The sequence below is a fragment of the Aulostomus chinensis genome, chromosome 8 (genome assembly GCF_037954235.1).
Source record: "Aulostomus chinensis isolate RoL2024-O1b breed Wild chromosome 8, RoL_Achi_v1.0, whole genome shotgun sequence".
Lineage (NCBI taxonomy): Eukaryota > Metazoa > Chordata > Actinopteri > Syngnathiformes > Aulostomidae > Aulostomus > Aulostomus chinensis.
In genome coordinates this window covers 26,320,075-26,371,080 of record NC_141327.1, presented here as the reverse complement: position 1 = coordinate 26,371,080, position 51,006 = coordinate 26,320,075, and the positions used below count along the sequence as shown (strand labels likewise).

Here is a 51,006-nt window from a genome sequence, read left to right as displayed (position 1 = left end):
ATGAGGTCACCACACAATTGTGAGCTGATTTGGGGTCGTGCACCCGTATGTGCTGGTGACGAGGATGCAGTGGACATAACCAATTTCACTGAGCTTCAGTCTACATTCTAAAGGGCATTTGCGTTAGTTTTTAACCATATCAAAGTTTGTGTGTGTGTGTGTGTGTGTGTGTGTGTGTGTGTGTGTGTGTGTGTGTTTAATTAGCAGCTGTTGATATATTACAAAATGATTCTTCATTTTAAATATTTTCCAGATATTTCATCTTTCTCCATTCTAGGATTCTTACTGCATTTAGGGAGATAAATTGGTGTTTCAACCCTAAAATTTGAAAGTTACTAACTGAAAGATAAGGTAAGATAATCCACCATGGTATGAACTTTAAATAGTAATAAAGTGTTTATCTTCACTTAACACACATACTACTTTTGTAAATGTAGGATACAACACTTCACGTACATAATCAATTTGCACTGCTCTTAGCTGCACCAGATCTGTGTGTGTGTGTGTGTTTGTGTATGAGAGTGTGTGTTTGTGTGTGTGTGTGTGTGTGTTCTTGTACTTGCTACATATTGAGGACTAGAATACGTATTTAACCAACAGAGTGAGGACATTTTTGGAAAGTGAGGACATGTTAGCCGGTCCTCACATCTTCAAAGGGCGGTTTGACAGTCAAGACTTGGTTTTAGGATCGAGGTTAGAATTAGGCTCTGCTTAGGTTTCGGGTCAAGGTTAGGGTCAGGCATTCAGTTGAGATTAGGTTTATAGGGTAAGGGGCTAGGGAATGCATGAAAGTCCTCACAAAGATATAAGCACAGGGGTGTGTGTGTGTGCGCGCGTGCATGTGTGTGTGTATATGTGTGTGTGTGTCAGTCAATATGAATTTGACTGTGAGTGTGCGTGCCAGGAAAAAGGAAGTTGCAGGATGTAGTTAAAAGCCTTCAGCTCACTGCAACGCTGCAGAACACCCACCACGGAAGAAAGGCAGTACGAGAGTCTGACGATGATATGATGAAAGGAGGAAAGGGAGTTGAACATAAGAGAGAAGACCGATAATTGCCAGGAGAGACTGAAGGTGAGGGCTGATACTCTTCCTCCATTCATATGTAGTTAGGTTGGCGTGTAGCAGTGGCCCTTTTCTTTGTATTTTACCAGATTTCAAGACGGTTGCCACAAGATCTCAAATGGACGGAGTCATACTGTCGCGCAAGCTTTAGAACAATGTGGCTTCAGACTGTGAAAACACTTAATATCTGTTCAACAAATGGTCTCAAACTTTGTTTGTTGCCCTGCTAACTCATCTCTGACTGCCAGGAGAACTTTATCTTATGGCCTGACTACATGCTGCTCAGAGTAAACTGTCATCCAGAAAACAAAGATGGAGTTGTGGCGCCAGTGTGCGATGTGGTTGATAGACTGCCGTGTTCTTCCTGAGAACCACCGGGTGACATGGGAGGGCGCACAGGTAAATCAGCTGTTATGTGTATATGCATAGATCCATGGACACACACCTGCACGTGGACACATATCCTGTTTCTCCTATGTGTGTGTGTGTGTGTGTGTGTGTCTGCCATGGTAGGTGTGTGACCTGGCTCAGGCTCTGAGAGATGGTGTGCTGCTGTGCCAGTTGCTGAATAACCTGCTGCCTCAGGCCGTCAACCTGAGAGAGATCAACCTGCGCCCACAGATGTCACAGGTAACACACACACACACACTCACTCACTTTCACATGTTTTTTACTGTTTGATTTCAATAGTGACCAGCAGGCAGAACTAAAGCCCCAGAGACTGGCCACTAGAAAAATTCTGTGGTCTCAATTTAAAGACAAATAGAAAGTAAAAAGTGATCAGAGAGGGCAGACAAGGGGAAATCTGTATCTTATGACGTTAAATCTAGAAAAGTCTATATGTACTTTTACTGTATGTAGCTAAGTATCCCTAGCGGAATGTACTGAAGGGGTACTAAAGTTGAAGTAATTATGCTATAAGTAAACTGAAATTTGTTCCTTTGGTATATGAAATATAGTTTGGGAAATAATTATGTGTACCTCAGTCGTCATAATAAAATTAACTTCATGTGTACTCTTTTTGTGGGGAAACGTGTCAACCAGTTGTATTTTCTTGAAAAAAGACAATACGACATTTTATCAAGCGTAGATTTTTTGGACCGCTGGCTTATTGCATCCCAACAAAAATGAAATATGCTGTTGAAAAGAATGAATTAAAATGAAATGCATCGTCATGATTGAATCGGATTCCAGACTTGTGTTGTGCAAGTTTAAAATGTCCTGTCTTGCATTTCTTTAAAGAACACTTCAACTTTTGGCAGAAATAGTTCCCCGAAGGGACTCTAGGAAGTGGCTGATGTTGAGCAACAAAGAGGCCAAACAGATATCCAAACAAGTCAACTTCAGTGGAGCCAGCAGACAGATTTTGTAACCTTTTTAAGTGCCATTTCTCCTTCTCTGGGCTAGGCTGAGCTAAGCTAACAGACTGCAGACGAGACCGTGATATCGGTCATCTCCTCTCTGCTCAGTCAGAGCACGAACACATACATTTGTTTACATGCTCCTTAAAAATGTCTCGAGGTACAGCTCCTGTCACCTCAAGGGATTTCAATATGAGGAGGACAGTGAGGAGAGTGACAGCAAAATGAAGAGCTGAGGGAGTTTGATGAACTAAGAGAGAGGGAAGGGCTGTATAGGCCCTGACACGGGCATGTGAAACTGTGGGATATCCTATGTGGGCAAGAGTGGTTAGGACACACTAAATGAAAAACAGAAAACTGGAATCTACTCTTGACGTGAACACACACACACACACACACACACACACACACACACACACACACACACACACACACACACATACATGTGTACAGCAGTATCTGTCAGGACTCCACACTTCCTCTTTTCTCTAATTAGAGTTCTGCATTTCCCACAGCTGAACAGGTGGAGAGAGAGAGTGAACTGCTGGGTCAGGAAGTTGTGTAAACAGCATGTGTTTGACTGACCAGTCAGCCAATAAATTTATTTGATTTGCCTTCACGGAAAACACTTAAAAATTCACATTTGAGACTATTTTGCATTTCAGCTTGATTACGGACTAATCAGTGATGATGCTCAGTCAGTCATCAAAAGTTTTTATCAATATCTTTATCTTTGTAAAGTATTGTTTGTGTTTGTGTTCAGTTCCTTTGCCTGAAGAATATCCGGACATTTCTTGGCGTTTGCCAGGAGAAATTTCAGCTGAAAAAGAGCGAACTGTTTGAGGCCTTTGACCTGTTTGACGTACGAGACTTTGCGAAGGTATTGCCCAGCCACATCTTTCTTTCTCACATCATGTTCACACTCCATTGTGATTTGTAGACTTCTGAACTTCACACTGCAGCTTGCAGGCACCCACATCGCCCTGACAGGAAGCAGTTTTTGATCACTGAGTGAATACACGAATATCACAGCTCTCTTTCACTTTCACTAAACTGTGTGTTCAAGAACCAAATGAGTCAACAGCAGTTTAATGTAGTCCACTTTATACTGTGCATTGTCTTACAACCTGATTCATATTTTGGTTACAGAAAGTTAGCTTCTCCTCTCACTTTACTGCTACTTCAAACGTCAAAAAAAAAAAAAAAAAGACAAAAAATGTACAGTTTGATAACCAGGCTTTCGGAAAACAAAAAAATTGGATGTTACTGGGTTTAGATCCGGTTCCAGATACTTATAAAATCTCATTCGTTGCTCCTCAAGTCTTTCCTTGTACCAAATTTGAGCAAAACCGGTCAAAAACTTTTTTGAGTTTTACCTGCTAACAGACAAACCAATGTCGTTCCACCACAGCAAAAGTAGACTACATTTATTTAAATTCTTTGGTCGTTGTGATTCCCAGCTAGTCAACATGGAGCAGGTTTCACCTATTTTTATGCAGTTAGCTTGTTTAAACAGAGGTTTGTTCTTAAAATAATGAGCTGGTTCTCAGGGTCTTGCTGAAGTTTTGTGAGTATCCTTGTAAAAATGTCATTTATGAATGTGGTACATACTGTACCTCTGGTGTGATGATTGACAGCTCCTGCTGTAGATGTTTGCATGTATATTGCAAGTGTTGCTGCCTGTATATCTGATAAAGCTCAGCGGAATGAGGTTGTCTCACAGCTACGAGCCAATGGTTGTCAGATCATCTGAGGGCCATTAATGCTCAAATTATCTACAGTATGTGAATCACAACTTTTACAAAGGACCGAATGAAATGGTGCTTTTGCTTTGAAATTGAAGGGAAATGCAAAAAAAAAAAAAAAAAAAAAACCTCATCAGGGTGTTATTCTTGCCACAGGAATCAGGAAGTTTGGCTCTTTTTTCTCTCACAAATAATTGAGCCATATAATTACTCATGAATGAAATTCTCGTGTTTTTTCACTTTCATTTTGATGGTCAGTGAAACAGATTTATTTGTAGTTACCTGCAGAATCTATTAATCTGTAGCTATCTGATAAAATCCAATATTGCTTATTTACAAAAAAAAAGTGCTCAAAACTATCATCTTAAGGCTTAATCAATGAATTCTTTAGTCAATGTAATTTTTAAAAATGCTCATCATACTGCAACAGAGCCCAAAGACGCACATTCAGATTGCTTCATTTAGTCCATCCAACAGTCCTACACCTAAGGACTCTTTATTTTCTGTCATACATGACAAAGAAAGCAGGTAATTGTTATATCAGAGTCTGGAACCAGCACGTTTGATATTTTTGCTTGACAAAAAAAGGTTAATTGATTACAGAAATAGTTGGTGATTTATTTTGTTTCAATAAATCCGTTGCAACGCCTCCAAATCTTCTGATCCTCCAGCTTCTCCTTTAGATTTTCACTTCTTATGGCTCTTCTGTTTGGTTTTTTTTTTGTCGAGTGAAAGGAGAAAAAAAAAGAACTCGGCAATACTGTACAAGACTGAAAATTTTACTCTTTTCCTTTTATATCACCAGAGGTGTCATGACAGACCAACCTTTTTGTTTTATTTATAACTCTCTGTGACAAAAATAGTTTTCAGTTCTCAGGAGATGCAGGTTTTGAATGTCTGAGGGCTTCAGACTGCAACGCTGGAGAAAGTTTCAAAAAGAAGAGGAGCACATGGAGCTTATTTCCAGAAGAAAGACTAGGGATTTCCAAGACATTCAGGCAGACAACTGAGGAGCCAACATTTTCCTTATCATACCACATTCCATGTCTTGAAGATAAGCCCAAATAGTTAAATATTAAAGCTCACTTAGCAGAGTTTCTCAGTTCCACTCGGATTTCAATTTGATATCTTTGATGGTGCCTCAGCTTGCGGTTCAGCAGTCACACAGAAGTAGAGTGAGAATATAACCAGGTCAGTCTCTGAAAGTGAGACACAACTCTTATTGTTCTTCCACTGGCTCGTGCCTCATCTGCATTCATGTACTTCTTTGTGTGTGACAGGTCATAGACACTTTGTCCATCCTTTCTCACTCAGCCATTTCGATAAAAAGAGGATTTCCGTGAGTATTTTTCCCTCCCCAGTTGTATAATTCAGGTGTTAATGCAGTTTTCTCTCAATGTTTAGATCAAAAATCATCAGAAGTCCTGAAAAAAAGAAGTAAAATTATTCATATTCTCACTCTTTTCCCTCCCTCCAGGCCTTTTCCTTTGGAAGGATGCACTCCTGATGATGAGATCTACAGCGGCCTGTCTGACCTGATAGAGTAAGTCTGTTTCCTGGTTGTGTTACGAGGAGGAGGAGAGGTGATCCCAAAGAAGCCTTTAAGACTGAAGTCACTTAAAACACAGTACCCCTATTATAATCCTGAAAAAAATCAATGATTAGATGCAATAGCAAAGACCTTGAGGATCAAATATTGCATTATTGATTGAATTGCTTCCTGTGTTCACTACGTATTTTATCTTTTTGTAAGGTGTTTTTGTGTTTTTGCAGCACTTCTGTCCAGGTGGGAATTGATGTAATTAGGACTGGATTCATTGTATGAATCAATATCAGCACACTATTTGATAAGAAAAAAAAGTTATTTCCAGTCTGAGCAGGGTTGCTGGTGAGGAAATACTCCAGTAGAAAAACAACAGAATGATTGATGCTGTGTTTGAATTTTGATGTCCTCTAAAAATCTGAAGACTTCAAATGCAGACTTTCTCTGTCAGCATGAAAATATGAATCCTTGGCATTGTTATTGTCCAAACCTTCAGGTGATGCTCAGTATCTGGCCTTTGACCTTTCAGTGGAGGGAGAAGCATATTAATGTAGGTGAGTGTGATGGTGGGTGACGATGTTGTGTGTTTCAGTGACACTGTGGATGAAGATGATGACTTGTACGACTTTGTGGAGGACGAGGAGAATGAAGGGGATGAAATCTATGAAGACTTGATGAGAACAGATGAACAACCTGAAACGGTAATATATATATATATATATATATATATATATATATATATATATATATATATATTCTCAAAATGTCTGAAACTTCTCCAAAGTACTGCAGTAAGAGAGTAAATGAAGAATAGACTTTCTGTTGAATCTGTTTGTAAAAGCTGGCGGGGAATATCATGCTTGAATAGCGCAAAATATATTCAGCTATTGTCTAAATTATCATTTAATCGCTCATCAAGCACAATTACGGGCTCAAATATGAGAATTTGCGGATTTTCTTTATCAAACGTGATAGGAGAAGTAAGTGTCCAATTGTGCCGTTATTTCCTTCTCTTTTATGACAATTTATTGTCCAAACAACTGGCGCTCGATTGGTAAATGTCTTCAAAATGCTGCTTTCATTTCCTACTTCCTCTGCATGCCATCTTGCAACCACCTCCACCCTAACTCCTCCTTTATGTGCTCCATCTGACTTAATCCCTGTCACTTCTGTTGTAACAGTTGCTTATCCTGTTCTGGGCATTATGGGAGTCTTGAATAATGATAATGATAATTTAGATTTGTATTATACCTGTCAAGAAATCCAAAGATGCTTTACAAGGCAACAAAAAGATAATGCAAATGAGGAAATATTTCTGTGTAGCCTCAGAGGCTGCTGCTCCTGTTCTTGAGCTCCCGGAGCAGAACCATCCTGCAAATAAACTTACTGCCATGGCAGCTTTCTTGTTGATGAAAGTGGTCCTGACTGAAATGATAAAGAATAATGGTGGAAACTCAAAAGAGGAAGGCTTATAAGGGCACAGTTTGTTTGAGATGCTCTGCCAACATTTTTACCCGCATGATAAACATTGAAACGGGTTTAGTAATGCAGTAACTTATTTTTTAATCCTTAGTGGAAAACATACATAAACATTTATGTGTCTATTAATTTACCCACAGAAAAAGGGGGTCTTTGTGTTTCATTTAACATGTGGATGTTTGTGCATCAGCAAAAGGGCGGAGTAAACAAACGAGAGTGCTGCCTGCAGGAGATCAGACAGACAGAAGAGAAATACTCCGATACACTGCAGTCTATATTACAGGTGAGCACACAACATCAGCCTGCAGAGTCACTTGAGGAGACACACCAGAAATAATCGCTTCGCTTATGTTCAGCACTTTATGAAACCTCTAGCCAAGTTTCTTCAAGCTGAAGACATCGAGAGTATCTTCATCAACGTTGAGGTATAGAAGTTTTTCTACACATTCTACATGTTCATGTAAGAGCAATGTTGACACGGCACCTGCGTGTGTGTGTGTGTGTGTGTGTGTGTGTGTGTGTGTGTGTGTGTGTGTGTGTGTGTGTGTGTAGGAATTAGCCAACACACATTGTAGTTTGTTGGAGGAGGTCCGGAGTTCCATCCTAAATTATGGAGCCAGGAACCTTCACCAGGTGTTTCTGAACTACAAGGAGAGGTATGCACGCACACACACACACACACACACACACACACACACACACACACACACACACACACACACACACACAAAATTATAGTACCACTCTAAACATATTCCTGTATTCTCACTCCCCCAGGCTGCTTCTGTATGGTCGTTACTGTAGTCAAGTGGAAACAGCAACAAAACACCTAGACAAGCTTTCGAATACGAGGGAGGACATTCGGATGAAGTTGGAGGTGAGGAAGTCCCGATAAGGTGGGGGCAGCGAGTATCCATGTTTCCTTGAGCAAAATGCTAATTGTTCCTGATGAGAAGTTTGGTGATTTGCAGTGCAGCAGTGTGTGTGTGTGTGCGTGCGCGCCTTGGGAGGGGCCTGATTCATCTTAGGGACCAAGATCAGAATATGTCCCACAACATAAGAGTTCACTTTCGGTCCAGAAAGTGGAAAGTGTGTGTGGAAATCATCAGCTGAACCGGACGTTAAAGAGTAAAATGTGATAGCAGAAAGAACCGGATGCTTTAGCAGCCTTAGATTTAGCATGAATGTCTGAACAAACTACACTTAAGCTGTCATCAGAATTATCTCCCCAAATCAGCCTGCTGTGGGGATCAACTCCAGAAATGTCTGATAACAACACATCACGTGTTGAAGTGGCTCACACTGGGTTCCAGTTACTCAAGTGGGGGTATCTCTATCAGGTCTGGGTCTAGAGGGGAAATGCTGTCTGGACAGAGGGGGGTTTTATTTTTGTTTCACTACCGGTGTCATTTAACATGCATGTGTTTCACTGGAGACGTTTGTGTCCTTTTCTCTCTCTCAGGAGTGTTCAAAGAGAGCCAACAGCGGGCGTTTTTCCCTCAGAGATCTACTCATGGTTCCTATGCAGAGGGTTCTCAAATACCACCTGCTGTTACAGGTATGTTTGTACCCCTACAGAAGCAACTTCATTCTTGTGTGCTTTCAATTGACTTCGACGGGAGGAAGGAGGGTAAATGTTGTGGTTTACTTTTTTGTGTACTTACCTTGTGCAGCTTATACTTGTACATAAGCTTTTGTTAGAGATCTGTTTATGCATCCATCAAGCTTTGATTAAAGTGCATCATGAAATCAATGCTCCTGTGGAATCAGTTAAACCTCAGTGGTGTCTTTATTCTGTAGCCACGACAACGTTGTGCGATCAACATTTACTTTGGATAAGTAAATGGAAATACCTTCTGAAAGTGTACTGCTTTAAAGTGTATTTTAAATATTCCCTGCTTTTAACCCTTCTTCCACAGAGCAAAGCATATTAGTGTACTATATTAGTTTACTTGGTATATAGAGTATAGTTAATAAATAATGGCGGGAGTGTGTGTGGCATCTCAATTGTTGTGTAATATTTTGCTGTGGTCTGTCTGCAGGAGCTGGTGAAACACACCTTGGACCCTGCAGACAAGGAGAACCTCCGCACAGCTCTGGATGCCATGAGAGTAAGTGTGCACGTGCGTGCGTGCATGTGTGCCAGCATGTTTGTGTGTGTGTGCATGTGTGTGTGTGTGTGTGCATGTGTGTGAAATGACAATATTTCAAATCTCTGATATCTCTTTTTGTCCTTGCGTTCAGGACCTGGCGCAGTGTGTGAACGAGGTGAAGCGAGACAATGAGATCATCAGACAGATCACGTCTTTCCAGCTGTCCATAGAAAACATGGTGACGTCACATTTTCCCTTTCAATCTGTTCCCCTCCAACTCACATTTCATGAATGTATTCCTCCCTCTTCTGGTCTTTAGACTCAGTCTCTGGCGCTGTTCGGTCGACCCAAGGTTGACGGAGAGTTGAAGATCTGCAGCTCCGAGCGAAAGTCTAAACAGGACAGGTGTGTGTGAGATGATTGTATGCCATTGTTTTATTCTTGTGTTGAACACTGTTGTTTGACCTTTTTTATTTGGCTGTTTGTCAGGTATGCGTTCCTCTTCGATAAAGCTATGTTTGTATGTAAAAAGAAGGGCGGAGAGACGTTCGAGCTCAAGGAGATCATTGAACTACAGAACTACCAGCTACGAGATGAACCCTCGGGAGAGAAGGATAAAAAGAAGGTCCTCAGCATGGCTTTTCTCTCCTAGTATCATCTCAGCTCATCTCCTTGGTGACACTAATTTTGACTGTGTCTTTGCGTAAACAGTGGTCCCATTTGTTCCTCTTGCTGGACTGCTACGGAAGTTGCGGGTATGATTTATACTTCAAAACCAGAGAAGTGAAGAAGAAATGGCTGGAACAGTTTGAAATGGCTATGTGAGTTGGCACACACTCGCTCACGTGGAAACACCCTGTAGCACAAATCACACTGATTAACTACAAAGCTGGAGAGAGACAGCAGTTGACTTAGATCGGACGAAGTATCTTTACGATACGTCTAATGAGAAATACAACTTATGAGAAGACACCTTTTGTGTGCCTGAGGGCTCTGGCTGTTGTAAGGCAATCACATGTTTTATGTGACATTGCAATTTCTTTGGATAGCAAAATGTTTTTTTTGCTGCTGTTGATAAGCTATAGAATACATGGGTCTAAAGGATTCAGTATTGTTTACCACTTATACATACACTTACCTACATCGGTTTTAACAGTTTTTATCAGTTATCTGTGGTTTAAAAACTGCTTCTCTAATAGATTGGAATGTGTTAAAGTGAGTGATGTGGATGGCTTTTTAAATATTTCATAAGGTGTTCTGCAGGGTTCAGTGTTGGGTCTCTTATTGTTTTTAATACATAGCCCCATTGCCACTGGCCAAAATCCCACGCTTTAATAGTCATTATATATATGTTGTATTGCAACCACCCCACAATCTTTCATTGAAAATCACTGAATGTCAACAATCCTCATTGGATTCAGTCCAACTTCAATGATATAGCCATGAATTTGGATGAAATTCAGACTAAAACAATGGGGGAGGGTTTTCACCACAAATACTCTCTCACTGAATCCTGTAACATTCTTTGTGCTCATAGCACATGCAATGACAAAATGCCTCAGAATAAATATCTTAGCATCTGGCTGGATGATAATCTAAATTAAGGCAACACTGTAAAAATTGCGGAATTAAGAACGAGACTTGGTTTCCCGCATACAAATGAGAACTATTTCCCTGCTGGTTGAACGTGTGCTGATAACATGAACGAAGGGTCCCTGAGCACTCAGAAACAGCAGTACGTCATCTTTGCAGGTCAAATATGAGTCCCGAGAACTCCACAGCCAACAACCATGACTTCCAGATGCACTGCTTTGAGGACACCACCAGCTGCAAGGCTTGCTCTATGCTCTTAAGGTCCTTTTGCCTCCCTTTTATTTCTTCAACCTCCAAATTAACAAAAAAATGCTCCTCCACTGAGGTGATATTTCTCCATCTGTCCTCCTCTAGAGGGATATTCTTTCAGGGTTATCTCTGCACGCGCTGTAAAATGGCTGCACATAAAGAGTGTTTAGGCAGAGTCTCAGCCTGCGGACGAAACTCAGGTCTGTGTGACTGAATATGTGTATGTGTCTAGTACCTTTTACTGTTGTGTGATTGTTACGTCTCTCATTGTGTTGTGCTCAAATTTCAGACCATTCAAGCACTATGAAGAAGGTGAGACCACAAAGTCTTTTATTTTGTGCATATTCTTAATGTGATTGATGCCAAACTGACCAATAAGGTAACTGTTTCCTTCCTGCCACTGCGTACACAGTTCTTTAGTTTTAATGTCAAAAATGAACTAAAACCCAAACTTCAACTCCTTGACTTTGCGTGTTTCTATCTGTTCACGTTTGAGGAAATAATTTTATGATGTCGACACACTGATCCGATAATCTATTCTGCCTTCTGTTCCTCCAGAATAAGACACACAGGTCATCGGGGCACAGCAGTGTTGGTAAGATAGTTATGATAGAATATGCTTTACTGTTTTATATACAAAATATTTGACTATCGGGGTTGTGGTTGATGACCTAAAACAACCTTATTAAATGTTAGTAAATGAAGTTTTTAATCTGTTCAAAACTGCCCATCAGATCTGGATGAGGCTGTTGGGGACTCAGCCAGCCCCACCAACCATCCCAGCACAGGCAAACACAAACTGCAGGACGCTGGTGCCCTGTGAATTAGTCAGTAACTTCCAAATTTAATCGCCATTAAATATAAATAAGATGAAAGAAGAAAGGTAATATTGGCCAACACACTACTGAGTGAAAATAAATTAGAGGGCTATGAATGAGGTAAAGCATATTGAGCCACGGACCAGCTGTGCTTCGACAAACAAGACTGTATTTCTCTTTTGTCCTGCTGATAGTGTTATTGCGATGCCCAAATTTAGGGGCAGCTTAAAGCCCGTAGCTATATTATTGTTGTCCAATCATCTGCTGTCCGCCGCTGATGTATTCAGCACCCTTGAGGATGCTAATTGGCATTCTGTAGGACACAATCAGCAGCTGACTCCTTTGCTGCAGTGACCAGGAGATGAATGGATAATGTATGTCCCACAAGCATATGATTTATGGATTACACATAATCATGCATTGAAACACACCCAAACATACGATATTAAGTTTGTTGTTGTTGTTGTTGTTGTTTTTAAATTCTAACTTTAAAAGAAAATCAAAAAACCCTTTCTATCAGAGTGGTAGCACCCTCACTCCCTCTACTGGCTGTTCTACCGCTATTCCTCACTTTAGTATCTGAATAATCTTCAAAGAGGCTCAGTGGGTTAGTAAGTGTGATAGGTCTAGATGGGCTTAACCGCTTATTTAACAAAAAAGTGAACCAATGAAAGCGCCACTTGAACTGATGCCAGGACAAACTGTTAGAATTTGTCGAGAGCAACAGAAAATGGTCAGCACTCACTAACTTTATCTGTACAAGTGAGGAAGTATTACCAGAAATGGTGGTTATCTTTCAAAGCGTGCAGCCTAAAGGAGTACACAACATGCACACTTGGCGCCGACAATCTTATATCCATCTTTCCCGTCTTCACTCTCTGCACTCAGGATATCCTAAGATGGAGGTGTGCCAGGAGTATTATGGTCTGCCACCGCCCCCTGTAGGCTTTGGCGGACCGCTTCACCTCTCCAAAGGTGACATCATTGAGCTGACCCGGGCCGAGGCTGACCTGCTGTGGTGGGAGGTAAAGCCAAATTCAACACCATATTCTAGGAATGGAGGAGGTCGTGTACTCGCTAGCAGTGTTGCAGCTGTGGTTCCTGCGGTTCATGTGTAGGAGTGGGATGCTTTTTTTTTTTTTTTTTTTCACTCACTCTTGCCATTTTCCTTCCTCTTCTATCTTCCACTTCCTCCATCATACCCAACGTGTACTTGAACGTGTCTGAGGTCTACTGGAGGATTTTGGTTTGGAAATAAATCAAGCCTAAAGTGTAATTTAAATGTTTTGTTTTTTCCAGCTTTGAGTTTACTGAATATATGTGAGCGCAAACAATTCCCTCTGAAACCTGAGATGTGGAGAAGTGCTGATTCTTAGATGCTGCAGTGGTTTAGAGATGTTTTTCCTCCTCAGTGTCATGGAAAAATGGTTTTTCGCAGAGACAAACTGACGTGTCACTGAAAGAAAAGTACACATCTGAATATGCAAGTCATGAAGGCCATGTCATTTAGCTGCCCGGTGAACTCCTGAGGCAAATACCTGGCTAAATGATGCGCTAGTTTTCATCGGCTAGTCTGCAACTTTGTCTGTGAGCCGTTGGCGGATGCAAAGTTTAGAGAGGGAAGTCCAGCCATCAATCAGAGAGTTGCTGTCAAGTCGCATTGTCATTATTTTCTGTCGGTTCATCACAATGAGCGGCATTGCTGACATTAGAAACTTTCACATGACACTTCTTTATGGTGAAAAGTTATCAGTTCCAGCTTTTTGTTCATGTGTCTGAGCGTTAGCTTGCATGTGTTGAGCTACTACTCAGTGTCTGAAATTTAGCAGTCATCAGTTGAACCCATTGTCAATGTGTGAGCACGGCAGTGTTTTTCCAGATGACCAGCAAACTGATAATAAGACAAATGTCAACAGCCTAACAAGGGGGTCCACCTGCACTCCATATTCAATGTTAGCTCCATCTACTCCTCTTCAATTTGATTTATTTCTCTTGCTAATTTCTGAAGGAATGGTACCCGACATGGAACATGCTTGTTTCTGCTTCTTTAAATTAAAAAAAACAAACAAAAACACATAGACAAATTAGTAATGAAAATGATTATTATTAACATCCCTTGTTCTCAAGTTTCCATCTGCAAAGTAAGCAAAACTAGAGCCTGAAAAGAAAAAAAGATCATTTTCAGTGTTGAGGTTTTCCCATCCGTCCACGTCACTTTCACTTTCTCAAAGTACTTAATCACAAAACCACTCAGGATAATGTTCCCTGACTACTTGTTTCTACTGCTATCATTATCTACTTTTGTCAGGGTGGAGGTTTTTATATGTTCCTGGTGAGTCATTTTGAATCTATATTGTTAACTCTTTGGTCTCTGACTCTGTGGTTTGTTGTGATGTCACTCAGGGAAGAAACCTGACTGCCGGTCAAATGGGATGGTTCCCCTGCAACAAAGTTCAGCCCTACCTGTCTGTGAGTACCGTCAGCCCGGCAACATGAGCTGAACACGCTGCCGCTGAATGGAGTGTATTTCTACTTCCAGACGTAAACCCCTGAAAAGAAACACACACGTGGGAAGACACATTTGCTACTTGCTTTAACTTCTTTTCAAGAGAGAAGTGAGCGAGACAACAGGCTCAGTTTAATATTGACTTGACTCGACTATTTGCTAGCACAAGTGCACCCACGCCACGATGCAGTCAAGAGCAGTTTTGCAAAAGTGTCATTTTTTTTTGTGTGATGTCACCCCTCACAGAGGCCGACCCCTGACCTGAGTACCTTCAACTGGTGAGTGTCTTCTGTAACTGCGTCGCTCTCTCGCTCATCAAAGAGGTGTTAATCTCGGTTGGTTCTTCTATGTCAGAACAGATCCAGAGGGTTGGAGGGGCCCCGCCCCAAAGCTTTAATAGAAACCAAAAGGAAGAGCAACAAAAAAAGGAGTAGCATATTTATACGTTCAGTGTTGTGTTTGAAGAGGCAATTTGCTTTTAGCCGAGCAAACCAACAAACAAACCCACTGAGCTCATACGAAACAACCCTTGACAACAAAAGCCTGAGTGTCAGAAGTCAATGTGTAAAATTATATTTAAAAAAAGCATCGTTCTGGCTCCACGTGGTGGCGTTAGCATGAACAACACCATTGTAATGAGGCGAAAACAAAGCAGCAGACTAAAAATACTAAATGTGTCATTATATTTTTGTTTAATTTAAAATTGGTTCATCCCAACAGGAAACGAATGATGTCATCAGCATAATATGGAAAAATTAGTGCTTCTGATCAATATTTTTATGTTTGTTTGTTTTTTTTTAAATGTAACTGATACATCCTGTAAAAAGGTCTATTCTATCATCAAACGTGTGTGTGTGTGACGAATGAAGTTCTGATGCTCTCTGTGCTTCAAGGTACGCAGGAAACATGGACAGAATCGCTGCCAAAAACCTCCTGATGCCCCGGTCAGACGGGACCTTCCTGGTGAGGCAGAAGGACGGAGGAGAGTTTGCCATCAGCATCAAGTGAGACTTCTGTTTTCTATGCTGTTCACCCACAGTGGAAAAAAAGTAAAGCGCGTCAAAAATATCTGACTGTCACCGTTGAAACTGGGCCTACGCAATGAAAATGCGTCAGATCTTGATTGAATCTGTGATTCATGACTGTATTGCTGTCATAGGTCATGACAAGTCATGATGAAGCAGATCCAACAGACACAACTTGACATAGTCACTGAAACGATAGTTGTGCTTCACCATCCATCCGTCTTCCGCTTATTCCTTACTAGTCAGGGTCGCGGGGGGTGGAGCCTATCCCAGCATCTACGGGCGAGAGGTGGGGTTCACCCTGGACAGGTCACCAGTCCATCGCAGGGCCAACATACAGAGACGAACAACCATTCACACTCACAGTCACACCTACGGTCAATTTAGAGTATCAATCAGCCTCATCCCCTCTTGATGTCTTTGGACTGTGGGAGGAAGCTGGAGTACCAGAGAGAACCCACACAGGAACAGGGAGAACATGGAGACTCACACAGAAAGATCCCGCGCCCGAGCCGGGACTCGAACCCGAAACGAACAATCATTCACACTCACAGTCATACCTACGGTCAATTTAGAGTATCAATCAGCCTAGTCCCCAAATTGCATGTCTTTGGACTGTGGGAGGAAGCCGGAGTACCAGAGAGAACCCACGCAGGAACAGGGAGAACATGGAGACTCACACAGAAAGATCCCGCGCCCGAGCCGGGACTCGAACCCGAAACCTTCTTGCTGTGAGGCCACAGTGCTAACCACTGTGCTAACCACTGTGCTAACCACTGCACCACCATGCAGCCCAGTTATGCTTCACCATGACTGACAAATAACACAACTGATGTATGACAACTGAGCCAATCAGCCATTTTGTATGTCTCAATGAGTTTTGAGTTTTCAAGCAAAAAGCCGAGAATGTATTATCTCTTATAGGAATTTACTTTGGCATTGTGGTTTCAATTGTTTCACAACATCCTGACATTAATTACTGAAGAATTAATGGATTTATCAAGCTTGTGATTACCAATTTAATCACCAACAAGAATAATCTGTTGTTGGATGTCTTTAAACACATGTATAACTTGATTTCACCTTCCATATTGGAATGATATGTAGATATTGTAACTTATAGTGATACCTCCTCTAGTGATTCATTCACACTCTTGGATCAAATAAAGGTGTCAATTAAAACAGCTGATTTGACATATTTTCTATGAATATAATGATTATTAATGGCTGTGTTGGGTTATTGTGGGTTACTCTGTCTACTCTCCACTAAAGGATCCAGCACATGTTTACAAAACAGTAATGTGTGAAACTGTCTTTGCAAAAGTGGAAAAATATATCAAGTCTGAATATTCAGACAATAAAAGTGTGTGAGTTTAAGACTTGAAAGATTGCCCAAACTCCTCTGAGTGTTCCCTTCTCGTCTCAGTGAGGCTCATGTTTCCCTTTTGTTCCTGCAGGTTCAACATGGACATCAGGCACATTAAGATCACCTGCAGTGAAGGACTGTTCCGCATCAATGAGAAGAAAGCATTCAAAGGTTTAACCGTAAGTGGATAATCTCACGTCACATTTGAAGTTTGTTCTACGTCATTCCCCTGATCTCTGTAACTGTCCCTCTGTCTTCTCTCTCTGTCAGGACTTGATTCTGTTCTACCAGCAGAACTCCTTGAAGGAGTACTTCAAGGAGGTGGACACAACACTGAGAACGCCTTACAAGCAACCTGAGCAGAGCTGTTTGCCAGACAGCTCGCCCAACAGCGCACCAGGTTTGTAGACTTCTAGGGTCTAGAACTGGGGTCTGTACATTTATTCATGGTCTAAGGTGGCTTTTATCTTTAAGGGGGCAGCACGCGGTCTTTCGGTGTAGCAAGGGCCAGATACGACTTCTCAGCCAGAGACCGCTCGGAGCTGTCGCTGCGGGAGGGAGACACCATCAAGATCCTCTCCAGAAAAGGTCACAGCGGTTGGTGGAAAGGAGAAGTGTACGGCCGGGTGAGGAACTTTTCAAAATCCCACTCTGACAGCAAATTAAAAACACATTAACACGTCACGTTCACCTTTTGTTTCCAGGTCGGCCTCTTTCCTGCCAACTACGTGGAGGAGGACTACTCTGACTACTGCTGAAGACACGTGGAGGCCCAGACTGAATGAGCTGGGAGTCTGTGTGATACCTGGTTTTAATACTGGTTCTCTCTGGTTCCGTGTGTGGCTGAGTGTGTGTGTGTGTGTGTGAGAGAGAGGTGAGAACTGTCTAGTGATGGGAATAAAACCTTTGTTCTGACCATACGAATGTCTTTCTCCCGCATGTAACAATTACTCTGTTGTCGTATATGTACATGTCTGTGGTATTAAAATGATACTCCGAGTTTATATCAAGATTCACATCTGTCAGGACTTGTTTTGTGAAATTAGGATTCAGATTATGTGATCAGGATTGTGGAGCATCATATTTTCTGAGACAGCACTGTACCGTGAGATTCTCATCCCATTCCAACTCTCGTGGACAGTTCTTGGTTCCACAACGGAGCCAAATCATGATGGCTGGGTTCTAAATGGTTTCGACCAAAAATGAGATTCAACCCATATTAAAGACAGTACTGCAATAACCTTCGCCATAACAATCCCAGTTTGAAATATTCTGAGCTTTTCAGTCATGGTGTGCGTGAATGTTGGAAGGAACTAGTGGCAACATTAGTGTCATGAGCCTGAAGACACGTGGCCGCTTACCGACAGTGTTTAGTACCAACTAATGAATGAGAACTCAGTCATATTAGGTAGGTAAATATCAGATTTATTTCCAAAATATCAAAACAAAAAGCACAGAACAACAGCATTTCTTTCACATAAATCAATTCTGGGGAAAAAAAAAACTAAAACCTGATAAAATCCCAATGTGTAAGTGTTTTTTGCCTTGACGACCTTTAGTTGTGTGGTCTAATCATGGTTTCCAGATTCCGTGTGTGTTAGCAGGAAGAGGGTTGTTGTCGTGTAGCTGCAGCCAGTCGTCCTCCAGTTTACTGGTAGTAAAGCTCCAGGTTCATCCCATCGTGGATTTCATCTGTAGTCACCGCAGTTAAGTGCAACGGATCAGAAGAGTTGAAGCAGTTTGGATTAATGTCGACTCACCGTGGAGGGAGCGACGAGTAAGAACACAATCACTCAAGAAAGAGAAATTTGTTCAAAATCATAACTGGTTGAATTTTTAATGAGTCCTAAAACTCACAAGTATGTTTGAATAGAACGTCCCTCGTCCCAAGGGCTGTGGGTTTGTTGAAGGGTTCAGTGAAACCCCTGAAATAAGTAGTGATAAATAAATTATTTGCACAAGCTGAGGTTATTTTAATAGTTTGTTCTGCGGCAGGGGGGGGGGCACGGTGGTGCAGTGGTTAGCATTGTCGCCTCACGGAAAGAAGGTTCCGGGTTCGAGCTCCATGTGGCTAAACGAGACTGGAGAGGTTTTAACGGGCATTAAAGTTGATGATGTCAAAAACAGAATAAGTATGAAACAATTGTGGTGATGAAGTCATAAGTCTGTGGAGAATTTTGTTTCATAATATCGCATGAGCTTTGTGCTGCTGATCGCTTTAATGCTTCAAAACAAAACAAAAAATTAAAAAATTGTGTTCACTTGTGAAAATTATCTCATGACACCAAAGTGCAGGTCTCAGATTTGCGCAGTAATCTAAAATCCATTGTAAAAATCTCACCAGACGAGGGAACCCGTGGCGTTGCAAACTTGCAGGTTGGCTGACAAAAATGAATAATCCCTGCAGCGCTGGGTTGTTTTATGCTTAATTCTAATATGTAAAAGGTAGAAATACCAAATCTGACATTAAATAATTGACACACCGCTGACAATAGTATGTAGAAGGATACAGTCCCCCAGAGACACATGGTCCTTGAATATGGTGTACCTGAGGAGACAGAGGGAGCAGTTAGCAGCTGACATAATATTCCAACACAGATTCCAAGATGAGCTTCTCACCATTTCTTTAGGACAATCTTGTCATGTCGTGTCCCTGTCTGGGCAGCAATGAGCTTCTTCAGGTCTCCAATGGTATCCTCAGAACTGAAGGGCTATGATTAAGGAAGGAGCCTGGTGATGTCATGGACAAGAACCGGTGAGAGCATCATGTCCCTTCTCATACCGCTGGTTCTGGTTCTTGATATCGGATACAGTAACCTCGACTAACAGCTGAACAGTAGCTAATCCACACTTTATTAATATGGTTTCAGTGAAGGATACTTGCACTTGATCCGGACTTTTTTGCCCAGACGATCGTTGCAAACCACTTCGATCATCTTCAGTGTCTCGCAGCTGAAGGAAACGTGACAACGTGTGTTAGCATGTGACAGCTGAAGCATAAACGTGTAAGCGCCACCAATAATATCAGTAAAACCACAAGGTGTCGTATCGATGGAGTGTTGTGCGTTTGGCAAGAGCCTTTGAACCAGCCTGTTTACTGAATTTTACTAGCTATCACAGGCTAACTGTTACAGCTAACAGGTAGCGTTGGCGTGCGCACGTGTAAGTCGATATTGAGTTTAAATGAAAAATACTGAGTTCGTTACAAATAGTTGTGTTGAAATGAGTCACTCATACCTCAAAATTCACTGCAGGATCACAATATAAAGCTCACTCTGTCGCTAATATTTTCTGGAAAGCTCTCCGAAGCGGCTTTAGTGTGGAATTAGCTTTTCTAGACCAATCAAGCGGACACACTGATGATTGGCAGCTAACATAAGCCTATGACAGGACAGAAATGCCTCGGTGGGGGGCGGGCCTGATTCTGAAAACAACCCGTGCCGTAAACCCGTTGATGTTTGTCGTAATGTGCCTAGCTGCAGCTTAGCCCGGTACACGGTAACTAGATTGAAATTAAATTTGAAAACGCTGCGGTGGGAGCATAATGGCAGACGAGGAGAATTTACCATCGGGATGGGAGAAAAGAATGAGCCGCAACTCAGGTAATGAAAGAGGAATGACGAATGGACTAATGATTCCTGCTAGTTTGCTAAATGGCAATATGCGGTTCATTTAGCTGGCTAGCTAGCAGTCGCAGCATCGTGGTTCACTGTCGCAACGAGGCAGATGAAAGTTTGTGTTTAACGAGGGGTGACTCTAACCAGTGATCGGTCAATCGGGGTTAAAGGTGCATTTTATTAAATGAGCTGCCAGGCTGTTGTTACGAGTGTTAGGAGGTTCGCGCCAGAGCTGATACATTCAGGGCCCTGCATGACGTCATTCTACGTCTGAGGCTTACCTGCAGACTGGGCGAGTACTAGCACGGTTCAAACGTTTATGTTGGGAGTCAAATAAGCGGGATTGCTCTATTGCACAAACAATTCACTGCCTGGCAAGAGAATAATGAGCTTAATCTCCTTCGAACATAGTGTCTCATTTGTTGTTTTGATGATGGTGTTGAAGTTTGTTGTCTTCCAATTTTCTCCACAAAGTTGATGAAGATAATCATCTGAAATGAGTTCTGCGGAACATGAAGGCCTCAGAAAATAAAGCACATTATTTCCGTTTCAAAACTTTAAATTAACCTTTGTGGGTTCTGTTGACATGTCTGCATTACTTCTGCTTCTCTAGACAGTTCTTGAGGTTTGCTCTTGAATTTGTCACCTGTGTAGGCTGACTGGAATACCAGGGGTGGGATGATACTGTGAGGCGATCTGTTTCTCAATGACAGTAATATCATGATATCTGATGCATTGCAAAAAATGTGGTCTTCGATATCTCACCAAATCTGTGTAACTGAAGAGAACACACAAGTTGTAAGGCAAATCAAAAGAATTCTGTTCTCCTTTTTGTACTATTTCAAGTCAGTTTTGTGGTGCTTCATCTGTTGTAATCGTCCAGCAAGCCCACAATTGCAGTTTGGATTGTTTTGCACATTAAGATGAAGAAAAGAATTCCCAAGCAAATGATAGATAAATGCAATGACACTCGCACTGAGCAGAAATGAATAACATGAATAAACTTCGTCGCCACTGTCTTTTGCTGTCAATCAGTGTAGCTTCAATGACTCCTCCTTCTCCGTCCAGGCAAGGTGTATTACTTCAACCACATCACCAATGCCAGTCAGTGGGAACGTCCAGTTGGAGACGGCCGTGGAGAGCCAGATAAGGTTACAATGTTTCATTTTTCTTAAAATATTAAAATAAATATCAACATTAACTTTGTGTCAGCCGAGTTTTGGATGAGGACCGGCTTCAAAAATATTTGTGATGTCATAAATCACGCTCATAGTTCTGCCTCATCAAATCAGGACACAGTCAAAATATGCATGTTCACAGATGAATGTGTGTGTGTGTGTGTGGGGAGGGGGACCTGCTGTCAAACTCTGCTCATTCATCATTCTTCACAGTGAGGCTCCAACATTCACCTGTGAGAATAGAAGAAAAAACATATTTTTTAAGGGGAGGGGGACCTGAACAACTAAACACACCCAAGAATCCATAACCAGACAAAAGGCCTTTTTTAAGTGCATTTTAGCAAATATAAGTCAAAACACTGGCTGCAAAAACAGGAAATCTCCAAAGTTGGATCTAGTTCATCTAGAGATGCGAGTAAATAACTTGACTGTCCAGTTTATAAGGATTAAAACAAACTTTTGCCCTGTGGCAGTGTTTTGCCTGGTCTGTCATCAGTCGGCTTCAGTGTCCTTGTCTTTCAAACGCGGTAGATTTAATCTCTACAGCCGTGTGATGGACAGACGTCCTTACAGTGGCACAAATGACCTGAGATGCACGATGATGCCGGTTTGTTCCCATGACTGATATTCATGTCAGTCGAGTTTAGCGCAAGTCTCTTCTTCTTCGCTCATCATTAATGAAGAAGAAAGCCCAATAAATGATTTACGGGGCTCAAAATAAAGAAAAACATTACTTTTTCAAATTTTACGATGTTTACTTGTGTTTGTCGGTATGTCAAAATTACAATATCATTTCAATTGTTTTATTCTACCAGTAAATATCCACATATTGTCATCATCAGTTGTGAAACATGAGCAAAAAATCTGATGTCCTGCATTCCTAACAGCGCCATGCTGTGGTTTGCAGAAATCCTACAGCTTGAGCTGAACTACTTCAACACTTCAGCAGTTTCATTCTTCAAATGACAACCTTTTCAAGGAATTCAAAGAAGTGCAGTGTAGCATTTGTGATGGATGACATAATTATAGCTCTGTAATGGAAGCCAAACAAGTGTGATTTATTCTTGTCACAGAGTTTGACATGGCAATTAATTCCACGGCTTTAACTTTTAAGTTTCGCTCCCTAATGGGATGCTTGGCGAGTCATTGTTGACGTGGGCAGTTTTGCATATTGTGAAGTGCACAGACCTTTCCTCAGGCTGTAGGATGACTCATTTGGGTGAGTTGCTGTCACTTCCCTCTGAAGTGAATGTTGGACAAATAATTCTGAGTTGAACATTTACCATTATTTGGATGCCAGATATTAATATTTATCATATTAATCTTTCTTAAATGCTATTAATCTAAGATCAGAAATCTGAAAGTATTGATGCAGAGCTAGTAAAAATGTATGAACCCAGGTATTGTGACACTACTAGTTTGTCTGTTCAGGGGCTCCAGAACCTCAGTGCCCTGCAAGGCTTTGCAACAGCTCAGTGGTGTTGTCATTAACCACTTGTTAACCTGGCCAGCAGTGATTGATGGTTTATTAACGTGGATCAATTCTTTAGTTGCATACCTGTCTCTTGTTGCAAAGTGTATAAAAAGAACAAAATCTCGCCAGTCGACCAGTTTGTCTGTGACTGTGATGGACTGATGCTGATCCTGTTGTGTCGCTCATCAGGTTCGCTGCTCTCACCTCCTGGTGAAGCATAATCAGTCACGTCGTCCATCTTCCTGGAGGGAACAGAACATCACGCGATCTAAAGATGAGGCCCTGGATCTGATTCAGAGTAAGACATGAGAGGAGGGGATGAAGAGGAGGGAAAGAGGTCTTGTCGTTGTCTTTACCGTGTTCTTTATTCTCCGTAGAGTACATCGAGCAAATCAAGTCCGGAGAGGAGAAGTTTGAGACTCTGGCTTCTCAATTTAGCGACTGCAGCTCAGCTAAGAACGGCGGTGACCTGGGACAGTTTGGCAGAGGTGGGTTTTTGCATGAACAATGATCAGGTGTTTGTAGCAGCTATCTTTGTGAGGACATTTTTTAAGAATGCATTCTTATCTCAGTATTTTACTGCTGGTGAATCCTTGAAATGAACACAAAATGCTGCACACGTCATGTTGCAGAACTCTTGCATTCATTTGTTGCGCTCCTACCGCCACAACGGTTACAGCCGTGGCTGGTAGCACTGTACTCTTAAGGGTTGTCGTGTGGCTGTCCCATTCCGGTGGACGCCTGTTGGTCAAAGGCAGGGGTGGGCAACCATGTGCCATGGAGGGCTGTGTGTATGCAGGTTTTCCTTCCAACCAAACACTTTAACTGGTGATTCCACTGATTAACACACCTTCAGCCATAGAAGAGTGTTAATCAGTGGAATCACCTGTTAAAGTGTTTGGTTGGAAGGAAAACCTGCATACACACGGCCCTCCATGGCACATGGTTGCCCACCCCTGGTCAAAGGTCACCTCCAAAAATGTGTTTTTGACAGTTTGAATATGACGTCTTCAGATTCGGTACAAACACTCACCTGACCTCATGACCTTGACGTCAGGCTTGTGGTCAAAGGTCAATGTCATTGTGAGTGTGCAAGACTTGTTTTGTTTTTTTTGGCATGACGCTGGAATTCACACTAATTATGTCAAATGGCGTGAAACTATGAAGTGATTCCATGTTTGAACTCTCAGCTTCAATTCAGCATCATAATTTCATGCAAAAAAACCAAAACCAACCCTTCTAACTATTATTCTGTGCCACCTCAGCACTGCCTTGAAGCAATACTTCACCCAGAAAGTGCATTTTGGTTTATTTGTACTCAAATAGGTGCCTTGACCTCACGGATCATTTCTTTCTCTCCTGTGGTGCTTCTTTGCGACTCAAGAATGCAGAAAAACATACATGCATGTTTAGCTTGAAGCTAATGGCATCCCACAGCCACCAGCAGGAGCTTATATTTTTGTGGTCATTGTTTTTAGTCGCCTGCTGACATCTGTCTACTTACCCAACTATCAAATGGCCAGTTTGCTCAAGTCAGCACTTTCTAGCCGTACACAAATTTCCCTTGAAATTTTTCAAAATTTCCACACAAATGCACTTTTGCTGTGTTTCTGCTGGAACTGAAACCCCAGTGAATGTAGTTCAAGTCAAATCCCATGTCGTGTTCTAGCGGTGCCCACTCAGCAAGCTCAAATCCATTTCCTCTGAGGTTGTGGAAAAATAAGGCGCTTTAGCACCCAATGTGCTGCCTGGCTTGTCCAAGTATGAATAAAATATTGGAATGAATTTGCCTCACCCCCCTGGAGCAGCAGTACATCAGCTGAAGACCGACCAAAACCTGGCTTGGTGTACCACGTTTAACAGAACTAGCGTTAATATTAGCACTGCTTGCCCAGCCACTGGTGGTGCTAGTATCATCTGTGGCGATGCAGCAGGAGGGGGAACGTTTCAGGGGGTAAACGCTGCTTCATCATTCAGTTTCTGTGTTTGATGTTTCAGGTCAAATGCAGAAACCTTTTGAAGACGCCTCCTTCGCTCTCAAAGTGGGAGATATGAGTGGTCCTGTTTTTACTGACTCTGGAGTCCATATCATCCTACGTACCGGATGAAAGGACGAGGATACACACTGCGCTTTACTTTTCTCCTCTCCACACACACACACACACACACACATAGTCAATTCTATTGACACCAACCATCTAATAAGCAAAGCTAATGAGCTGCATCACACACATTCTGCTCAGAGTACCACCAAACATGAGAACGAGTCATGAACATCAAGGAGTATAGTAGAATACGCCTGTAAGACCTCAAACTTTTATTAACTGTGGCGATGCTATTGTATGAAAACGTGAGTGCCTGTGACGTTGCTGAAGTGACCACCCCTGAGGAACGAGCAAAGTACCAGGATGTGTCTGTAAAAGCTTGTGTTGCTGTTTGTGCATGTCTTATAAAAGGACCTTCTACTGTACGTCTTCCTTTCCCCATTTCTGCTGTTTGTGCCTACACAGTTCCTCTGTCTGGGTTTTGCATCGTTTGTAGACATGCAGACAAGAATCCCTGCATTTACAGAAACCACTGCTCTCTGCATTTAATATTGATTTGAAGAGAAATTTGTTTCGATGGTCACTTTGATAAGTGCATGGCCCCCCCCCCCCCCCTTCCCAGGGTATGTAAAGATAGCACGATGAACACTTCCAGGATTTAACGCTCATCCGCACAGCTTTTAAAAGCATCAAGGTCCAGATGACGCCTGTCCTGCTGAATCATTGGAGTTCTTCTTCCATCAATAAACATCTTTTCTTTTTTTAATAATTCCCTTGTTTCTTAGTTCCTGTTTTTGTGAATTCTTCTTTGTGTGAACCCAAGACCCCTTTAGGGTTGGTTTTTGTTGAGCTTCAGAAGTGTCTTAAAGAAACACACCAACTTTCTGGGAAAGAAATGCACATCTGAGACAAGTTTATTCTAGAAGTCACACTTCAGAGCAAAGTTACTGTTCTAAATTTTAGAGCAGATGGATACTTGTACCACACTTCTGGGTGCGTTACTGAGATGACCTCCAGAGAATGGAGCTCCGCTTCGCTGCATGACTGACACAAGTGCGGTCTCAAAAGTCCCTTTATCCACTTTTCTTCGAAACTGCTGCTTTCATAGAATGAGGGCTGTGCATTACAAAGAAAAAACAAAACTTGAAAATAAAAAGGTTTTATTTTACTCAGAACGAATATCCTAACTGGGTGCAGTGGTCTGACACAGGACCACAAAATCTCCATTCGGTCAATAAAACAAAATCTTTGTTGGCAGTCAGAAGAGGGTTAGCTGCCTCTAATCATGTCTGATTCTGAGAGGATGAGGAGGATTACTTTCGGGCAAACAGACCCTGGTCCTGATCTATCTGAATCCCTGTGTACGCTGAGGAGGAACTGCTGGCTTTGGAAGCTGAAAGAGCAAGAAGTGACAGGAGGCGGATAAATTAGTTCTGAGTATTTACCTGATAGAATTACATCTACTTTTGAAGCTTTTTTTTTTTTTTTTCTAAAGTGAATGCCCAGTGCAAGTGTAGTCCTGTTAATGTAGGCAAAGACCATTTTATGTGATAAGGCTGTGGTTAGCACTGTCACCTCCCAGCAAGAAGGTTCAGGGTTCAAGCCCGCCTCGGGGTCTTTCTGTGTGAGTCCCCATGTTCTCCCTGTTCCTGCTGGGTTCTCTCTGGTACTCCAGCTTCCTTCCACAGTCCAAAGACATCAAGAGGGGACGAGGCTGATTGATGCTCTAAATTCACTGTAGGTGTGAATGGTTGTTTGTCTCTATGTGTGGCCCTGCCATGAACTGGCGACTTGTCCAGGGGGAACTGAAGGCAGCTCAGACAGGCTTCAGCCCCCCCCCCCCCCCGCGACCCTTAACAAGATGGATGGATGTTTCTGATAGATGAGATGGTTTCCTCTCCCGCCCCACTAGCAGCGTTCATGCAGCTATGCTAACTATCCAGTTTCACCGTTTCAAGCGGGGTCTTGAGCTCGTTACACATTAAGTGGACACCACGGTGTCTGTCTGAATGTCTGGCTTTGTTTCCCTAAAAGCTGCTGTATTTTATTAAATCTGCACCCCCCCCCCCCCAAAAAAAATGTCAGCGACTCCACAGCTGAAAAATCAAATGTATGGAGGTTCATTACCACAGTAAAGACTGCCATTAGATTAGAGGTTCGTCTTCTTCCAAGCAATATTCTGTGAGATTAGGTAGGCGGTACAGCAGGGTATGCGTGAGGCTGGGGCTGCTTTGTGATTGACAGGTTACAACTACAACGACCCGAACCTGTCAATCATTACATTGATGCACATTTTAGTTTGGGTTGTTGTCTTACTTTTTGTCTTGGGACTTTAACCCTTTGACCATTTTCAGCTCACAAAAGACCATCTGACCAAATAAAAATGTCCTCTTCAACGTTAAGAAGAAGAGTCAGCTTTTCTTTTTTTTCTTTTTTTTTCTTTTTTTTTTTTGTCATGTGGGTACCAACCAAAAATGGAAATGTAACCCTTTGCACTGAATCCACCAGAGCTCCACCCTCTCCTCCTATGGTTGTTTCCGGTTTGAGAAAAAAACAAAACAAAACACAGCTTCTAACATTTATATCAAATTCCAGTTGAAGCTAAAATGGCCACAAGATGGCACATCTCAAATAACCTGTGAAGTGAAGACATTTCTTCGGAGTAAAACTCTGGGATGTAATTTCCCCCAAAACAGCTTGATATGTTCTGTCGAACAACTGGAGGTATGGTGACGTGTTTTCAGGCATGATGCTACAGTGTGTTTCATAGAGGACGTGGAATTTAGTTTTTGGTTTTTTTTAGACACTCTTAGTTTTATATGACAAAACCTCTTGTAACTGTCAGTTAAAAGAGACGTGGTTGTCAGTCGTTGCAGTAAGTAGCTCACTTGCGTTGTCCCGCCCACATCTTCACTGTGGGTGAGAAACCCTGCGATGACAATCAGATGACGCCATATTTATGACTCAGGAAGAGACTTGGTATCTGGGAAGAGCACAGGAAATTACTGCTTGATATTACTGATGACGATTGAAGGGGAAAGGTATGATCACAATTGGGAGTGCCCATCTCGTTAAAAGCCTTTGGTGACTGAATAGTTGAAACACAGCAAACCAGTTGCGTTGAATACAAGCTGCGCTTTTGTCTGAGCCGACAAGATGTTCACGCTTACATGAGGCAGTTTTAACAGCGATTCTTTGTATTTGTCATCATTTTTGTGCTTGAACCTGCCAGGATAGAAACAACGGGATGGTACAAAGCATCAGCAATATATAGATGTGTGTGTGCGTGTGTTTGTGTGTGTATGTATTTATAGATAGATGGATAGATAGATAGATAGATAGATAGATAGATATTTACTCAGTGTATAGCTGGATGAGACAAAGTAGTTTCTGAATCTTTGAAGTGCTTTAAGTTTCATGTTAAAATGTCCATCATCATAGGCAGCGAGTTCATTTGAATGCACAATAACTGCCACAACTGCCTGTACCTGATCTGAACCGGTTTTTAATTGCAGTGAATATGATGTTTGACTGACATTGTTGTTCCCTCAAATTGTTATTGCATGATAATATGTACAGGGGAGTGGCTGAGGAGAGGAATATGAAATGTTAATTTACATTTCTCAGAGGTTAAAGAAGTATTTTGCAAGGCACTGGTGATGGCCTGTGTCATCAGCTGATAGCTGCCTTCAGCCTCTGTCACAGCATGTGGATGTGCTTCAGAAGTGGTTGCTAGACTAGAAATATAGAATAATTGAAGTCTGCACTTCCTTTAACATTCACACACACTTGTGTACGTATAACTAATATACCAGTCTTTGACAGTGGAATAAAATTAGAATCCCCATAAATGCCCTTGTGTCTTTGCAACCATTCAAGCATTCACAAAACATCTTCATGCAAGAAAGAGCTTGCGATCTCCTACTCCTACAATTTTGTGGCTATAATCAGCTCTTAGACAAATCTGCTGTCAGCTCCTGAATGCTCCTGTCCCTCCTGAATGACCGAGCCTCTCACCCTGTCTCTAAGGGAGAGCCCTGCCACCCTGCGGAGGAAACTCATTTCTGCCGCTTGTATTCACGATCTTGTTCTTTTGGTCATTACCCAGAGCTCATGACCGTAGGTGAGGGTTGGAATGTGGATTGACCAGTAAATCGAGAGCCTCGCCTTTTGACTAAGGTCCTTCTTCACCACAATGGATTGGCTTATCACCCGCATCACTGCGGACGCGACCCCAATCCGCCTGTCAATTTCCTGCTAAATCAAGACTGATCTTAAAATACACCATCAAAGGAAGCTGTCGCCCTCCATCAGGGGTGTTTTGCAAGCAGCAACCTGCTCCCTTTGTGCTTGTAAACCTGTGAACGTAAAGATGATATTCTCATCTGAATAGAAATACTCATGTGTGGATACAAACTTAATTTTTTTATGGTCATCTCACAGAATGAATGATGCTACATTTGCCCTTTGCTCAGATCAGCCACTGATCACTGTGGTTGTTGTTCCTGGAATGTCACTTCATCCACAACAACAAGGTCAAGCCTTGTCCATTTCTCTTAGTTTGGGAATTTGGCCAATTCCTTCGAAAAAAATCTGCTGTCAGAAGCTTTGTGAGTAGGTTTTAAGAGGAAAATCTTGACACGGAACAACAGGAGAACGCTTGTTTTTTTCCATTTAAGTTGAGTGAGAACACGGTAGAACAAGCTTCAATAATTGCAGCGCTGTGACAGCACAATACAAAACTGTAAGCTTGATTTGCATATTACTTTTTAAGGCAAAGGCAGTAGCTCAGAATACTTTAAAACAAAAGAGGAAGCCAGAATGCGTATAAAACAGCAACGATGAAATAAAAAATACAAATACTAAAAAAAGAAATAGTGAAGAATAAAAAAGTGATATTAAAACACAGAAGCAAAGAGTCACTTCACTTATTTGCCTCTTAACTCAGGCTTGGCATGATAACCAGCATCCCGTTGAACTGGAGAGAGCAGAACAATCCTGCACATAGTGTTCAGTGAAAGCTGTACAGAAGAGAGGAAAAACGACAGAAAGCTTGATATGCTGCAGTGTAAAAACAGTAAGATTCAGTGCATTGAAAAGAGCACTTTAAGACAATTAAGAAGGATACACAAGGGGGGAAAAAAATCTATTTTCAAGGTGTCTTTTGACAAGTTGTCATGAGTTGACTCGCTTGATATCTACGGGGCAGAATGTTGTATAACTTGAACCTTAGAGGTTTTCAGTAACAGCTGAAACAAGATTGGTGATGCAAACACTGGCAATTAAGACCTCAGACTCTGGAACATATCGTGATATCTGAGGATTTAAAAAGCTTTGCACCATCGGCAGGAAGTGATCGCAGGGTTTTTGAGGGGAAAAGGGCAAACAAGACATTGAGAGATTCGTATATGGAGGCCCTTTAAATTAGATAACATGACTTAGTCAGTGTTTGATACACTGCATTCTTTATTCGTTAGTCCTTTAAGAGCAATGAGTAGAAATTTTTGAGGTTATTTTTCTCCATACAAATATAAACGAAAAAAAAAAGGTTGGTCGGAAGGCTCTAGGTGTCGTCTGAACAGATGTGTCTTTAGTCTCTGCTGCAAGCTGGGCAGTGCCTCTGGTGTTGAGATGAGGAGGCCAACCATAGATTGTAGGTAGGCGCAGTTTGACGTACGGCGTGCGAGTATCAAGTACCAGTATCTCAAATTTGATCCTTGAAGATCAGTGGCGATGGAGAGGTGTGTGAAGACATCCAGTGTCTTTGAGTAGTAGAGCTGAGTATCATCAGCATAGCAGTGACAGGACACACTGTCAAGTCAGTTCTAGATGTTACAGGAGGTCAGTACAGGGCAGTAAGTTGGGGGGGGGGGGGGTGTTGTTGTTGTTGCTAGACCAGTAAAAAAGAGCATACCTGTAGTTTATCTTGAGTTGAGGCATGAATAACTTTCTCAGCATCATTCAGATCTGCTAATGGCTGAAGTCTGTGAGCCTCGCGTTGCTCTGTACTGTTTTGTATAATGTTTCTTTTAGCTGACTGAAATCATTTATTGTTATTACTGTGTTGCGCTTTACCTGTCACGTGGTCTCTACTGTGTTGCGCTTTTTTATGTTTGTGGCCGTTGCAATTGTGACACCAGGATTTCCCCCATGGGAGAATAATATCATCTTATCTTATCTTATCTTATCTAATCTTATCTTATCATATCTGCAATAGAAAATTGGTAATTGAGGTAATAGGTGTAGCATCATCTGGCTCTGCGCATAGCGACAGCTGTCTACGGGGTTTATCAGTAACAGTGTTGTGTTACGCACAAAAACCTGAGTTGAACTCCTGCAGGACCTTGATGTCCATCCATACATCCATTTTCTGCCACTTATCCTGTTAAGTGTCATGGGGGGGGGGGGGGGGGGCTGGAGCCAACACATATGGACAGACAACCATTCACACTCACAGCCACGCCTACAGTCAATTTAGAGTATCAATCAGCCTCGTCCCCTCTTGCATGTCTTTGGACTGTGGGAGGAAGCCGGAGTACCGGAGAGAACCCACGCAGGAACAGGGAGAACATGGAGACTCCACACAGAAAGACACTTGAACCTTCTTGCTGTGAGGCGACAGTGCTAACCACTGCACCACCACCACCATGTGCTGGACCTTGACGTTTTTTGTTTTTTTTCAACTGAGCTATGATATTAAGAACATCACCCGCAATATTACTAATCGCAGGCTTTAGGAATGTGGTTGACTTGATGTGATCCAAGTGAATCTTTCCATCTCTGAATCACAGGGTTTTCTGTGGTTGTCAGCGCTCACATCAGAAAGACTGCGATGTCTAAATTTGTTATACTATTAATTAAAAACAGTGCAAACTGTTCACACCTTGCTGATGAAGTGAGTGAACTGTGGAGGGGTGGGGGCAGTGTTCCACAGTTGGTAGAGTAAGAGTCTGACTGGAAGCATAAAGGTCACTCCAAACCCTCCAGTCACCAACAAAACCATTGGTGACCCACTACGACATAATGGATTGAAATCTTGTAGTGCCCGCAGTGTCCCCCTGCTCAAGAAGGAACGTATACAGGCCTATCTGAAGTTTGCCAACGAACGCTTAAATGATTCACAGAAGACTTTGGAGAAGGTCAAAACTGAACTCTTTGGCATCAACTCTACTTGTTGTTTTTGGAGGGAAAGAAATTATGAATATAATCCCAAGAACATGATTGAGGGGCCGATGGACAGGGCCATGTACCATAAGATCTTGGATGAGAACCTCACTCCCTAAACTAGAGCACTGAAGATTGGTCATGGATGGATATTCCAGCATGACAATGACCCAATACATGCGGCCAAGCCAACATGGGAGTGGCTCAAGAAGGAGAGCATGAAGTTTGCAGAGTGGCACACCCAGTCTCCAGACTTTACGCTCATGGAAAGCTGTGGGTGGAGCCGAAGCTTCAAGATGCCAAGCGAGAGCCTTGGACCCTTCAGGATGTGGAGAGGACCTGTAAATAAGAGTGGACCAAAATCCCTCTTGAGATGTTTGAAAACCTGGTGACCAACAACAAGAAATATCTGACTCGTGTGTCCACTAACAAGGGTTTCTCCACCGTCTATTAAGTTGATTTTTGCTTGGGGATCAAAAACTTCACTCAATCAAATACAAATTAAAGTATAACCTTTATATATATAGTATATACTATATATAGTATAACCTTTTATTGTTTATCTGGCCTTTTTGTTGATATTCTGACTGGATTTCTTTAGATAAAATTACGAAAAAATTATAGACCGTTCATTCCTTTGTAAGTAGGGTAAATTTACAAAATCAGCAGGGGCTCCAATAATTATTTTCCCCATTGTGTACTTATTTCAGTGGAAAAAAAAAAAAAAGGCCAGCCTCTGGCTGAAAACATTTTGAAAAATGGTAAGCTTGAGCCTTGAGGGGGCTGACGAGCTGATGGAGCACGGTAGCGACAGGGTGCAATTAGGGCCAACCCACACCAGAGGGGAAAGTCATTCATCTTCACCATTTGACTTTGAATTCTGTCATTGTCAATTCCATCTGCTAGCAAGCCAGAACTGAACTATTATAAAAGGCTCAACTGAGAAGCAGGAGCCTTCAAAAACAGCTTCATCCTGACACCAACATGAACAGCAAGGATTTGTGAAACATCAGAAAAGATAGGTGTCCAAATGTCAGATTTAGGCAGCAATGTTTCATTTAGTTAAACTAATGCCTCTTTTTTTTTTGGCAACAGTAGAAAGTGAATAAATAAGAAAGCTTGCAAGTGTAACACACAGTGTCTGCACTGAAACGCATTTGAGTGACATCTGTGTGGGTAAAAGGTGTCAGCTGATGGCGGGTGATGCCAGAACATCCAGTGAAGAACCGACAGTACACTTCTGACCAATGACAGACAGTCCACAGGGGCTAGCGATAACCATGACAAACATAACCCCCGTCCCCAAGAAAATGCACAGATGAATCATGGATAAAAGTTATCATTTGGTGACAGTCCTTGCAAATTTCTGCGCTGGCTTACATTATTATTGTTGAGGCTGTTTTGAGCATCAGACAAGCCCTGGGAAAGGATTTGGTTCATTGTCAAACTTTTAATTTTTTGGTGTGGCAAAATTTGTCAAGTCTGGTGAGCCATAGGAGGGTGATAGAAGAGCGTTTCCTGGTAATTAGGTTATTTTTAAATAAAATCTCATGAGATACAATTACATGGCACGGTGGTGCAGTGGTTAGCAATGTCGCCTCACAGCAAGAAGGTTCCAGCACAGGATCTTTCTGTGTGAGTCTCCATGTTCTCCCTGTGTCTGCGAGGGTTCTCTCCCGCTACTCCAGCTTCCTCCCACAGTCCAAAGACATGCAAGAGGGGACGAGGCTGATTGGATACTCTAAATTGACCATAGGCGTGGCTGTGAGAGCCAATGGTTGTCTGCGATGGACTGGCCACCTGTCCAGGGTGAACCCTGCCTCTCGTCTTTAGGCAGCTGGGATTGACTCCATCTGAACAGGATAAGAGGTAGAAATTGGATGGATGGATGGAGATCTAGTTAGTAATGCAAAGGTGATCCCTCCATCTCACCTGAAACCCCCACAATATGCCGGTTTATGGTCGTACTCACCCTGTATTACCAGAATATGCACCCAGTACGTGACAACCAACATAGATACTGGTTGGATCAATGACCCTCTTATGACCCACATGACTACCAGCTGGGCCAACAACTCTTGTGCGACCTCAATGTTTCTGAAAACCAGACCTCACATGGGACAAACAACTCTGTAGAGGGTCACACACAGTATCATACAAGCTTTAAGAACTGAAGAAACCTCTTAGCTGACAGTGGAAACTTCTTCAAGTCTAGTTGACGATGACGCAGCAGAGACCCAGACCCATTACTACAGTATCAATATATCTTTCTATTGTAAGATCCATAAGTATTACCTTCTAACTCAACAACTGAAAGCACAATTTGTTTCCCTGGTTGCGATCCTTGAACAGGAAGAAGACAGTAAGTACTGATGATTATGTTGAAATCATGGATAATTATCTTGTACCTTACATGCTGTGATCTAAAGTGATGATCAAACTTTTTCAAGCTTCAAGAAGGTAAATGTGGTTTGTCCTGTTCTTGAAGACAAGTGTGTGTGTGTGTGTGTGTGTGTGTGTGTGTGTGTGTGTGTGTGTGTGTGTGTGGGTGTGTCTTGTGTAATACATCATATGACATGTTCAACATAGATGATAGCAACTGGATGAGCATGATATGTCCACAGAAATAAAGTATCTAGTTACACAGGTCTCCACAAATACAGCTAGGGTGCCATTAACTGGGTCTAGTATCTAACACATTGTGTTATATGTTGTGTTGTATATTGGTTTTATAACAAAAAAGGTGTAGATTATAATTATATAGATAGTCATAAAAATGAACCCATCCGATAGGTTTATGATTGAGTGTACCGTGGCATCAATCTGAAAAGCAGCAATGTCTTCACACACAGTGTAGGCTGGTCTAAGCTTTGATGTGAGAGGCAGCGCCTTTCTTTATGTAAGTCTATGGTAATAACCTCTTTATATATTTATCAGTTTCACAACTTGAAGAATGAAAACGCCACTTTGAAGCATCACATGGAACAGCTGTTGAGCAAACATCGGAACATAGAGGACAAGAGGAACAATGAAGGAGTGGTTAGTGTATGTCATATATGATGAATCATTAAGTTTCGAAGAGTTTCTCCAAATGGCTCTGCTTGACTGGCGACCATTTCTATCATCGTTCTGTCATGAAATAGGAGTCCCTCAAGGGTCAGCACCGGGTCCAATTTTCATTTCACAGTACATTTTTTCCACTTGGCCAAATTATAAAAAAGTTATCCCCCTCCACCCCCTTGATACACTGGTGTAGAAATACACCTAAGATCCTTTTTAGTTTTGGAAATCTGTGTTCGTCATGCAGTCTTCGTTAGAACTCAACGTCAAACCAATTGCCAGGGACCTTGACGTCGCCTTTGACTCTATTCTTAGCTTTGAGAAACACACAAACAAGGTCAAGTCTTGCTGCTCCCACTGGAGAAATATTACGAGGATTCAATCAGTACTGAGTTTTAATGACAACAAAACAATAATTCATGCGTTTATTTCATGGCAGCAACACTGTCGAAACAGTCATTTAGCAGGTGTAAACCTGAAATTAACGACTGGACTACAAATGATCCGTAATGCAGCAGCGAGGTTCTTGACCAAAAAAAACAAGAAAAGTAAGCTCCATTTTCAAGGATCAAGTTAACTTAAATCTCAGGTACACAAATGCAGTTCAAGTCTGCTTTTATGATCTGTAAATCATCTTGGATGGAAGCATGATGGTTGATGTGTTATCAAATACTTTTCTTGTGTATTCATCTTTCACTACCACACAGCCTACGATTCCTAACCCCTCCAGTCAAAAATGTGGTTTTTCTTCTTCCTCCTCATTTGAATAGTCAGCCTTCACTGTGTAGAAAGACATGTGCAATTAGGGTTTGGCAAGGGATGGTTGTCTTAGTCCACATTTTCTCATCCATTCATCCATCCATTTTCTTCTGCTTATCCTGTTAAGGGTCGTGGGGGATGGAGCCTATCCTAGCAGCCTTCAGGCAAGAGGTGGGGTTCACCCTGGACAGGTCGCCAGTCCATGGCAGGGCCAACACTTATAGAAAGACAACCATTCACACTCACAGTCACACCTACGGTCAATTTAGAGTATCAATCAGCCTCGTCCCCTCTTGATGTCTTTGGACTGTGGGAGGAAGCTGGAGTACCAGAGAGAACCCACACAGGAACAGGGAGAACATGGAGACTCACACAGAAAGATCCCGTACCCGAGCCGGGACTAGAACCAGGAACCTTCTTGCTGTGAGGCCACAGGGCTGACCACTGCACTGCTGTGCCACACCACATCACATTTTCTCATTTCCAACGGAAATGTGATCTCATGAGGTGGTCCATAAAAAAGCATAATCTGTGGCGTCACTAATAATTTGAAAGTAGATCCCGGTGCAGAATTCACACAAATTGAAATTGGGAGCCACCGGGTCGGAAACTGTGGCACTGAACTTGATAGAGAAGTTAGAGACAGCAGTTACGCACATTTTATGAGTCTTGTAAACATTCAGTGAAAATATGTGTAAAGAGCAAGTAATGAGAAGTGGGAATTTTAAAGACAGAGAAGAGTAGATGGCGTGTGAAGGGTTAATTGTTCTTCCACACAAAGAATGTCAGAAACACATATTTCAATATTAATTACAAACTTTATACATGTGAGGCAACACGGTGGTGCAGTGGTCAGCACTGTCGCCTCACAGCAAGAAGGTTCCAAGTTCGAGCTCCGGCTCCAGCACAGGATCTTTCTGTGTGAGTCTGCATGTTCTCCCTGTGCCTGTTTGGGTTCTCTCTGGTACTCCAGCTTCCTCCACAGTCCAAAGACATGCAAGACGGGATGAGGTTAATCCAGACTCTAAATTGACCGTAGGTGTGGCTTAAATCTCAGGTATACAAATGAAGTTCAATTCTGCTTTTATGATCCTTAAATCATCTTTAAATGGAAATGAAATGGTCGCTGTGTTATCAAATACTTTTCTTGTGTATTCACGTTTCACTACTACACAGTGTCACAATGCTTTAATTGATCGTCTCCCTCCAGTCAAAAATGTGTCTTTTCTTCTTCCTCTGCGTTTGAATCTTCAGCCTTCACTGTGTAGAAAGATATGTGTTATTAGAGTTTGGCAAGGGTTCTCTCTGTGTCTGCGTGTGGGTTCTCTCTTGTACTCCAGCTTCCTCCACAGTCCAAAGACATGCAAATAGGGACGAGGCTGATTGATACTCCAAAATGACTGTAGGTGTGACTGTGAGTGTGAATGGTTGTTTGTCTCTACGTGTTGGCCGTGAGATGGACTGGTGACCCGTCCAGGGTGAACCCCGCCTCACACCCGAAGGCTTCTGGGATAGGCTCCAGCGCCCCTGCGAGTTAGCAGTGGAAAAACAAATGGATGGATGGATTAACACATGTGTGCAGGGGATCTTTAAAACACTCAAACTAGAGACAAAAAGCTTGCTTTTCACACTGTGACAATAGTCGGAGGAACGTATTTATTTATTTATTTATTTACATTTATCCTGCTGATGCCTCACATCATTGCCTGTACCCACCACTCCTCTTTCAGGCTCTGTTTAGCACCTTTTGAAAACTTTAGTTCTGGATTGTTTTCTTTGTTTGAATGCATCACACAGCAGCTTTCAGGAATTTCCAGTATTTTGCTAACAGACAGCATTGAGAATGATAAAACCTCATGCAATGTAAAGGCCAATGGCAGTGATGAATTGTTTTCCCCGGCTATGTAGGTAGGCCTTTGTGGCTGCCTATTTTCGCTGGATTTGGTCAGTGCATTATCAATAAAAAAAATAAGATTGATAATAGTAACAGTAATTATCTATGTCTATACACATTTCTCCTTTGCTTGGTTACAGTTGAAGGGATGATTGATACTTTTTTATGTCTGTCGTATCAAAATGAAGCTACAGCTTTAAAAAATCCAGATTAAATAAAAATTATATGTCATGTGTGAATTAGATGTCATTTATTAGATTATTTTGTAATGTGTGTGTGTGTGTGTGTGTGTGTGTGTGTGTGTGTGTGTGTGTGTGTGTGTGTGTGTGTGTGTGTGTGTGTGTGTGTGTGTGAACAGAAGCTGTATCCATGGTAAACCATTGACTGGGTTGGGCAAATAGATGCTTGTGAACATTCCTATCAAAAGTCTATCGTCAATGTAAAAAACAAAATTAGCTCACACACACTTGTACGGGTGTGTGAATCAGTGTGTGTGTGTGTGTGATGATTGGCATTTTACAGCCAATTCACATTTCTGGTTTAAAAGAAACCACCCTTTCACGTGCATCATCTCCTACCTGCAGGATTGCTTACGTGACCTGCTGTATAAAAGGGTTGTCACAGACGTCAAGTTGACAGCACATCCCTTGCTGACACCCTCCTCGTCTGTCTCACTTGACATAGTCACAGCAGAGAGGGATTTGACAGACGTACCTGAAGAACTAACCAGGTAATCTTGCTTTTTTGGATATTTGTGTATGTGCTACACAAGAATATAATTCTTAGATCTGCAAAAAGCAGATATCCTGAATTGACTTACTTCTAACTGCAGGTGGATTAACCTTACTTTTCAAGATTTTACATTTTAGTCTAAATATTATACCATGACATTAACTAGAGGTACACTTGAAGAGTGGAGGATTTCCTGAGCAGTAGTCTAACGAACTGATCTTTATTAGCTGGGAGTGTTTAACTGCAATTATTTTCCGTGTCAACTGCTATTTCCTACTGAGTGAGACCAGGATTCAGCTTGCAAACTCTTGACTTATTCCTCAAAAAGACAAGGACAAAGCTGAGTTTATGGCTGCACTGCATATGAAAGTTCCCAGATGTTAAGTGCTTGTCCGCAATTTTCTGTAGCAGTACCATTTGCTTGTTAAAGTCTACAATCGCAACTGAATTTCTGGATATCTACAAATGACTGACTGATGATTTTTGGCCCAGCATCCATGTGAGAGTGTTCCTGCTGGTGGGAACAGGCAATGTCGTTAATGACAGATCAAACAAGACAAAGCTTAAAAAATCATCTGCAAAATAACCACATTTATCCACCCTGGAAAATGATTTTATCCCTCTATGACTTATTTATACTGACTGAAGAATCAAAGGAACATTGTACATTTTAAAGCACACTCAATCAATGAAATGCAGCTGGGTTTCAAACATTAATGACTCTGAGGTTCTTCATCATCATCACCATCATCTTAACTTAGCTTCAGTTGTGCTGCCTCCTGCGAGGTGATGGAATTGCTGTTAGACAGGCACTAGCCGGACACGGACTCACAGATTTGCTCAAATCTCACTTTTGACCTGATGCCCACTTCTTTTTGACCTCAGTGGACCCGCTTCTAACCCACCAGTAGCCACTGGACATCACTTCACGCTTTTAGAAAGAGCAGCCACCACAATAATTGGACAATCGACTCGATCCCTCAGCTACTCAGTGATAAAGCCGGTTCTAGCCATGGCCTGTTACTGGTCCAGAGGGTCAAAGTCATCATTGTCTCAAGTGTGCCATATACAAATTAAGAAATCAGTGTTTGTCACATCAAGCAGTATAAATGCATTTTTTAGTTGGTGCATACTTGGTGCTTATAATTGGAGACACGCAGCAGCTTCTTATTTCTCAGTGTCATGCAGAGAGATTTACCAGGAGGCTATGAACTTGATGGTGATTGTTTGACAAGGACTTGAATGAGAACAATGGGGGTTGACATCCGAAAGTTGCAAGAATTGGCTCTAACACTGAGGGCTAGAAGATGGAAGGAGCATGACACAGCATTTAGTCTTGACTTATGCAGTTGAAAGTTTTCTTTCATTCTGGCAGGCGATCCTGCGTGACGAGGACAAAAAGGAATCACCAACATAAAAGAGACAATCTTTCGTTCTAAATCACAATAAACTCATGAAAAATACACCGCACATTCAAGGCCATTAAAACCTGGAGATTTTTATCCACACACAGTGATGATGAGAATTCAAACGGGAAGAACACAAAGCCTGTTTACTCACAAAGAATAACTCAACGCTTCATAACTATGTTGACGACTGCAATCCAGCTGATGTGATACTGATTTTCTGTCTGTCTGCCTTTCGAATTTTTCAGTGTCCTTGGCTGCAGCCATGATCACCTTTTCAAGCACAACCCCCGTCTCCCTGACTCTCCTCATCATTCTGTCGTACCACTCTCCTGCTCTCTGTACTCCCTGTGCAATTGAGACCCGCAAGCTATGTAGGGCCGCTCCTTTTGTACCGGGTTACAACCTGGTGGGGATGGGCTACGATATGGCCACCCTGGAGCGGAAGTCAGTGTATGTGGTTGACATCAACAGCTTCTTGGCTGATGACGGCACGTGTAATCTTCAAACCAACCCTCTTCAAGGAAACATGCTGCAGAAAGTAATTTAATCAGAAAGACACACGTTCCAGATTGGGTCCATAGCGTGTACTAATCATGCTTGCTTCAATTTCTTCAGCTTCCACTGGCTTCATCGAATTGGCGTGCATTCACCCATTGTCATCTGATGTTGTACAACAGTAGGCACTCATCCCCCAGGTGGGTTCCTCTGGGATAGAAAGTCAAATCATAGTTTTTACTGTCAGCATGACTCTCATTCCTCAAGAGAGAGCATTTAACATGTTTTTCATGTTTTGTTTTGTTTGTTTTTTTTTAACTGGCATATCAGTGCCGCTGTATAACATCGAGCATCCAACCTCTCATGTAATTTTTTTTGTGAAGAGAATATGAACAACGTGACTTGTACTTTATGGTAATAAAATAATATGAGTGGTGTTGACTTTTGAGTGTGATTGCATTCACAGATCCCTGACAAACGCTTATTTGGAGGAGGAACTCCTGGAGTGGCAGGTAGAGAACACGTCCACATTATAACTTGAATATCTGCATATTTTGAACTTTTTTTTTTTTTTTTAAATGATGCCACCTATGTAATCCTAGAACTCCTTCATGCCGAGATGGACTTGTTTTCTCATATAAAATTTGGATGCAAGTATACTGATTTGTGGGGATTTGTTTTATTTGGTCTCGCTCAATGTACCGAAGACCCGAATTTGATCAAAAGTCCACACCGTGGACTTGCAGACTTGTCCAGCTAAGCTAGCAGCTCTGTGACATCTAGTGTTTGGTATGATTGCCATCTTAGCGTGTTATAACCATACAGGTGAGACTTGGAATCTCACGAGTTGAACCAAAGTGCTGGAATCATCCATTTTGATCTGCTGATCACACAAGGTGAAAAGTCAGGGGATCGCCAAAGTCATCAGGAGACATTGCCATAGAACCACTAACACTACAGATGGTGGGGATTCATCATTAGGTTTGTAATATATAAGTAAACAATACTGCTTAAGTTGGAAGCCAGAGTAAATCTGCTGCCCAGGCAGGGAATCAAACTGCAAATTTGTTGCAATTTAAAGATGTTGCCTGAATATCAATGTGATATCCACTGAACAACTGGAGTGTTTATCGATCTACAGACCTGGACCACTGTTATAGACCTGGACCACGGTTTAGACCTGGACCACAGTCATAGACCTGGACCTCTTGTACTTTACACTCATCTGATTGGCCTCCACGTCATTGTTGGCTTTGACCATCAGCACAAGTCTAAAATCAAATCTATGTTGTGTTTCGACTGAGGTGATCTTATCATGTACTGCTTCAGGATCATACTGGGGAATCAAGCAGCTTGTGACCTTTCTTTTTATCAGGTTGGACTTGATTGGAAGGTCATTGGTCACCCAGACATGGGGGGATCAGAGTCCATGGCATTTAAGTTTGCTACAGAGAGGAGTAAAGAGGACCGCTACACCTTCAGCGCACACTGGGCCACCTGCATTCATTACAGGTGACATGTGAAGGCGCTCTCATTTGCTCAAACAGTTCGATCCTTTGGTAACTTGGGTGTAAATTCATTGAATTCATCAGTGCCAGACCTGATCTACTTGTAAAGTGTCATGACATAACATTTGTTGTGATTTGGTGCCATACAAATGCAACTGACTTGACTTAACGAAGTTACTATCCTGTGTTTGTGTTTAGTTACCGGTTGGATTCGAATTCACCCTTCACTGCTGACTTCCAAAGGGATCTGGACGCACTCCCCATGGACTACAATGACGTAACCAAATCTCAGTTCAGACGCTTCATTAAGACCTACGGAACACATTATGTCCGCCAGGTTAAAACACACTCCATTTTTATTTATTCACTCACCATATACGATTGAATTATAACATATATTGTTTCAACAACGTTCTCTTGTGCGCAACTCCAGGTTCATCTCGGGGGGCGATTAAAGCGAATCACGGCGACGCGTACCTGCTTGGCTAGTCTGAATAATCTCACACCTGAGCAGGTATGTGGAGCACACATTTCTACTGAAGACAGTACACATACCTGCTCTCTGTACTAAACTGAACACCTGAAATCCCTTCTGGTCTTCTAGCTGCACTTCTGCTTGTCAGTGGGTCACAGTGTGGGCCTGGGGTTCACCACCCTGACCCCCAAACAACAGTACTGCAGTAGCGTTCTACAGAACCGGGACATCTCGGAATCATTCGACTCTGGTCTCCACCAACACTACACAGATGTGGTAGGAGGTACTGGTTGGAATGGTGAATTCTCAATCAGCAGCGACGACTCCGCTGGCTTCCGAAATTGGCTGGAAACCATCAAGACCAACCCTGATGTTGTGAGATATTTGATCAAACCATTGTGTGATCTGATGCCAAGCGACTCAAAGAAGGCAGCGATGAAGACTGCCATAGAAGCGTACTTGAAATCCAAAGCCGTCCCGGACACTGCTGATAATGTGATGTGCAGTGTCAATAACACTAATATAGATAGTAACTGCTGTCCTAAGAGGGCCTCCAGGGGAGCTCTGACGGTGGAAATCATTCGTGGCTGGAGACTGAAGGGAGACATTTGGGACACAACTGAGGCGTACGTATAGAACATATCAAGACTGAAAGAAGCCACAATAAAGGGTGTTTAAACGCATTCATCGATATAATTGCTTTCCTTCGTTTTTTTCCCCCATCTTGCAGGTATGCTGAGTTGACTTATGGTGCCATCAACCGCAAGACCAGAGTGATTAAGTCAAACAATCCACGCTGGAATGCTCTTTATGATCTCGGCAAGGTGAATACAAAACAGCCTCACAGAAATGTCTGCATGCAGAGTAGAGTACTTTAACGCCGTGGTCGGCCTCAGAAGCAAAAGCAACAACATTTTTTAACCTGCAAAAAAGCAGGTTCTCTCATTCATTTGAGGATTGAGGATTTTTACAGTACTGCAGAAAATGTGGCGAGCTAAAGTTTATGATCTTAAACCATTTGTCAGCAGCCACTGTTTTTATAATCACATGAACACTTTGAACTCCACAACTGCCAGATTTGGAGACAGCTTTTACGAGGTCGAACAAAACATTGAAATCCTCAATGCGACCATGAACCACTGCACTTATTCCAGGCATTTAACTAGAACCCAATCAAAAGAACTTTGAGACAAAGGAACCGCATGTTCATCAGTGCGGATTTACTTCCACCATCAGGGCTCATTTCTACACCATTCTTTCTTCATGTTTCTGTGTGGTCCATTTCAGAAGATGCTTTCATCGATCAGCTTCTTCATGCTCAATAAATATTGAATCATTTGGTTACTTAGTCTGTAGAATAGGTTCAGCGAGTAGAAGATGCAACTGAGTAAATACATTTGTGAATATCTGTATTTCAAAAAGGCAACCATGTACAAGCATTTTGCATGTGTACTGTGTACAAATGTACAAACTCCACAGTTGGGAGGGATGCCATTTTTCAGTGTCTTCATCTACTTCATGCAGGTGGATACACAATTGATGCTGAAGCTTGAGGTGTGGGATGAAGACTGGCTCAGGGATGAGAGTCTGGGATCATGTGTTAATAAACTGAAAAGAGGGACACACACAATCATCTGCAAAGTTGGAAAAGGTGGTATTGAGTTGCGGTACAGTCTGGTATGTGACCCCAAGCTCGGTGGAATCAGATGTAACAAGTATGTACCGTCTCCAATGTGAGAGGAACATCCAGTGTGACACTCTTCACGCAAACGCTGCTGGTATATCCTTAATCAGGTGTGCTAACTGATGGGTTAATTCATTTTTTTTAAAAATGTAATAAATCTCAAAGTCAATCTCTTAGTTTCTGTATTCAGTTTCCTGTTGTAACCCAATGATGATGAACTACAAGTTAAAGTTCAGCGCTGAACCATGTCATATTTCTGAGTGAGACAGGGTTGAAAGATGACAACTAACGTTGTAAGGGGTTGTTTGGAAAGCTGACAGGTGGGTGTACACGAGGCCTGGAAACTTAATCAAAATGAGTAGCTAATGGATTGCAATTTTCAAATGCAGGCGAATTGTTTGTCGAAATACCAATCTAAATTAAGAGTTACGCTGCTGCTTACACACCATGTTCTTCAGACATAGAAACACCTTCATCTGATGCAGATCTCCCCAAAAAAAAAAAAAAAAAAAATCACACCGTTTTCCTTTTAAAAGGTTGGTCATGAAAATTAGAATCATCATGTCCAAGTTAATATTTCTTCTATATTGCAAATCAAATTTGCAATATCTATCAAAATAATTGTAATTTGATATTTTTTCCAAAAAAAAATCACACAGCCTCAGTGTATACAGAGGGGTTATAACATAGTGTTGGCTGTTAAATAGATGAACAATGTGACTAAGGATCTGTAATTAAAATGGTTGATAAGGTATTTTTCATTTCAGCTTGACATTAACAAAAAAAAAAGCCCCACCATTTTTGTTTTCTGATAGAGGCAGAAAAAGCAAATATGTTGTGGTAAGACATGTCAACATATGATAAAGTAAAATAATGATTCAAATTTCAGTTCCAGTGAGGCCAATGAGACCCAATATGTGATAAAAATTCTTTTTTTAAGATACCGTCCATCCATCCATTTTCTTCGGGATGGACGGGTCACCAGTCCATCGCAGGGCCAACACATATCGTCAGACAACCATTGGCTCTCACAGCCACACCTACAGTAAATTTAGACTATTCAAATTAGCCTAATTAGCCAATTAGTCTTTGGACTGTGGGAGGAAGCCACAGTACCAGAGAGAACCCACACAGGAACAGGGAGAACATGCAGACTCACACAGAAAGATCCTGGGCTGGAGCCAGGGCGTGAACCTGGAACCTTCTTGCTGCGAAGGGACAGTGCTGACCACTGCACCACCGTGCCGCCTTATATTTTTTTTAAAAGATACATTTATTCCTATTTTTTTTAAAGTAATTTGATATATCGCATCGGAGTACAGGTAAAATGTCTACAAAGTTTTGTAAGAAAAAAATCAAAAAATGAACATATTAATCACCATTATTTTTTAATCATTAGGGTGCAGATTATATGAATATCTGAAATATTTTACATCTGAAAAGGAAATTATAAATTTTAACTGTGGATATAAATCAGTTAGAGGCATTTTGGTCTATATAAATTTATTCTGTATGATTTAACTCTTTTGAGGACTAAAATCAGCAATATATGTTTCTGACACCGCAGGTGCAGGTGCCGTTCTGCTTGGGTGGGATACTTGTTCTGTTTAACCTCGCTTAAAATACTTGGTAGTGGGATCTCATATTTAAGTTTTTACAACGTTTTATAATTTTATGCTCATGTTATTAAATCCCTGTCTTATTATATTTAGAAATTCTCTTCTGTGTGATTTCTCTCCGATCAATAAAAAGGGTTTAAAATATGAAAACTGTTGTTCAAAGCTCCACGAGTCAACGTTGATCTCATCTTAAATTCAAATTCAAAATTAACAAAGTGTCTCATGTTTCAGTAATGCATGACTAATTACCTGCAACAATGTGAGAAATGTAGCACTTCAGAGACTGCTGTGATTGTGCCTGTGATGAGAGCTGGTTAGCCCACTTGTGATCCCTGAGGGGCTTGAGTGGGAATCTAGCTTCACACGCAATTATTGCAACAACAAAAAGCAAAAAAGCATCACATATTCATGCTGCATGCACACAAGAAAATACAACTCCCTTGTAATTGCCTCCCGGCTTGACTGAATGTTTGCTTACAGCAGGCACCAAAATCCAGGTACCGACACCGACATCGGTGCAAATGTGAATGTGAACTCTCTTGTATTTGTTCTCTCTGTTAGAACCACTAAGATAATGCATGGCAGCAGTTTATTTAACAAAAAAAAAGAAAGAAAGCTCTGACACAAACAAACTCTGCTTTTAGATGAAAGCATAATGAAAGATTTAGTAGTGAAGAAACAGATATTTCCCTCAGGAGGGGGAGAGAAAGGAGAGGTAAAAGGAGTATCGGTGTTAAACTTAAGGTCTTATAAGGTTTAGGCAAAAAACAGATGATCAGGGTTCAGAGACAGCAAGCAAAACAGGACATACACATTCTTAAGTTTCTCTTATTGGGTGCTGGGTGTAAAGGTATTTAAAAAATTATGGCCCAAGTACTCACGTTTTATATTTTTAATACATGCCCTTAAGAACCGCCTCCATGCTGGCTTTAGCCTGAGTTGGTCTCTGCTGGTCTGCAGTGCCCAGTTAGTTGTCAGGGTGTTCATGTAGAAATCAATGCGGAACTTTGTTACTCAAAAAATGCTAATAATTAATTTTTGAGTGAGCGAAGGCCTGTCCAGTCACCTGTCGTTATTCACGAGTCTCATCTCAAGTCACGATACGGTGAAAGATACATCAAAAGCATACAGCCTCTGCCATGCATACAGACATTAGCTATAAAGTTAAAAAGTACAGTCAGAAAGAACAGTTTAACCTCAAGCTCAGTTCTTGGGAGGTAAGATGGAGCGCCTCAGTGCCTAGAAAGAGCTAAAGCACATGTTGCTATAATCGATGTTATTCAAGCCACATTTGAACTCAAGTTTGCGTCTCCAGACTGGAGTCCCAACAACAAATTGCTTTCAATGACATTCCCTATCGCTTCACCTCCTCTGATGATGGCATCCAGACCACACAGACCCGATCCCACTGATGGAAAATATTCTGCACGTTTCGAAAAGCCTGTAAAAAAAAAAAAAACACTACGGGACCAGAAATGGCAGACAAGTTGAGAGTTTTCACTCCTCAAACAGTGATTTGATGCTGGAGCCCAGACAGAGCAGGAGCAGGTGGAGAAGCACAGGAGAGGCCCAGGCTTAAAAACTATGGGATAATGAGAGCAGGATAAATGTAGATATTCACTTCTGCATCAATAATATGCTCCGCTGCTCTTAATTGTATAAAACCTACAAGGTATCATCTGTATGTGGTTGTATTTTCCGACGTGCTTTTGCAGGCCAACGTGGAATTTTGCATCGTCATGGTCTCCATCAACCACGGGACTTTTAGATTGGACATTCCATCGTTGTGTGAAACGAGCTTTGTGGCAAAAGCACATTTATGAAACCAAGACATTGTGCTTATAATGCCAATCTTCACAGTTGTGTGAGAAACTCAAAGCTACTGTGGACCAACCACGCTGCAGGCACATCAACCTCTCCAGGACTAGCGTCAGGCTTCTTCTGCATTCAAAGTGTGGTATTTACTGTTATATTCTATTCTTCAGAACAAAACCTTAAAATATCTTACATCTACGCGAACCACTGACTTTATTCAAACAAAAGAACACATTCAAAAATCCCACTGACTTCACTGAACAGTGCTAAATTATTTCCAGATTTTAGGGACATTGTTCTTGCACCAGTCTGTGACTGTGTTGGCAACCATAACTTTCTATAAATTAAAGTTAAAGATAACATGAAATTGAGTACAGAAGTACTGACACACATGTAGGACTCCTCTGGTATTACGTCTCCTGTAAACCTCTGTTATTTCGTCCCCTCCAGTGTCCCAGTTAAACCTACACCCTTGGTTGGAACAGGAAACTCTAAAGAGCTAAACGTTTGACCCTGCACACGTGCCGCAACCATTCGGAGCCTATGCTTAAACCTAACCTCTCTCGATCTAATGCCTTAAACCTTTTAATTTAAAAAAAATCATCATTTTTTTCAGCTTTGAACTGATTATAGAACATTTGGGCCTGTTGTACTTCTTGGAGTATATTAAACATTAAAACATGAATCAAACTGTATGATTTTTTTGGCAATTTGTGATTTGCACGACCGCACGCTCCTCATCTGTTTTGAATTTTTCTTATGTGATTTGGATTGAATATAGAATCTGGACTTTTGTTTAGTTCAGTTGCGATAAAGTTATTGAGCCTTGTCATATTTTTTTTTTCTAATTTTGTGACGTTAAAGGGTGCAAAAATCCTGCCTCACATCCTTGAAATTACAGGAGTTTTTTTTTTTATGTTTATTTAAGGAAACACGTTTTACAGCCATGTCATGAATACGAATATGTGTAAACACACTCCACAAAGAAAAACATGTTGTGACTGAGCAGATTGAACATGAGGTGTCATCCATCCATCCATCCACCGTCAACCACTCATCCCATTTCAGAGACAGAACACCACTCACAATTTAGAATCTCCAGTTGCACTAACAAGCACATTTATGGTGGGAGGGAGGAAGCCAGTGCACTCGGGGAGAACGTGAGACCCTGGCAGAGTTGAACCCAGAACCTTCTTGCTGTGAGGAAACAGCGAGCCAAACAAATGCAACACACCGACAAGAGATCACCATTATTTTATATGAATAAAAAAATTCTAAAAAAAAATAAACATTAACACAACATAAATTCATGTTTCACTGTCATGACAGTGAAATTTGAATTCCAGCTAAAGAGCTGACGCACCTCTAATGGCATGTGCCACTGGAATGTTGTCCCTTAAGATTGTCGTTGTTTAGCCTAGTTGTCTTATGGGCTTAAATGCAGCTGACAGGTTAACCTTTAAAAAAAAAAAAAAAAAACGATAAAATGCAAAATATTTTTTTTGTGGTCTCCGAAGACTTGGATTGACCCAGTAACCCTCTGAGTACTAGACAAGCAACAATCAATATCAACTCATGCAAAACTCAGTAAGTCTACTAGCTTATCCTCAGTGGATCAAGATGATTTTATGACTACACGGCTGTGCTTCCTTAAGAAGTCCTTCTTTGGCAGCTACATGTACTTACAAATGTTGTTAAATGCACTGACAACGCTGCACAAAAATGAGAATACTGTCAGCCTGTAGTGTTGCAGTTAAGTTCTGATAAATTGTCACCAAAAGTAGGTCTCCTTATGTAAACTGCATCATGGTGTCTCGTTTCCCATGAACGTGCTCATGCAGTCTTACCTGTTCTTGGATCCAGTTCAAGTGTGTGTTACATAAAGTATTGAAGGTGTCATGGCAAGTGGATGACAATGAAGGCCACACAGACAACACCCAGGTACCAGTTTGGAGCTGCATTTCCTTTCATGAGTCAGTGTGGTGTCCAGCACCGCCAAGCTGTGTTGTCTATTGGGTTCATAAAGAAAGAGAGAGATGTGTCCAAAGACATCAAGAGGGGACGAGGCTGATTGATACTCTAAATTGACCGTAGGTGTGACTGTGAGTGTGAATGGTTGTCTGTCTCTATGTGTTGGCCCTGTGATGGACTGGTGACCCGTCCAGGGTGAACCCCACCTCTCACCTGAAGGTTGCTGGGATAGGCTCCAGCCCCCCAGAGCCCTTAACAGGATAAGAGGTAGAAAATGGATGGATGGAACCACTTGTTTGACACGTTTATGTTTGAGTGCCTTATAAACGAGAGCAACAGTAATGTCCACCTACAGCAGGGAGCTCATTACTTACAAGTTATACGTAGCAAAACAATGTGTTTCCCTGCCCGCCTCCTCAGATCAGCGATAAACGCTGCAGACCAAAGACAAAAACTGAGCCGCATGGAAGACAACCCCAAATTTGAGCTCCAGCAGCAAGACATTGGGACACTGCAGCGCTAAAATAGATTGTCAAAGGGAGCCTGTCTTCTATGAAGTATTTGTGTTGTGGAAAATTGCGGTTAATGCTGAGTTTCTACCAGGAATGATGTCTTTCATGTTCCAGCCTCTGAGCTACGGCTGCCATGTGCTATTTTTTCCCCATTTGCTGCGATCATGACCATCAATGACAGAATTGTTTCTTTTCCATTTCACTAAAAAGTGTTCCAAAGGTTCCAAAGTGGAGAGTTGTGAGCAGAGAACAGTACAGTGCCTGAAACTGGACTGCTTCAGAGTCCACAGAAATCAAAGGTTCCCAGGAAGGACAGTCACCTTGGACTATAATTTGTTAGTGTCCCTTTCATTTACAGTAGCATTGTGTAATGGTATTCATGGTATAATTAGTACAAAAAAGCTTTTGGTTCGAAGCTCACGTAACCTGTTGTATATCAGGGGACCTACCTGTAGACGTGACAGTGCCACGACGTCCTCTGCAGACAACCTCCTCATCTTCCTCTGGCATGAAAGATTCACACCAGAGAAGTACTTGAGAAACCCAGCTGAGGCCTGTACAGGTAACGTGTTTGGGTTTTTTTTCTTCCCCCATCCAAACTGATGATCAATACCTGTGGCTGTCACACACTTTTGGTAACTCCTAGTTTCTACAGAGTGAGACCAGGATTCAGCTGAGAGACGCCTCTCGAGCTCCGGCCTCAAACAATGCGACTGCTACCACCTTGATTTTTATACCGTGAGAAAAGGCAACT

General features: G+C 41.8%; 4 protein-coding genes and 1 long non-coding RNA gene across 7 annotated transcripts; 3 read left to right on the top strand and 2 right to left on the bottom strand.

The window, feature by feature from the left end:
- Nucleotides 1–612: 612 nt before the first annotated feature.
- Nucleotides 613–17,861, top strand: vav1 (vav guanine nucleotide exchange factor 1). Of its 3 annotated transcripts, none has more exons than XM_086212004.1 (29): nt 613–1,072; nt 1,367–1,462; nt 1,577–1,693; nt 3,188–3,304; nt 5,450–5,508; nt 5,647–5,712; nt 6,305–6,413; nt 7,382–7,474; nt 7,548–7,616; nt 7,744–7,847; nt 7,969–8,068; nt 8,654–8,749; nt 9,234–9,302; nt 9,436–9,522; nt 9,604–9,689; nt 9,774–9,909; nt 9,996–10,105; nt 11,037–11,138; nt 11,232–11,326; nt 11,416–11,438; nt 11,685–11,721; nt 12,833–12,969; nt 14,348–14,413; nt 14,697–14,728; nt 15,344–15,454; nt 16,933–17,020; nt 17,112–17,241; nt 17,316–17,467; nt 17,546–17,861. In XM_086212004.1, exons 2-29 carry the CDS (start codon nt 1,376–1,378, stop codon nt 17,597–17,599), a joined length of 2,532 nt encoding a protein of 843 aa, XP_086068130.1. In that variant the 5' UTR covers nt 613–1,072; nt 1,367–1,375; the 3' UTR covers nt 17,600–17,861. The 3 variants fall into 3 exon arrangements, with proteins under 3 accessions (XP_086068130.1, XP_086068129.1, XP_086068128.1); XM_086212003.1 differs by having other exon boundaries at nt 1,153–1,462; XM_086212002.1 differs by having other exon boundaries at nt 614–1,072; nt 1,312–1,462.
- A 384-nt stretch (nt 17,862–18,245) lies between these two features.
- Nucleotides 18,246–20,221, bottom strand: ubl5 (ubiquitin like protein 5). Its single transcript, XM_086212001.1, has 5 exons — nt 20,079–20,221; nt 19,722–19,793; nt 19,461–19,544; nt 19,352–19,389; nt 18,246–18,533 (listed from the first exon to the last, which is right to left on the bottom strand). The coding sequence occupies exons 2-5, from the start codon at nt 19,775–19,777 to the stop codon at nt 18,490–18,492; spliced, it is 222 nt and encodes a 73-aa protein (XP_086068127.1). The 5' UTR covers nt 19,778–19,793; nt 20,079–20,221; the 3' UTR covers nt 18,246–18,489.
- Nucleotides 20,222–20,284: 63 nt separating this feature from the next.
- On the top strand, nt 20,285–25,910 carry pin1 (peptidylprolyl cis/trans isomerase, NIMA-interacting 1). The gene is made up of 5 exons (XM_086212000.1): nt 20,285–20,443; nt 21,527–21,609; nt 23,300–23,408; nt 23,488–23,598; nt 25,109–25,910. Exons 1-5 carry the CDS (start codon nt 20,386–20,388, stop codon nt 25,216–25,218), a joined length of 471 nt encoding a protein of 156 aa, XP_086068126.1. The 5' UTR covers nt 20,285–20,385; the 3' UTR covers nt 25,219–25,910.
- A 12,706-nt stretch (nt 25,911–38,616) lies between these two features.
- Nucleotides 38,617–44,511, top strand: LOC147257823 (perforin-1-like). The gene is made up of 10 exons (XM_086211999.1): nt 38,617–38,762; nt 40,419–40,711; nt 40,789–40,868; nt 41,135–41,180; nt 42,044–42,180; nt 42,375–42,513; nt 42,610–42,690; nt 42,781–43,277; nt 43,382–43,475; nt 44,176–44,511. Exons 2-10 carry the CDS (start codon nt 40,436–40,438, stop codon nt 44,386–44,388), a joined length of 1,563 nt encoding a protein of 520 aa, XP_086068125.1. The 5' UTR covers nt 38,617–38,762; nt 40,419–40,435; the 3' UTR covers nt 44,389–44,511.
- Nucleotides 44,512–48,943: 4,432 nt separating this feature from the next.
- LOC147257822 (uncharacterized) lies at nt 48,944–49,648 on the bottom strand. Its single transcript, XR_015117639.1, has 3 exons — nt 49,617–49,648; nt 49,133–49,226; nt 48,944–48,966 (listed from the first exon to the last, which is right to left on the bottom strand). It is a non-coding gene; the product is annotated as an uncharacterized LOC147257822 (long non-coding RNA).
- Between the last annotated feature and the right edge of the window lie 1,358 nt (nt 49,649–51,006).

Bases quoted from the DNA above. Each gene is read 5' to 3' on its own strand.
- vav1 (XM_086212004.1), top strand. From the start codon at position 1,376: ATGGAGTTGTGGCGCCAGTGTGCGATGTGGTTGATAGACTGCCGTGTT. The intron at 10,106-11,036 runs GTGAGTTGGCAC...TCATCTTTGCAG, and splicing joins GAACAGTTTGAAATGGCTAT to GTCAAATATGAGTCCCGAGA. The intron at 17,242-17,315 runs GTTTGTAGACTT...TTTATCTTTAAG, and splicing joins CTCGCCCAACAGCGCACCAG to GGGGCAGCACGCGGTCTTTC.
- ubl5 (XM_086212001.1), bottom strand. From the start codon at position 19,777: ATGATCGAAGTGGTTTGCAACGATCGTCTGGGCAAAAAAGTCCGGATC. The intron at 19,545-19,721 runs GTATCCTTCACT...ATAGCCCTTCAG, and splicing joins AAAGTCCGGATCAAGTGCAA to TTCTGAGGATACCATTGGAG. The intron at 19,390-19,460 runs GTGAGAAGCTCA...CTGTCTCCTCAG, and splicing joins AAGATTGTCCTAAAGAAATG to GTACACCATATTCAAGGACC.
- pin1 (XM_086212000.1), top strand. From the start codon at position 20,386: ATGGCAGACGAGGAGAATTTACCATCGGGATGGGAGAAAAGAATGAGC. The intron at 20,444-21,526 runs GTAATGAAAGAG...TTCTCCGTCCAG, and splicing joins AAGAATGAGCCGCAACTCAG to GCAAGGTGTATTACTTCAAC. The intron at 23,599-25,108 runs GTGGGTTTTTGC...TTGATGTTTCAG, and splicing joins CCTGGGACAGTTTGGCAGAG to GTCAAATGCAGAAACCTTTT.
- LOC147257823 (XM_086211999.1), top strand. From the start codon at position 40,436: ATGATCACCTTTTCAAGCACAACCCCCGTCTCCCTGACTCTCCTCATC. The intron at 40,869-41,134 runs GTGGGTTCCTCT...TTGCATTCACAG, and splicing joins AGTAGGCACTCATCCCCCAG to ATCCCTGACAAACGCTTATT. The intron at 42,181-42,374 runs GTGACATGTGAA...GTTTGTGTTTAG, and splicing joins GCCACCTGCATTCATTACAG to TTACCGGTTGGATTCGAATT.